At 39.0% G+C, this 72089-nt stretch overlaps 1 long non-coding RNA gene across 1 annotated transcript in view; it reads left to right on the top strand.

Moving 5' to 3' along the window:
- LOC122017860 overlaps window positions 1-1829 on the top strand; it is a 2318-nt gene extending 489 nt beyond the window's left edge. Inside the window, exon 2 of the long non-coding RNA XR_006121478.1 lies at window positions 1583-1829. This is a non-coding gene — a long non-coding RNA (uncharacterized LOC122017860). The remainder of the gene's footprint in view (window positions 1-1582) is intronic.
- The last annotated feature ends 70260 nt before the right edge of the window (window positions 1830-72089 follow it).

The following is a 72089-nucleotide window of genomic DNA, read 5'->3' as shown; positions in this document are numbered from 1 at the left end:
TGTCGGATGGTGGTTTAAATCGGAGCTTTACCTGGTTCTGGAATTTTATGCTGATTTCGGCGATGTTGATTCATGTTCTTCGACGCGATATGGTGTGAATCTGGGTTTAAATGAGTTTTGGAATCGACATGAGATTTCACAGGTGTTTTGCTCGATTGGTGTCGTTTGGTTTCGGAAATTGTTCTTTCTTGTCTGGTTTGGTTTCAAAATTTTTAGTTAGTGCATTCTGATCAGAAGCTCGATGTTCTTCGGAAGGTTTTTCCCCATGGTTCTGTGATGAACGATTTGTCTATGTATGGGCTCGGATTTGATTTTCTTCTGTGAGGATTTAATTGTCGAGTTTCTGTACGCCAACTGCTTGATTAAAAACCTGACAGAGTTGTTAGCTGGTGGAATGAGATTTGAATTGCGTTCCTTATGAAGTTCTAGCTTTGGATGAGATTTATGTGATGTTTTCGGCTAAGTTCGTGTCCTCTATGAAGTTTAATTTCGAAATTTTGTGTTAAGTTCTCATTGAAAAAGTTTGAATCATTGTCGGAAACCGTTTACGGGTTATGGTTGGTCTTGTTTTCTTTTGTTGTTGCTAGGCGTCGGTTCTGATCTTGAAACGAATGCACAATTCATGTTGGGTTCGGGATTTGGAAGAATAGTAAGGTTGCTTGAAACTTTCATTGACGATGTTGAGTTCTTCTTCTGTTGAACATGGCATTGGGGGGTTAGATTTATGGATCGAATGTTTTCCTGTGAATTCATTGGTTCCCGGATAGAGCATGTTTTCTATAGGGAACTAGTGGTAGAGTTCTGTTATAGCATGATAGTAATACGTTATGATTTCCCTGTTTTCTTTTATCACAATTGTTAGTATGGCCTAGATGTTTCCATATAGGAGTCCAATTGACAAATCTGAATACCTCAGAAGAGAATCCCTTAATTAGGTTTCTTTCCTTGCTGTTGATCTATATATGATAGTATGTGTCAAGCAATTATTTGGCATTCAGTTATATGTTGCAAACTGTTGATCTATCTCTGTAGGTAGTTACTTGTCATATGATAGTTAACCACTTACCAATTGTTACCATCGATTTACGTTGATATGGATAAGGAAAGGTTTGTTTTGTGAAAAGGGAATGTTTACAGACTGACGGGAATGAGCTACTAGTATACTGTTATTGGGGATACATTAAATTTTTCTATGTAGTTAATAGAATGAGTATGAACATATGTGGTGACAGTACGGGATGGGTGACCCGGGATGAGCTCCGGGGAGGGCCCATCCAAACTTGACTGATATGGTTAGTTTCGGCTATATGACTGGATGCATGTTCTCTACGAGGTACCTCTAGGTTCATGGGACTGTTGACTGGCTCTATTTGTGGTTACCGGATATGTGACATATTCACTCTATTATCTACATAGGATCACTGTTATATATTTTATCCTTTTTATTTATTTAATCGTACTAGTGTTGTGTTATGTTTCCTTTAATTGGTTCTTAATTGCTATTCTAATACTTTATGGATGTCTTGTATACATTTTGGGATTGTGCTTGTTGGGCCGTAGACTCATGATGTTTGCATTACAGGTGAGGATGACTCTCATGATATGACGGAGGGCCCTCGGACGGATTAGACGAGAAGGCGGGATGGACGCATGACATTGTTCGCTGTCTAGGAGTGTCGAGCATATTGGTTTCGTGGCAAGGGATTTTGTTTCTTTATTCATTAAGGGGGGAATGTTTTGAGAAATATTGTTCTTATTCGGTAAACCTTTGCTGATACGATCAATTTTATTGGTTGTGATAGTTTTCATGCTGGTTCTGCATTATAATCATCTGGATAATATTAATGAGAGAGTTTTTTTTTTAAAAAAAAAAACTTGAGAGGTAGTCATGGGATGTTTCAGTACCACTCAACCTTATTGTCATGTCGGATTAAGTTCACCTGTAGGGTTTATATGACAATCCTTATGAGCTCTTCAAGGGGACATCATCAACCTAGATTATTAGGAAATAGTTTCATTCTATAATCAACAACACACCATATAAATAATATCATTTCTCAACTTATTGGGTATATTGATTTAACGAACTAAATCACACCCTTTGATATATTAAAGAAATAAATATTAAGTATATGTGCTTGTTATTATATCATGATTAAGAGTACGCACTTCCATAATAACAGAAGTTTTGTTGTTTTATGTAATCAGTATAAAAAGAAAATATCTCAAATGGTCCTACTTAATACACTTATAGTGTACTAATATAATTTTATAGTCAAGATAAACTAATATCAGATTATACTACAACCACTCTAATGGTTTGTCCCATTCCATCTTGGTGTGAGTTACTATTTATAATTTATAAGGAATTGATAACATGATCTTTTGTGTGTCACCTCACACCATGTTATCTACAATATAAATTAAATGGGCAACTACACTTAGCATAAATGTAGATATTTGACCAATGTGATTCTTATTTCTAAATAAATATTTATACAAAAACTAGGCTTTTAGTACATCCTAACAATCTCCCACTTATACTAAAAGATTATGCTGCCATATATGCTGCCATACATCTGATTCTCATCCCTTCAACATGCCCATCAAAAGCTCTTGCCTTAAGGGCCTTAGTGAAAAGATCTAGGTTATCTGCTGATACAATCTAGGCGATAACAACTTCTCCTCATTATACGATGTCTCGTATTGGGTGGTACTTGCGTTCTATATGTTTGCTTGCCTTCTAGGCTCGTGGTTCCTTCAAGTTTGCTATTGTACCATTTATTATTACAATAACCTATAATAATTTTGGGCAAACCAAGAATCACATATAAGCCCATCATGAAGTTACTGAGTTATACAGCTTCTATGGTTGCCTCAAAAATTGCCACATACTCAGCTTCCATAGTGGAGTCTGAAAAGCATTTCTGCTTAACACTCCTCCATTGTTATGGCTTCACTTCCTAAAGTAAACACAAAACCCCGAGGTTGACTTACTATTTTCCCTATCTGATTGGAAATCCGAATCCGTGTAACCCACAGGGAGCAAGTTATCTGCTTGGTAAACCATATAATCTCTAGTCCTTCTCAGGTACTTTAATATATGCTTTACGGTAGTCCAATGTCCTTGTCTTGGGTTACTCTGCTAATCATGCCCACGACAAAATAGATATTCGGTCTCGTGCATAGTATTGCATATATTAGGCTTCCTACAGCCGAAGCATAAGAAACCACCTTCATCTCCTCTATCTCCTTTAATGTCTGAGGAGACATTTCTTTAGATAAGGGTACTCCATGCCGAAAAGGTAGAAAACCTTTCTTGGAGTTTTGCATGCTAAAACGAGCTAGGATAGTATCGATATATGAAGCTTGGGATAAACACAACATTCTTTTCTTTAATCCCAAGAATATGTCTGCATTCTCCCAAGTCCTTCATATCGAATTACTTGGACAACCATACCCTTACTTCTGATAACATTTTGATATTGTTGTCAACTAACAAAATGTCATCTACGTATAGTACAAGAAATACCACTATATTTCTGTTACACTTCTTGTATACACAAGACTCATCCGGACACTAAATAAATCCATAAGACTGGATTACTTTATTAAACCGGATGTTCTAAGATCTTGAAGCTTGTTTCAGTCCATAAATAGACCGATTGAGCTTACATACAAGATGCTCTTTGCCCTTTGCAATAAACCCCTCTAGTTGTTTCATATGGATGTTTTCTTCCAGACTTCCAGAAAGTTGTCTTGACATCCATTTGCCAAATCTCATAATCCATATGAGCAGTAATAGATAAAAGTATATGGATAGACTAAAACATAGCTACCGGCGAAAAAGTTTCCTCATAATCGATTCCCTCTTTCTGAGTATATCCTTTTGCAACAAGTCTTGCTTTGAAAGTTTCCACCTATTTTCTTTTGTAGACTCATTTACACCCAATGACTTTTACATCATTTGGTGGTTCTAAAAGCTCCCAGACCTGATTAGAATACATAGATTCTATTTCAAAGTTCATTGCACTTTGCCAAGATGCTGCATCTTTATCTTGAACTACTTCATCATATGTGCAGGAATCAGGTTCATGTTCACCAGGGATCAAGTCCGAAGACTTTCCCAAAAACATGAATCTACCAGGTTACCGAACAACTCTCCCATTACGACGTGGCACTGCTTGTAATTGTGCATCATTTGTGATACATGTTGTAGTTTCTTGTGGTATCTCATCTTGTACAATTGGTACTAGTTTAGACGTGTCTTCTCTAATTTCCTTAAGAACAATTTTACTCATGGGCTTGTGGTTCATTACATAGTCCTCTTCTAAAAATCGGGCATTGGTGCTAACAATGATCTTCTGATTTTTAGGACTATAAACCTCCTTTCGTTTCTCTAGGATAATCCACAAACAAGTGAACTCCTGTTCATAATTCCAACTTATCAGTGTCTCCCTTCAGCACATGTGCTGGACTACCCCAAATCCGAATATGTTTCAGACTAAACTTACGCTCATTCTATAATTCTATGGGAGCAGAGGGTTCTGACTTAGAAGGTACTATGTTCATTGTCATTTCCAGAGTATATTCCCAAAATGAATTTGATAATTCTGAATAACTCATCATTGATCTAACCATTTCCATAAGAGTCTTATACATTCATTCTGCCACACCATTCTGTTGGGGTGTACCAGGTGCAGATAGTTGGGATTGAATCCCGACTTCTGATAAGTAACTCCTAAACTCTCCTAAGAGGTACTTGCCACCACGATCAGACCGTAGTGTCTTGATACTTTTACCATGATGTTTCTCCACATCAACGTTGTACTCTTTGAACTTATCAAAGCACTTAGACTTACGGTGCATCAAGTAAATGCACCTGTATCTCGAATAGTCGTCTATAAAAGAGACGAAATATTCGAAATCACCTCTTGCCTGGATAGTCATAGGTCCACACAAATCAGAATAAACCAATTCCAATACATCTTTGGCCCTATACCCCTTAGCCTTAAAAGGTCTCTTAGTCATTTTCCTTCCAAGTTAGACTTGCAGGTTGGAAAGTTTTTGACCACCAATGAATCCAGAAGTCCATCGGCTATTAACCTTTGAATCCTACTCAAGTTAATATAACCTAGCCTTAGATGCCAAAAATATGTTTGGTTCATTTCCAAAGGCTGCTTTCTCTTATTTCAATTAGAAGATGTGTTATTAATTTCCATTTTTACATCGTGGGAGTTATTGATTTAGAGTATATAAATTGCCAACCAACATACCAGAATGGATAACTTCCCTATTCTTCTTGATAACAACTTTGTCATCAAAAGAAATAGAATATTCATCCTTAAATAGTTTAGAAACTAAAATCAAGTTATTTCTAAAACTTGGTACATAAAGGTAATTTCTCAAAATCAATGTTTTATTCCTATCAAAGGATAAATAAACATCTCTCACTGCAACAGCCGCCACTTTCGTACCATTGCCCATGTAAACAGTGATTTCTCCTTCATGTAGTCATCGGGTTTCCTGGAACCCCTGCAATGATTTGCAGACATGATCAATAGCTCCTGTATCTACACACCAGGTACCGGTAGATAACACCACTAAACATGTTTCAACAACTAATGAATAGGATACACCTTTATTGTTCTCATTTCTGAGAGGACAGTCCACCTTAGTGTCCAAGTTTTGTTTCCAATCATTATAATTGGGACTAGTAAGTCTATTATCTAGTATAACAACTAGGGGATTGAAAACCATTTGAAATCCTAAGAATCACAAAATATTTGGTCAAGACCAACATCTCAAAATTGTATACAAATCCAAACATTTGTAAGAGAAGGTTTTATCTATTAATTTTATTATCTTGTCAACCTAACTTTATGACAAATAAAATTAATAGTTGGTCTATCTTCGATCAAATATTTGGTCAAAACTTTAGAATTTAAAATAATATTGATTCCTCAAACAATATCATTTAAATTCACCAACACTTCAAACACCATGAATTTTGTATGTCATGATAGTGTGGACATATACAAGTTCAAACATTTGTAAGAGGAGGGTTTTACCCATTAATTATCTTGTCAACCTTAAATTACCTCAAACACCATGAATTTTGTATGTCACGATAGTGTGGATGTATACAAATTCAATCATTTGTAAGAGGAGGTTTTACCCATTAATTTTATTTTGTCAACCTAACTTTATGACAAATAAAATTACCTCAAACACCATGAATTTTGTATGCCACGATAGTGTGGACGTATACAAATTCAATAATTTGTAAGAGGGGGTTTTACCTAGCTTTATGACAAATTAATAATTGGTTTTTCTTCGGTCACACAAATAATAGCAGTGACTCTGATGGGGAGGATACTATTAAATGTGCCTAAGTATATATCATTACTTGATACTAAGTCCACTAAAAGGATTGTGCCCCTTGAGATGGAGAAGATCACACACATCCTAAATAATTTCCTATAATCATCCATTAAGGAAGTTTGATCTAGTGATCCGCAAACAAACTCATCCGATATGGAGGAAGGCACTCAGAGCCAATGCACAAGTTTGAATGCATCACTTACAAACTAGTAATGGAGACCATGGAATTTAATTAAATTCCTCTCCCACTTAGTTATTTAGAACGAGGAATTTTAACATGCACACAAGTACACAAACACAAGCACACACAGCATAAAAGGCAATAAATAAGAAAAATAATTTTCCAACTATTATGGCCTTTATCCATAGCTGTCCTCCGTGTGCCATCAACCTTAGCTGCTGCCATCTTTAACCACCGCCATCGGGTCTAGTCGTCGCATCTATCTTGCTTCTTTTTCAGCTGTGCCTTTGGTTCTCAAATAGTCCCACGCCTCGCAAGGATACGATCCGCGACAAAAATAAAATTTTACATTTATCGATCTTATATTCCACGAAGGAATGTACATATAATCTAGATCGAACAAAATGTAAAATCCTAATAACTAATACAGCTCCTGCTGTATTTAATATTATAATCATGCACACACATAAAATGCCCTCGATATGTCCGAGGGTCTAATCACACACAAACACAACATAGTCATAATAGTTGGATCTAGGATGCCTGCAACCATAGAGTTAATCTATTTGCACATCCTATTATTATCATGCCTAAATTATGTATGACATGTGTGTAATTAAAAAACCAAACACATAGAGGCTAAAACCTAGCTCTGATACCAATTGTTGGTTGCTACTCAGAATACTGTTCTAGTTCCTCTATACAAAAATTTGTACAAGCACAGAACTTAACCTAGCTACCCATGTGATCTACTAAAGTTAAACTTGGATTGTAAACGATGCTTAACATTATTAATCCAAGTTGCTCTTCAGAAGTTAAATTTGGATTGGAAACGATACTTAACATTTTTACTCCAAGTTTAACTGATGTGATCTTCCTAAGTTAAACCATATTACAGAAGTTAATTAAATATCTATTTCAAAGATCGGCTTCCAGGTTAAACATGGTGAGGCACTAGACCTTCTTGGGTATGGGATCATCCACCACTTCCTAGACAAAGTCTTTCAAAGAAATTGGATATTTAACTTCTTACAGTAAACTAAGTTTAACTACAGAGACCTCAATAGAAGCACAATATCGAAACATGAAATCAAAACATAAAATCGATAACAAAAATGATAACATAAAATCGATAATCTCTTGTGTTTGGTTTTTTAAGATCCATACAAAGAATATGAACTAGTTATGATGCGAAAACAAATAACTAGTTATACCTTTCTTTATAGCTTATAGACCTCTTGATCTTTTATTGTATTCTTCTCTTTTTCTTGGACGTCGTGTGGGCAACGATCTACCAAGATGAAATCCACCCGAGCTCCTTCTTTTCCTCCAAGACTCTTGAGCCACCAAGGGATGTCAAAATAGGAAACTTTCTTCCTTTCTTCTCCTTCTTCTCCTTCTAGTAACCGGCCAACTATGTAGAGTCTTCTCCTTTTTCCTTCAAGTTTCGGCTACCAAGGAATTGTTGGAACCCCAAGGTGTTTTGATGTGAGCAAACAAGCTAAGTTAGGTTCTGCGTTTGTTTAACCCTTGTGTCTAAGTATGCAGGAGCTTAGGAATACAGGAAGTCGAGCGGAAGACGCGGCTAGCGAGAAGGACGGCACGGGGAGAGAGCCGATGGGCTCGGTGCGTCCGAGGGACGAGGTGTCCGTGGAAGAGTACACCGGTGGACGAGAAGAGCGTGCGTGACACTCGAGGGACGAGAAACCGGGAAGGAAGGCTGCTCGAGGAGAAGGCCGGAACATGGGTTCGGGTGAGACCTATTCCGGAAGGTCGAGATCACCCAAGCTAGCGGAGCCGGAGCGAACAGACCCGGACCAAGACGAGCCGAACTAAGACGAGTTGAATCGGAGCAGAGAGCCTGGACCAGAGTCAACTTTGTTGACTTAACAGGTCCGGGCGCTCGGATCAATTCCAGGCGCCCGGACCTCCGGGCGCCCGGAACCATTCCGGGCGCCCGGGGGTTCATATTTGACCAGATCGAATCTAATCGCGAGCTGACCGTTGGGGGATAAAATTTATCCCCCCGGGGGCGCCCGGAACCCCTTCCAGGCGTCCGGACCAGTACTATAAATAAAGTACTGATCTGTACATTTGAAAGAACGAACTTGTAATCAATTCTTTCTGTGCTTCCAATTCTGTTCTTTTCATTTGTGCTGTCAACGTTGTAAAGAGGCTACTTCGCCCAGAGGAGAATCAGATAGTGCGCTTACATTCCTTGGATTAGCAATCCCCTGATTGCAAACCAAGTAAAACTCTGGTGTCTATTCTTCTTTACTTAGTCTCTTTTATTTATTTATTACAAGTGTTAATTATATAGTTGAAATCCGAGAAAGGTTCGAGTTTTATTTTGTAGGGCAATTCACCCCTCCCCTCTTGCCGGCCTCCAAAGGGACCTACAGGAATATGGATGTCGACCTTAGAAAGAAGAAAAGAAAAGAAGAAGGAAGGTGTGCCGCCGGCCTAAGGAAGAAAGAGGGAGGAAGGGGCCGGTCACACCAAGGAAAAGAGAGGAGAGAATAGGGTTGTCTTCTCTCATGAGGCACCCTCTCCTTCTCTTTTATAATCCTTAGTCAGGGTAAAAGAGGAAAGTTTTAAACATAATTAAACTTCCTTATTTGTGGCCCCCCTCTTTAAAAAAAGGAAATTTTAACAATAATTAAAATCTCTTTTTTCTAAATTTCTTATTGTACATGGAAATAAAGGAAAGTTTTAAAATTAATCTCTCTCTTTTAAAACATGTAGACAACTACAAAAAAGGAAAGATTAATTAAAACTTCTCTTTTTAAAACATGGTTACAAAAAGGAAAGTTTTATCAAAAATTAAAATATCTCTTCTAAACATTATAGATAACTACAAATAAGGAAAGATTTTAATAAAATTAAAATATCTCTTTAATCCTTTGTAGATTGCTATAAAAGGAAATATTTTAAATTTTTAAAACTCTCTTTCAAAACCATGAGGATGGCTATAAAAGGAAAGTTTTTAATAAAATTAAAAATTTTCTTTTAACCATTGTAGATAACTATAAAAAAGGAAAGATTTTAACAAAATAAAATCTCTCTTTTAACCATTATAGATTACTACAAATAAGGAAAGATTAACAAAATTTTGTTTACAAAACTTTCTTTTATTTTACTTTGGTCGGCCCCATGCTTGGTCTCCAAGCATGGTTTTGCCATCCCCTACTTGGGCTCCATGAAGGGCTTGCCCGGCCCTAGCTTGGGCTCCAAGCTTAGCTTGGCCAACCATAACAAGATGGGTAAGAAGCTTGGCTTTAAGTGGATATAAGACTTTATAAATAAGAGGATACAACAGGGAGCGAGAGGAGGAATTGGTTTTGGTCTCCCGATGAGCTTGAGCTTCCCGTGTTCGCCCCAAACGCATAACTCAAGTTCATCAATAATAATTCATACCACTAAAGAGTTATTATTGCACTACCGCACCAATCTCATTATACAATATGAGCTCCTTCTTATTATGAGTGCGTTAGTCTCCCTATGTTTAAAATATCGAATGCCCACTAATTAAATGAGTTACTGACAACTCACTTAATTAATATCTAGCTCCAAAAGTAGTATCACTCAACCTTATTGTCATGTTGGACTAAGTCCACCTGCAGGGTTTACATGACAATCATTATGAGCTCCTCAAGGGGACATCATCAACCTAGATTACTATGACATAGTTTCATTCTATAATCAACAACACGCCATATAAATAATATTATTTCTCAACTTATCGAGCCTATTGATTTAAAACTAAATCGCACCCTTTGATAAATTAAAAAAATAAATATTAAGTATACGTGCTTGTTATTATATCATGATTAAGAGTACGCATTTCCATAATAACAGAGGTTTTATTTTTTATGTAGTTAAGATAAAAAGAAATTATCTCAAATGGTCCTGCTCAATACACTCATAGTGTACTAGTGTAATTTTGTAGTCAAGATAAACTAATACCAGATTACACTACAACCACTCCATTGGTTTGTCCCATTCCATCTTGGTTGTGAGTTACTATTTATAATTTATAAGGAACTGAGAACATGATCTTCTGTTTGTCACCTCACACCATGTTATCTACAATATAAATTAAATGGACAACTACACTTAGCATATAAATGTAGATATTTGACCAATGTGATTCTTATTTCTAAATAAATGTTTATACAAAAATTAGGCTTTTAGTATACATCCTAACATAAGTCTGGGGGGTGTTTAAGCATCTTGAGTCCTTTACATTTCTTTTATTTACATTTTCAGCACTTTCATTTGTTTTGTTTATTTTCATCATTTGCTTTGCTTATTTTCAGTTCTATGCTGCATCGTTGCTTATTTTCTTGTTATTGCTTGCTAGTCTTTATTCAGTTTATTTTGATCGTCACTTCAACTATCTTTTTAATTGCATTGTGGCATGTTGAGAACATCAAACCTTAAATTACTACTGACGTGTCAAATAGTAACATGGTTAACACATTCATTTCTTGATTCATATTACTATAGATATAGTGCTAGTATGTTTAGTGTACCTCTTTTCTCTATCTCTAGTAGCATAAAATGAGCTAAGTATTATACGGAGATAAGTTTGAGTTTTGGCCTAACCTAAAGGATCTTACCTTCACTTCACTTAAGCTTGGATATTGGATAACTTTAGAATAGTCATGATTCATTTGAGTTATTTAGTATTTTGGTTCCCATGGTGATTTCTTATATTGCATTTTGGTTACTGGATGACCTCAAATCATGTTAACTCATTTGAAAAAAAAAATCAAAATCTCAACATTTACATTATAATTGCATTTGTGTTAGTTCTACACCTTTAAAGCACCAAAAAATCATATGAATAAGGGATAAAAAGCAGTTGTCATGAGTGAAAACTAACCATTTACCCCTTTGAGATCAAGTTAGGTTACTGGGGAAATAAATGTTATGTTTCTTTCAATTTTAAGTAGTCCTTTGAGACCTTGTGTGATTTAAGGAATATGAACCAAGTGTGTGGCAGGTAAGTGTCTATCACTGGAAATGTTAGGAACTCAATTGGATGACAACTTGACTAGGATAAAAATTGAAGCTTGAAGAACTTGAGTCACTTATTGTACTGTGCACAAGAACTTATCCTTAGGTCATACTTAGGTTACTCAATAATCATGCTCACCAATAAACTTAATTGATAGAGTTAGGAAAGTGCAATAGGGATTATGATACATTATAGAAGAACATGAATATAGATTGCAGTATTTTACTTGAGGACAAGTAAAGGTTTAAGTCTGGGGGTGTGATGTGCGTAGATCATATATACTTTTATGCATATTTTAAAATACATTCATGTACTTTACTTATGTTTGATCTATGTATTTTTATACCTCTTGTCATATTTTTAGTATAATTACTCTTCTTTGTCGAAGATCTGCTCTTTGTATATTTTTTTTGTTGAAAGGAGCTACTTTTAGGGTGAAAACATCGATCGTAGATGATCTAGAAAGCAAACAAAGGCAAAAGACCCTGGCTGTGTGATCCACACGGTCGTGCCAAAGAAATAGAGGAGAAGATGGCCACAACCGTGTGAAGCTACACGGCTATGTGGCCTGACCAGAGGAGGAGCAAAACATAGTCGTGTGATCCCATATGGTTGTGCCACCTGTTAAGAGACCAAGCAAGACACAACTGTGTCACCTGATCCATGGCCAAGAAGAAGCTGGTCGTGTGGATGTCACACAACCGTGGCACTGGCCGTGCTAAGCTCGTGCCCCACACTATAAGGGAATCTTTTCTCCTTTCAAGGAGGATGAAGGTTCTCCCTTTAGGAGATCTATCTTAGTGCCAATCTACATCCTTCTCAGGCTCCGTTTATCGATACAAAGTCGTTTCCATCACCTCATCGACTATGGAAGCAAAGGATTGGATCCGAAGATCACTATATGCGATTGGATAAGATTATTTTCCCTTCTTCTTCTAGTTAGGTTTCGATGCTTGCAATTCTTATGTCTTTGGATCTTTTTCTTCTAGCCATGGAGTAGATCTATTATTCTAGATTAAGGGAGTAATTATGGTATAGATTGATGTAAGAACTCATGGATATGCTAATTTCCTATCTAGATGACATTATCATGCTTTATATCTATTTGATCGTATGTGTATGCATTATGTTTGAGCTTAATTCTCATATTTGATTAAATGGTTGTGTAGAATTGTTGATCCCGTAGGGGGGATGCTCTAGATTGTATAATTGAGGGGCCCTAGTGACAGGGGTAACCCGTTTCTGAATGTTAAGGGCATCACCTTAAAGCCAGAAGCAATTCCCCACAAGGAAGTAGGGAATTGTACGCAATTGCTATCTTTATCTCTATGATTATTGAGTATGAGTGAGTTCTTGTGATTTATGACCGAGGGACCCTAGTGACAGGGATGACCCGTTACCAAACTTCATAGGAATCATTCCTATTCAATAGCAAGGGGTATTGATCCAAATATCATGTCGGCTTGACCACTGTAGGGGAGAGCTGGTAATGAATCTAACTTCCTACAAATGCATGTAAATTTAGGATAGGCAATTGGTGAACCATGATACATTGATAAACATCACAATGAAACCAAACCCTTAGAACACTTCCTATACCAAGTTTCTCTCTCTCTCTTTCCTCTAGTCAGTCTTACTTCTCTTTACTTAGCCTATAACTTGCAACTACTAGTTGTTTAGCTACTTCTACATGAGAAATCTCTAGTGTTTATAACTAGTACTTGTGGGATCGATATTTTATTACTTGACGACAATCGTACACTTACAGTAGCGTATTAAGTTTTTGACGTCGTTGCCGGAGACTGCACTTATAATATTAATAAACAATCATTTGAGTTAGTTTAAACTTATTTTTCTATCTTATATTGTAAATATTTCTGCAATTCTATTTTTGCAATTACATCTTGCATTTGTTTACTTTTATTTCTACAATTTTAATTTTTGCATTTCAGTTTCCCAATTCATGTTTTTGTAAATTCTATTTTCTTTTCCCTATTATTTGCATTTTTAGTGCTATCCAATTCCTCTTGCACTTCTAGCTTCCTCAGATGGATATGGTTCTAAAGATAGTTGAAAGATTATGGGGCTCCAAAGTCTGCCAAAGAGATAGAGCCCATTATATTGCCAAAAATTCAAGCAAAGAATTTTATGTTTAGACCATCTTTTATCTCCAAAATTCAAGGGAATCAGTTTGGGGGATTAGATTCAGAGAATCCATATTCACATCTCATGGAGTTTCACAAATATTACAGCACATTAAAATATAAGGGGATTTATACTACTTTCATACAACTTATGATTTTTTTTCTTTTAGTCTTAGAGATGCTGCAGAGGTTTGGTTTAATACTCTGCAACCTAGAAGTGTTAGAACTTGGGACGAGTTATAGCAAAAATTTTTAAATAAATATTTTTTCCCAAGGAAGACCATCTATTTGAGGAATCAAATTTTATATTTTAAGCAATTAGACGGAGAAGGATTGCATCAGGCTTGGGATAGATATTTATCTCTTCTACGTCAGTGTCCACATCATGGTATTGAGAATTGGTTGATCATCCACTTATTTTACATTAGGCTTTCTTTCCAAAATAAGAGTTAGTTAAACATTGCATCTAGAGGATCCTTCATGAGGAAAAGTTTGGATGAAGCACATGAAATAATTTATCAGTTGGTGTTAAATCTTAATGAATGGTCGGGACAAAATTTGATGACCCTTTCATTGTGTGCATTTGAAGCAAAAGGAAATAAGGAGGAATCAATAGAAGGGAATGAACTAGTGCATGAAGATGCCAAAAGTCAAAGCAACTTGGAAAAGGACATCAATTTGCAATGTGAGGATCTCCAAAATCTATCACCTTAGTGTGGTGAGTGCTTATCGCAATTGTTAGGAGGAATGACTTCTTCAATTGATCCTATTGTACAAGAGAAATGTAACAATATTCAATATATAGGGGAGAATTTGGACTATAAAGAAATAAAATAAATGGTATAAGAAACTAGAAAATTTTCAGAAGAAGTAATAATGAATGGGGAATAAAGTTCTTAGAGAAAGATCCAACCTTGCTTGAGATCATGCCGCCCCGAGTGGAGCTAAAACCTTTGACACCCAACCTCAAATATGCATTCCTTAGTCCAAATTCTACTTTTCCAATAATAATTAATACAAATTTAACTGAGCTAGAAACACGGAAATTAATCAATGAGCTAAGGTTGCACACAAAGACAATTGGGTACACCATTGATGATATTAAAAGAATCAGCCCTTCCATTTGTATGCATAGAATTCTACTTGAAGAAGGGTAATAAATTCAGTTAAACATCAAAGGAGATTAAATCCAAACTTAAAAGAGGTGGTGAAGAAGGAGGTGCTAAAGCTTCTAGATGTCGGGATTATCTACCCTATCTCCAATAGTGAGTTGGTGAGTCCGGTGCATGTGGTTCCAAAAAGAGGAGGAATGACCATCATCAGAAATGAAAGCAACAAACTGATTCCAACACGAACAGTCACAGGATGGCAGATGTGCATTGATTATAGAAAACTAAACAAAGAAACTAGGAAGGACCATTTCTCAATACCATTTATTGATGAGATGCTCGAAAGATTAGCAAAACATTCTTATTTTTTGTTTCTTTTAAATTCCAATACATCCCTAAGATCAAGAGAATACCACCTTTAAATTCCCCTATGGGACCTATGCTTATCGTCGTATGTCATTTGGACTTTGTAATGCCCCAGCTACTATCTAATGGTGCATAATGGCAATCCTTTTAGATTTAACAGAGAAAATCATGGAGGTATTTATGAATGATTTCTCAGTTTATGGGAATGACTTTAATACTTATCTATTAAATCTTTCTAGAATTCTTCAAAGGTGTGAAGATATGAACTTGGTCCTAAATTGGGAAAAATGTCACTTCGTAGTTAAAGAAGGAATTATCTTGGGACACAAAATCTCATAACGTGAAATTGAGGTGGATTAAGCCAAAGTAGAAGCGATTGAAAAACTACCCCGCAAATTAATGTTAAAGGAGTAAAGAGTTTTTTGGGTTATGCTAGATTTTATGGGCACTTTATAAAGGATTTTTCAAAAATCTCCAAGCCATTAACTAATTTGTTGATTAAAGATGTTGAATTTTGTTTTGATGATAATTTCATGGAGGCCTTCAAGATGATTAAAAATTCCCTTATCACAGTCCCAGTAATTCAAGCTCCGGATTGGAAGTTCTAGTTCAAAATCATGTGTGATGCTAGTGACTTTGCAGTAGATGCAATTTTAGGGCAAAGAAGGGATAAAATATTACATGCAATTCACTACACTAGCAAGACATTAAATGTAGCCCAAGTAAACTATTTTACCATAGAAAAAGAATTTTTGGCAGTAATCTTTATATTTGATAAGTTCAGATTTTATTTGGTAGACTCAAAAGTAATAATGTATATTGATCACGCTGCCATTCAATATCAGCTAAGCAAGAAAGACACCAAACCACTACTTATCATATGGATTCTTCTTCTTCAGGATTTAATTTAGAAATCAAAGATAAGAAAAGGGCATAGAATATAGTGACAGATCTTTTATCCCAAGTATGGAAAAATGGACAAAAGGATGCAGAATTTGATTCACCTATTAATGACAATTTTTCGGATGAACACCTTTTGCCATTGGCTTGTGTAAAGGATCCTTGGTATGCAGATTTTGCTAATTATCTTGCAAGTGGAGTCCTCTCCCCAAATCTTACCAGACAACAAAGGAAAAAGTTTTTCTCAGATGTCAAGTACTATGTTTGGGATGAACCATTGTTGTACAAGAAATACGGGGATACAATCTATCGAAGGTGTGTGCCCGAGGAAGAAGTCAAGAACATTATATTCCATTGCCATTCATCATCTTACGAAGGGCATTTAGGGGTTTCAAAAATAGCGGTAAAGATTTTACAAACAGATTTCTTTTGGCCATATTTATTTAAAGATACATAGGAATTTATGCAATCTTGTGATCAGTGTCAAAAGACTGGGAGCATCACTAAAAGAAACGACATACCATTGAACTATATTCTTGAGGTTGAGTTATTTGATGTATGGGGTATAGACTTTATGAGGCATTTTCCCTCATCATGTGGAAACAAATATATTTTAGTGACAGTGGACTATGTGTCAAAATGGATAGAAGGCATAGCTTCTCCTACAAGTGACGCTAGGATAGTCATCAAATTGTTCAAGAAGGTGATCTTCCCATGATTTGGAGTGCCCAGGGTAGTTATTAGTGATAGAGGTTCTCGTTTCATCAAAAAATAGTTTAAAATTTTACTCAAGAAGTATGGGGTAAGTCACAAAGTGGCAACACCATACCATCCACAGACTAGTGGATAGGTTGAGATTTCTAATTTGGAAATTAAAGCAATATTAGAGAAGGCAATGTCCACCTCACGTAAAGACTGGTCATTGAAATTAGATGATGCTTTATGGGCATACCATATAGCTTACAAAACTCCAATTGGTATAACCCTATTTTGGCTAGTCTACGGAAAACCTTGCCATCTTCTGGTAGAATTGGAATATAAAGCTTATTAGGTGATTAAATAGCTTAACATGGATCTCAAGGTAGCAAGAGAAAAAAGAAAGCTCCAGTTAAATGAACTTGATGAATTGAGGATGGATGCTTATGAGCATACCAAAACCTACAAAGAAAGAACAAAGAAGTGGCATGATCAACATATATTACGCAGGGAATTCAAGGAAGGGGGCTCAATGCTATTTTTTAATTAAAGGTTAAAACTTTTTACCATGAAGTTGAAATCACGATGGATAGGTCCGTTCAAAGTTTAAAAAGTTTATCCATTCGGAGTGGTCGATATTTAGAATGAAGAGCTCGGGGTAATCAAAGTAAATGGATAGCACTTAAAAGGTTATCTCCATGGCATGCAGGTTGAAAGAAGCTAAAAATTATATTTCTCTGAACCGGGCCCTCTAGAATGAGCTTATATGGGTCGAGCTTAAAACCTAAAATAAGCGCTTCTTGGGAGATAATCCAAGGGTTTTCTTTCTGTTAGACTCAATTTTTAATTCTGTCAAAAGGTTGTCTTAGTTAGTTTTAATTTTGTTTTCAAGATTGTGTATAGTCTCCACAAAGTTGAAGAGGAGAAAATTCAGCATTTACACACCTTAAAAAGTCGGTTGTGTGACTTCACATGGTCATGTAAAGCAAGCCGAAAGGGAGGAAGGCAAGGCCATGTGACCTCACACGGTCGTGTGGACCTGGTAGAAAGGAAGAAGAGGGTGGTCGTGTGACTTCACAGGATCGTGTGAACCCAACCGAGAGGAAGTCAACCCAGGCCATGTCAATCGATACAACCGTGCAATTTTTGTCGAGAGGAAGAAGAATACAGTCGTGTCAATCGACACGGCCATGTGAAGTCAATGAAAAAGAGGTCATGTAAATCCCACACGGCCCAGTCCAATCAGCACCATTATGGGCACGGGAGTGCGGAACCACACAGCCATGCTCGCTGACTTCACTTTCCTTTTCATCCCTCTTCCACTTCTTCTTCTCCCAAAAGCTCTTAAATTGCTCACTTCAACCACACCATTCATTCCCTTTAAGCCCAACCTCTCCATCATCCACAATGTCAAATCCCATCAAAGAAAGCACTCCAACAATGAAAGGAAAGGAGAAGATGGTTGTTTCAAGAGAAAGGAATACATGCTTCAAAGGTATATCTAACAACTTCGGTATCATTTTCTCTAGTGAAGAACAAATGCATCATTATAATTCATTATCTAAACATTCCATTTTGAGCACTAAATTATGGACCAAGCAACCTTAGATGTGTTGGGTTTTAGAAATGATGTGGATTAGCACCTTGAAAGGATAGGATGGAACAACTTGATGAGTATAAAATACCCAACTTATCTTAGAATTGTTTCAGAAATCTTATGATCTATCATTGTGGATAATACTCAAGAAGGGGGGAAGCTCAAATTTCGGTTGTTTAATGATGATTATGAATAGACACTTGGTGACTTTAATGCATGTTGTGATTTACCTTGGGATGGAACATGTACAATTCTTCCTGCGTTTTAAAACCTCAAACATAAGGCTGCGTTTGGTAGCATGTAATCTACCTTGTAATGTAATCCAGATTACATTACAAAGTTGATTATTTTGTTTGGTTTGATTTAAAACTTGTAATGTAATGTAATCTAGATTACAAAAGGTAGTGAAGATTTGTAATTTGGATTACAAAGCAAATGCTATGTAATACGATTACATTACGAGGTCATTATTTCACCAAAGTTTAAATGCCGAATATACCCCTAGTATGTTGTCCATCGCCGTCCGCCACCGGTCGTCGGCCTTCGTCGCCGGTCGCCAGCAGCGGCCACCGCCGTCAGTCGCCGGTCGCCGGTCGCCGGCCGACGCCGGCCGCCGGTCGCCGCCGGCCGCCGGTCGTCGCCGTCCGCCTCCGCCATCGTTGCCCGCTGGTCGTCGCCCGCTTGTCGTCGCCCATCGCCGCCGATTGGCGAAGACGGTGGCCTGCTGCGACGACCGACGGTGGCGGCGGTAGCTGGTTGCCGATGGCTACCGCAAACTCCGGCAGAGGTGTGGCGACCGCCGATAGAGGTCACAGGATATTTTTGTCATTTTATAATAATATGAATTACATTCCTTATAAAAAATAATGGACACCAAACAAAAGAATGTAATCATCTTTGTAATCAAAGATTACATACATTACATTACCAAATGTAGTAATATAATCAAGATTACATTACATTACATTACAAGGTAGATTACATTACACCCAACTAAACGTAGCCTTGGTGACTTTAATGCATGTTGTGATTTACCTTGGGATGGAACATGTACAATTCTTCTTGCATTTAAAACCTCAAACATATGGCAACTGATCTCCGAGCAATCTCACTATAACCCTCACATATCCAAGGCTACTAGTATCATTAATCCCATTTTTTGGTATCTTCAATTGGTTATGAAGAATATTATATTTAGATGGGGAGGTAAGGAAGGAATAGTGAGACTTTCGGATTTGTATTGTTTATAGGCAATAGTAGAAAATATTTTAATAAATTATGGTTATTTCTTTCTGAAACACTTAGTGAAATTAGGGAAGGTGTCTTCTACTGCCCCATTGTTTTGGGAGGAATGCTCACTCGTATGACACTAGTGTTAGGTTGTGACGTTGATGATTTAGAGATGATTGAAAATGCTCATGGAATAGACTTAAATTCATGTTTGGCAATTTGTATGATATGATGTGAGGGTAAGGGTATGGTCTTTTACTCAAAAATAATTGTTCTATGAGGGATACGGGTATAGCCTCATTCTGTGAGAAGTTCTAAGAATTGTGCCTCCAATTCTCTTCGAAGCGGCGCCACTTCTTTCTCACATAGGTGATCTCTTAAGAGAATTCCTCATTACTCTACTTGGATCATTAAAAGTCATATGCTCAACCTCCAACCTTCACTGATCCATTAGGTCGTTCCCCTATAGTGAGCAACTTTGTCGATACAATTAGATTGCCCCTTTAAACCTAGTTCTTGGGATCTTCAATCTGCATAGGTTGAGTTTTCTTTGCACCAACATTTCTCATTGGCATTAAGCCCATCTCTCACGATGAGCATGCAACTAACTCTCTATTTAATACCTTAGTTAACGGATCTACTAGGTCATCCTTTGACTTCACATAGTCACAGTGATAACTTTCATTAACATCAGTTTCTAATGGTATTATGTCTATGACATATATGTCAAGACTTACCATCATACAGATGGCTCTGTGCCTAACCGATTGCTAATTAATTATCGTAATGTATGCAAATTGCCAGTACAAGTTTCATCCATCTTGACATTATTGGATCAATACACAAGTGAGATGGGGTGAATCACGTGGTTTTTGAAAACTCATTTTCTCATTTTTAAATCAAAGTATACGCAGTGGAAATTTAAAAAAAAAACAACACAAGAAAACACAGGTAGTTTTACTTGGTTCGGAACCTTTGGTGACTCCTACTCCAAGACCCAAGTCCCGCTGATCTATCAATGGGCAATCCACTAAAAATCTCTTCCGGTACCTCTAGAAGAGAGAATCGAGTACAAAGAATATCAGAGAAGTGCAATAGACTGCACTTCCCATTTGCAAAATTTAAGTACAAAAAAAATGTTACTGACACTTAAGGAATGAAGTTACTTGTTCGTGTATCGATGTCGATCTGCCGACCATGATCAGAAGTCCTCAGAGCATTCGTCAGGCGTAGCTCCTTCATAGCAAAGTTGTAGCAGGAGCTTGAAGCAGTCAGAACCTCAAATGGATGCGTAGTAGCTCGTATATGTGTTCTTATTTGAAGCTTCCTCGAGACTGCCTTATATAGGGCATTGAGGGCGCCTTCCATAGCCTTAGAAGGTGACTTCAATGGGATAAAGTTTATCATGAATAGTCCAGCTCTTATCTATAACGATGTGTAGATTTCATCCTACGAAAGACATCTTCCATAGCCTTGGAAGGCACCTTCCATGAACAGTACGAAGGCGCCTTCCGACACTGTTCATCCGAAGATAAATTTGCTTCTTTGTCCTACAAAACAACGTTAGTCCAATAAATCAAATAATGACTTGTTAGATAAGTGTTAGCACAACAATAATGAGCAGTATTAATTAGTTCCTATCCTCCCAGGACCAGGAACTAGTCAAGGTCTCAGATTAGGGATCCGAAATGGGCCTAACCTGGACCGACGCCTACTGTCCCCTTAATCATGACACATCCTCACTTAGTCACTCTCCTCCAGTGACTTATTTTTACTTACCAGTTTGCCAGTTGTTCCGTCCACAGACCCAACTAGACATCCTGCCAGATATCTGGTCTGGCCGTTGACCTATCTGGACTTTGCACCAACTATCCGGTAAGCCCGTTGAACTAACTAGACTTCACACCAACTATTTGGTAGACCCGTTGACCTAACTGGACTTCCCACCAGTTATTCGATCGGCTCGTCGACCTATCTAGACTTCTCACTAGATATCTGGTCGGCCCGCCGACCTATCTGGCTAACTCCTGCACACTTGATATGAAGGCGCTGGAATTTCGTTTTATTTAAATTTTCCTGTACAAAAATTATACAAGTACAGAACTTTTCCTAGCAACCTGCATATTCGATCAAACATGTGTTTGATCAATCAAGCAAGTTCTTGATGGATCAAAGCACACCTTGATCAAAGTACAAGATCGCTGGCCTCTTGTGTTGGTATTCAAAATCGATACAAAGAAAACTAAACTAATTACGCAGCGGAATCAAAGAACTAGTTGTATCTTTCCTTTGTATCTAAAGACCTCTTGATCTTCTGTGGTGGTGGTTCAGCAGAATCAATTTGGAGGAGGACCGCACGATGATCCAAACCACCACTTAGAGCTTTTCTATGAGATTTATGGTACCATGAAAGTGAACGAAGTCCCTCCAGAATCAGTGAGGTTGTTGCTTTTTGGATTCTCCCTGAAAGACAAAGCCAAGTTGTGGCTAAATTCCCTTCCAGCAAACAACATTACATCTTGGGAGCAGTGTGAGCAGAAATTCTTGGACAAATTCTATCCACCAAGCAAAACTGCTCACATGAGGAATTTGATTGCAATCTTCAAACAGATAGACTCAGAATCATTATTTAAAGCTTGGGACATATTCAAAAGTATGCTGAGATAGTGCCCCCATCATGGTCTTGAGAAATGGTTGGTTCTACACACATTCTATAATGGAATCAACTATCACACGAAGGTGTCCCTCAATTCTGCAGCAGGAAGAGCACTAATGAAAAAGAGCCTTGATGAAGCTGAAGAGATTATAGAGAATGTGGCACAAAACCACCATCAGTGGGAAACTAAAAGATCTGGTAGTTCTTTCTCTGGAAATCCAATAAAGGCGTCTGGAAAATTCGATGTAGATGTAGTCACACTCATGTCTGCAAAGCTGGACGCTCTGACCAAGAAGTTTGAGGCCATAGGAAACAACACGGCTAATGCAATAGTTTATGTTTGTGAAACTTACGAAAGTACGGATCATGCTCAAGATACTTGCCCCTAGGGCTAATACAAGCACAGATAAACTAACTTGAGCAATGCGATGTGATAGTCAACTACAACCAAAAGTAAAACAATTCGTACTCCAACACATACAACCCTGGATGGAGCAACCACCCAAATTTCTCATACCGGAATAACCAGGACCAAGGGCCAGCAAAACAAAGCTATCAACTTGGGCAACAGAGCTACCCATCTGGACAACAGACTTATCGACAACAACCTTCACAGCTATCCAGAATTGAAAAGATGCTTGAAGAAGCCCTCTCAGAGCAAAAAGAGATGAAGAATGAGATCAAGCAATTGACTCAAAGACTGGAAAATTCATAAAAACATCAGAAGATGCAAGACAGTCAGATAACCCAGTCTTTTTCAAGAGCACAGGGAACATTTCCAGGAAAGCCTGATATAAACCCAGTAGAACACTGCAACCGCATCGAGCTAAGGAGCAGATGAACTTTGGGAGACCCCCAAATCATTATTCAGAAAGAACCTGACTTAGAGGAAGAGCCCTCTCCCCCACTGCCCAATCAGATCCAGAACAAGGATGGAGAGGAGATCACCAAGAAAGTTGAAGGAACTCTTCAAATTCCCCAGCAAAGTCAGACAATTCCTTTCCCTCAAAAACTGATAACATCCCAAAAGGATGAAGAGTTCAACCGATTCCTGAAGAAGATTAAGGAAATTTGCGTAGAAGTACCACTGATAGATGTACTGCACCAAATGTCGAAATTCGCAAAATTCCTAAAGGGTATTTTATCTATTAGGAGGCAGAAGGGCAACTTCGAGACTGTAGCATTAACAAAGAATTGCAGCGCTCTACTTATGGCAAATATTCCATCGAAACTTCAGAATCCAGGAAGTCTTTCCATACCTTGCAAGATTGGTTTTGAACTCATACAGAAAGCTTTCTATAACTTGGGAGCTAGCGTTAGCCTACTTCCATACTCCTTATGTAAGAAGCTAGGACCCCAGAACATTAAACTGACTACTATGGCATTGCAATTAGCTGACCATTCATGTAGATAACCAATGGGAATAGTGGAGGGCGTGCCAGTAGAAGTAGGCGGATGCATCATCCCCACAGATTTCATTATCTTATATATGGAGGAGGATCTCAAGATATCGATCATCCTTGGAAGACCATTCCTTGCCACAGCTGGAGCCCTCATTGATGTGAAAAGTCACAAGTTATCCTTGGAGATCGGCAAAGAAAGGATTGAATTTGATTTATCTGATTCTTCTATCAGCGACCCCTCTTCTTAGGGAAATTCGAGCAAGATGAACATACACAAAGTCGAGGAGTACAATTTCCAAGAGAAATCCCCTCCAGCAAGCAATAAGAAGTACATTTGTTCTGCACGAGCGAAACTAAAGGTGCAGACTGGAGCATTAACCCTAGGAGGAGAGTTGTGCTTCCATGGGTTTAGTCCACACTGACTAAAACAGGGTCAAGCTAAAGACCTAAAATAAGCGCTTCTTGGGAGGCAACCCAAGGGTTTTTCATTTTAGTTCATTATTCTGTTTATCATTTTATTTCTCTAGTAAGTTCGAGTCGAGTACTTTTATTATTTCTTTATTTTTGGGTATTCGTTTTCAGGATGTGCAGAGCCTCCATGAGTTGGTCGTGAGTGTTTCATGGGCGTGGAGGCATCAGAGGAACCAAAATGGAGAAAGGTGAGTCATCGTGCACTTAAAGGAGTCGACCGTGTGATCTCGCACGGTTGTGCGAAGCCAACAGAGGGACAAAGGCCACGGGTCGTGCAACCTTGCATGGCTGTGTGGCCTATGCAGAGAAAGGACAGACACTGGTCGTGCCAAATGGCACGGTCGTGCAAGAAGAATAGTGCAGGAAGAGACACAGGTCGTGCCAATTGGCATGGTCGTGAGATCAAAGTCGAGAAGAAGAAGGGATGGGTCGTGCCAATCAACACAGCCGTGCGACTTTGGCCGAGGGGAGAAAAGAGGAGGTCGTGCCAATCAGCATGGTCATGCAGAACCCCACTTAACCTGGCCGTGTCTATAAGACACGGTCCTGCCCCTACCCGTGTGCGCTGCCTACTCCTCCAAAAGCCCTAGTTTCCATCTCCTTCTCTCCCAAAAGTTTTCTCCTCTCCACTACTCCTCATCAAACCCCAAATCCCTACCTATAGAGTTCATTTTTCCTTAGATCTACATCTAGATCTAACACTTCTTCAAGTCTTCTCCTCTTCCCTCCTCAAGATCCATCCCCACTTATACCTTGCACATCATGTCGCAAATCTTGAAGAGACTTCGTCAAGCAAGCGGTGGATCTGGCGAAGGAAACGTGTCGGGGTGGCAAAGGTAAGGGGAAGGCTTCTTCTTCTTCTTCTTCATCAAAAGGCAAGGGAAAAAGGGTGGCACGCGACGAAGGTAACAAAAACGAGTTCAATATTGTTTTTAGAAATCATGAACATAAAGCTAGGTATGATATCCACTAGAAAAATTATCACTAGAAAAATTATATGCACTAAATATATGGATCTCACTACTTTAGATATGCTAGGAATTAGGAATGATGTAGATTGGATGATTATTTCTTTAGACTGGAACGATATTATGTACGCCCATTTACCGACTTACACCCACTTGGTCCTTGAATTTTTTAACTCAATTGATGTTAAGTTTTCGTCTGAAGATGACTATGTAGGGGTGATAACTTTTAGGTTGATGAATAAAGAAGTTTGGTGGACATTTAGCGATTTTAATAATTGTTTTGGTTTACCTACTGGTGGTGCTCGCAGATTTGATGATGAGATTAGATGGAATGAATTTTGGACGTCAATAACCGTATCAAAGGACCCTTATGAACCCTCTAGAGCCAAGGCATCCTGCATGCAAAACCCGACCTTTAGATACCTTCACCGAGTGATGAGCAAAATGAGCTTTGGTCGAGGAGGGAGTGATGGGGTGGTTAGAAAGGTAGAACTCTATTCTCTTGGGGCGATGTTGAATAAAGTAGATTTTGATTCCGGATTTCATTTCTTGCAAAATTTGTTGAGAGCAGCTAAGGCATCTTCGGGGATGATAGTGTTTGGTGGATTGATCACCCAAATAGCATTCAATTTGGGTTGTGAGCTTGATAGATTAGAGATCATTCATGGCAATGACAAGATCGACATCGATTCTTGTCTTGCAATGAAGATGATTTTTCGGGATGAGAATGGGTTTGCCTTCCCTGGGAACAATGGTTTTCCATTACCCCTTCCTTGCCCCAAGCGCACTTCAGTTCGCAACCCCACGAACTGGGTGATTACTGATTTACACCCCGAGACTATTCCCTCCACTATAGAAGAAATCGAGTACCACCAAGAGCCCTCGTCAACAAGATTCCCGCACCCTTCCGGACATCCGGAACCTCTTAGGCACTCTTTTGCCTATGGTACGGGATCCTCTAGATTTGATTTTTTTTCTGACTTCCGTGCCTCTTTAGACTCCCTTCATGAGAAGCAAAATACCCAATAACGATTGTTGGAGGGTCGCTTCAAGTTATCTGACAACCAGTTTAGGGAGGTACAGGATCATTTTCAGTTTATTAGGGACTTCCATAGTCAGGTGACAGGGTTCATTCAGAACTATGAGGTTGATCAGGAAAGAATGAGGAATTTTATGGATGATATGGATATCACTAGACAACAAGTAGATGCCCTTTATCAATATCATCAACACCTTGGTCATCTTCTTGGTATGCCTAGATTTCTCCCTGACACACATCGGGGACCCCCTTATCCCCCACCCCCACCACCATATTGATTTCATCAGGACAATGAAAAGTCTAAGTCTGGGGGGTGTTGTGTCTATCTGCACAACCTGAGTCGAGTCGAGTTTTTTTCTTTGCATATTTTATTCGCATTTTATTAGTTTCATATTTCTATTTGCATCTCATTTGCACTTTTCTTTGTTTATTCGTTTCATGTTTCAACTAAAAAAAATATTAAATAAGGGATAAAAAATAGTTGTCGTGAGTGGAAACTAACAATTCACCCCTTTGAGACTGAGTTAGGTTACTGGGGAAATGAATGTTATGTTTCTCTTGATTCCGAGTAGTATCCTTTCAGACCTTGTGTAATTCAAGGAAAACAAACCAAGTGTGTGGCAGGTAAGTACTTATCACCGAGAACATTAGGAGCTCAATTGTATGACGACTTAACTAGGACAGAAAATTGAAACTCGAAGAGTTTGAGTTACTCATTGCTCCGAGCACAAAGAACTTTTGATTAGGTCATACTTAGGTTACTCCACAATCGTGGTTATCAATGAAACTAGTTGATAGAGTTAGGCAAATGCACTAGGGATTATGAAACACTGCCAGACACTCATGAACATAGTTTGCAGCATTTTGCTTGAGGACAAGCAAAGGTTCAAGTCTGGGGGTGTGATGTGCATAAATATTATGATAGTTTATGCATGTTTTAATGCACATTCACTTGCTTTATACATATATATTCTTTGCATGATCGCCTCTTTTATCATGTACTCATCATATATACTCTTTTGTTTGGTTTTGTGTTGACAGGGACAACTTTCGGAGCAAAAATAGCGATTGTTGACGCACCAAAACGAGGCAGAGAACACGGTCATACAACCGCGCATGGTCGTGTGGCCAAACAGGAGAGGAGAAGTGCACAGTCGTGCAACTCTTGCATGGTCGTGCAGCCAACCTAGAGGCAGATCAGAGCATGGCCGTGCATACTTGCACGGTCGTGCCCCCCACGATCGAAGCCAAGCAAGGAACGGTCGTGCAACCCTGCACGACCGTACCCCAGGAACCGAGCCCGAAGCTCACACAGCCGTGCCAATTGGCACGGTCGTACAATGCAACCAGAGACAAGAAAGGGCACGACCATGCCATTCCTACACGGTCGTGCCACCGCAGCCGCGCCCTAGCCTGGTTTTAGCCCTTTTCCTCAAGGAGGGAGAGCCGGGAAGCGAGCCATCAGAGAGAGAATCGACTTGGTGTCATTCTACGCCGTTCAGGACCTCCGTCCAGCAATCCTTCATCACCATATCAACTCTAGAAGCAAAGGATTGGATCCGAAGATCACTCATCATCGTTGGATAAGCGTCTTTCCTCTTTCTCTCTTCTTGTTTGAGAATTGTATGCTTAACATTATGTCTTCGGATTTTTTTTTGACGTCTATGGAGTAGATTCCTTGTTCTAGGATGAGGGAGTAGTGTTGGTTGCTACTTGGAATACCGTCCTAGTTCCCCGGTATAAAAATTTATACAAGCATAGAACTATCCTAGCTACCCATGTGTTCTACTAAAGTTAAATTTGAATCGCAAACGATGCCTAACATTATTAATCCAAATTTGCCTTTAGAAGTTAAACTTGGATTGGGAACGAAACTTAACATTCTTACTACAAGTTCAACCGATATGATCTTCCTAAGTTAGACCATATTATAGAAGTTATCAAATATCTATTTCAAAGATCGGCTTTCAAGTTAAACATGGCAAGGAACTAGGCCTTCTTGGGTATGGGATTATCCACCACTTTCTAGATAAAGCCTCACAAAGAAATCGGATATTTAACTTCTTACAGTAAACTAGGTTTAACTATAGAGACCTCAATAGAAACACATTATCAAAACATAAAATCAAAAAATAAAAACGATAACAAAAACGATAAATAAAACCGATAACCTCTTGTGTTTGGTTTTTCAAGATCTATACAAAAGATGAACTAGTTATGATGCGGAAACTAATAACTAGTTATACCTTTTGTAGCTTATAGACCTCTTGATCTTCTATTGTATTCCTCTCCTTCTCTTGGATGTTGTGTGGGCGACGATCTTCCAAGAAGAAATCCACCCAAGCTTTTTCCTTTGCTTTTAAGATCCGACCACCAACTAACCTCCAAGGGATGCTAGACAAGAGAGCTTCCTTCTCTTCTTCTTCTCCTTCAAGCAACCAGCCACCAAGAGATCTCCCACAATTGATGCCACCGGCCTCTAAGGAATTGGAAGAGAAGAATAGAAGATGTGTTATTTTAGGGTGAGGCACCCCCTCCTTCTCTTTTATAATCCTTGGTCTTGGCAAAAAAAGGAAAGTTTTAAACATAATTAAAACTTTCTTATATTCCTTGCCAATGACTAAAAAGGAAAGTTTTAAAACAAAAAAATAAAACTTCCTTTTATGCTTGTCTTGGCTGGCCATATTCAAGTGCTCCAAACAAGGAAAGTTTAAAATACAAAATTAAAACTTCCTTATTTGTTTCTGGTAAGATATTTTAATAAAAATTTATCTTTTAAATCCCTTGTTAGTTATAAAAGGAAAATTTTATAAATTAAAATCTCTCTTTAAAACATGTGGATGGTTACAAAAAAGGAAAGTTTTATCAAAAATTAAAATCTTTCTTTTAACTACAAATAAGGAAAGATATCAAATCTTTCTCTTAATCCTTTGTAGAAAACTATAAAATGAAAGATATTAAAATTTTAAAAAAAAACTCTTTTTTAAAACCATGGCTTCCACATAAGGAAAGATTTTAAAATTTATAATCACCCTTTTATTTAATGTGTGGCCGGCCACCTTGCTTGGGCTCCAAGCTTGGCCGGCCATAATCTTGGCTCCATCCTTTGGCTTGGCCGGCCCTAGCTTGGGCTCCAAGCTTGGCTTGGTCGGCCACAAAGAGATGGGTAAGAAGCTTGGCTCTAAGTGGATATAAGACTTTATAAATAAAAGGCTACAACAGGGACCGAAAGGAGGAATTGGTTTTGGTCTCCCGATGAGCTTGAGTTTCCCGTGTTCGCCCCGAACACCCAACTTAAGTTCATCAATAATAACTCATATCACTAAAGAGTTATTATTGTACTATCGCACCAATCCCATATTACAATATGGGCTCCTTCTTATCATGAGTGCATTAGTTTCCCTATGTTCAAGATATTGAATGCCCACTAATTAAATGAGTTACTGACAACTCACTTAATTAATATCTAGCTCTAAGAGTAGTCCACTCAATCTTATTGTCATGTCAGACTAAGTCCACTTGCAGAATTTACATGACAATTCTTATGAGCTCCTCAAGGGGGCATCATCAACCTAGATTACTAGGACACAGTTTCATTCTATAATCAACAACACATCATATAAATAATATCATTTCCCAACTTATCGGGACTATTGATTTAACGAGCTAAATCGCACCCTTTGATAAATTAAAGAAATAAATATTAAGTATACGTGCTTGTTATTATATCATGATTAAGAGTACGCACTTCCATAATAACAGAGATTTTATTATTTTATATAGTCAGTATAAAAAGAAACTACCTCAAATGGTCCTATTCAATATACTCATAGTGTACTAGTGTAATTTTATAGTCAAGATAAACTAATACCAAATTACACTACAACCACTCCAATGGTTTGTCTCATTTCATCTTGGTTGTGAGCTACTATTTATAATTTATAAGGATCTGATAACATGATCTTCTGTGTGTGACACCACACACCATGTTATCTATAATATAAATTAATTGAACAACTACACTTAGCATATAAATGTAGACATTTGACCAATGTGATTCTTTATTTCAAAATAAATGTTTACAAAAAACTAGGCTTTTAGTATACACTCTAACAATGTCCTACTTATACTAAAAGACTATGTTGTCATAAATGCTGCCATACATCTTATTCTCATTCCTTCAATATGCCGATCAAAAGCATTCGCCGGAAGGGCCTTAGTGAAAGGATCTGCCAGGTTATCTGCTGATGCAATCTTAGCGACAACAACTTCTCCTCGCTTTACGATGTCTTGTATCAGGTGGTACTTGCGCTCTATGTGTTTACTCACCTTATGGGCTCATGGTTCCTTCGAGTTTGCTACTGTACCACTATTATCACAATAAATTGTGATGATTTTGGGTAAATCAGGAATCACATCTAAGTCCATCAAAAAGTTCCTGAGCCATACAGCTTCTTTGGCTGCCTCAGAGGCTGCCACATACTCAGCTTCCATGGTTGAGTCTGAAATGTATTTCTTCTTAACACTCCTCCATGTTATGGCTCCACCTCCTAAAGTAAGCACATAGCCTGATGTAGACTTACTATTATCCCTATCTGATTGAAAGTCTGAATCCGTGTAACCCACAGGGAGTAAATCATTTGCTTGGTGAACCAACATATAATCTCTAGTCCTTCTCAGGTACTTCAATATATGTTTTACGGCAGTCCAATGTCCCTGTCCTAGATTACTTTGATATCTGTTAACCATGCCCACGGAAAAATAGATATCCGGTCTCGTGCATAACATAGCATACATTAGGCTTCCTGCAGCTGAAGCATAAAGGACTGCCTTCATTTCTTCTATCTCTTTTGATGTCTTCGGAGATATCTCTTTAGATAAAGATACTCCATGCCTAAAAGGTAGAAAACCTTTCTTGGAGTCTTCATGCTAAAACGAGCTAGGATAGTATCGATATATGAAGCTTGGGATAAGCACAACATCCTTTTCTTGTGATCCCTTATCACTTTGATCCCGAGAATATGTGCGCATTCTCCCAAGTCCTTCATATCGAATTGCTTGGACAACCATACATTTACTTTTGACAACACTTTGATATTGTTTCTAACTAACAAAATGTCATCTATGTATAGTACAAGAAATACCACCACGTTTTCATTACACTTCTTGTATACACAAGACTCATCCGAACACTGAATAAATCCATAAGACTGGATTACTTTATTAAATTTGATGTTCCAAGACCTATAAGCTTGTTTTAGTCCATAAATAGACCGATTGAGCTTACATACAAAATGTTCTTTGCCCTTTGCAATAAACCCCTCTGGTTGCTTCATATGGATGTTTTCTTCAAGACTTCCGTTAAGGAAAGCTATCTTGACATCCATTTGTCAAACCTCATAATCCATATGAGCAGCAATAGATAAGAGTATTTGAATAGACTTAAGTATAGCTACTGGCGAAAAGGTTTCCACATAATCGATTCCCTCTTTCTAAGTATACCCTTTTGCAATAAGCCTTGCTTTGAAGGTTTCCACCTTCCCGTCTGTCCCTCTTTTTCTTTTGTAGATCCATTTACAACCAATAGCTTTTACACTATTTGATGGTTTAACTAGCTCCCAGATTTTGTTAGAATACATAGATTATAGTTCTGAATTTATTGCTCTTTACCAAGATGCTGCATCTTTATCTTGGAGCACTTCGTCATATGTTCGGGGATCAGGTTCATGTTTACCCGAGATTAAGTCCGAAGACTCTCCCAAAAACATGAATCTTTTAGGTTTACTTACAACCCTCCCAGTACGAAGATGCACTATCTGTAGTTATGTATCATTTGTGATACGTGTTGCAATTTCTTATGATATTTCATCTTGCACTGTTGGTACTAAAATAGGTGTGTCCTCTCTCATTTCTTCTAGAACAATTTCACTCATGGGCTTGTGGTTCATTACATAGTCCTCTTCTAAAAATCGGACATTAGTGCTAATAATGACCTTCTGATCTTTAGGACTATAAAACAAACCACCTTTCGTTCCTTTAAGATAACCTATAAACAACCGAACTTCTATATGAGATTCCAACTTATCAGCATCTTCCTTCAGCACATGTGCTGGACTACCCCAAATCTGAATATGACTCAAACTAGGCTTACGCTCATTCCACAATTCTGTGGGAGTAGAGGGTACTAATTTAGAAAGTACCAAGTTCAGAATGTATACTGCTGTTTCTAAAGCGTATCCCCAGAATGAATTTGATAATTTTGAATAACTCATCATCGATCTAACCATTTCCATAAGAGTTATATTCCTTCGTTCTGCCACATCATTCTATTGGAGTGTACCAGGTGTAGACAATTGGGATTGAATCCCTACCTTTGATAAGTAACTCCTAAACTCTCCTAAGAGGTACTCACCACCACGATCAGACCATAGTGTCTTGATACTTTTACCTTAACGTTTCTCCACATCAATGTTGTACTCTTTGAACTTATCAAAGCACCCAAACTTGCGGCGCATCAAGTAAATGTACCCATATCTCGAATAATCATCTATAAAAGAGATAAAATATTTGAAACCACCTCTCGCTTGGATAGTCATAGGTCCACACAAATCAGAATGAACCAATTCCAACACATCTTTTGCTCTATACCCCTTGGCCTTAAAAGGTCTCTTGGTCATTTTTCCTTCCAAGCAAGATTCACAGGTTGGAAAGTTTTCCAACACTAATGAACCCAAGAATCCATCGGCTATTAGCCTTTGAATCCTACTCAAGTTAATATGACCACGTTTTAGATGCCAAAGATATGTTTGGTTCATTTTCGAATGTTCCTTTCTCTTATTTGAATTAGAGGATGTGTTATTAATTTCCATTTATTACTTTGCGGGAGTTATTGGATTTAGAGTATACAAATTGCCAACTAATATACCAGAACAGATAATAACTCTATTTTTCTTAATAACGACTTTGTCATCAAAAGAAATAGCATATCCATCCAAAAACAGTTTAGAAACTGAAATTAAATTCTTTCTAAAACTTGGTACATAAAGACAATTCCTCAAAATCAAAGTTCTATTCCTATCAAATGATAAGTAGACATCTCCTACTGCAACAGCTGCCACTTTCGTAGCATTGCCCATGTAGATGGTTATCTCTCCCTCATATAGTCGTCGGGTTTCCTGGAACCCCTGCAATGAATTACAGACATGACCAGTGACTCCTGTATCTACACACCATGTACTGGTAGATAACACCACTAAACATGGTTCAACTACTAGAGAATAAGATATACCTTTATTGTTCTCTTTCCTATGAGGACAGCCTGCCTTCCAATGTTCAGACTGCTTACAAATAAAGCACTTGCCCTTTGGCTTCTTTATTCTTGCTTTTAGTCCAGTACCTAGAGGTCAATTCACTTTCTTTGCTGAGCCAGCTTGTTTCTTCTTCTTCTTCTTGCCTTTCATCTTAGAAGTAGAAACATTTTCAGCAAAGTGAATTTGAGAATTATGACGAAATAACCCTTCTGCTGTCTGAAATTCTGTCAGTAGTTCCGCCAATGAATAAATCCTTTTATTCATATTGTAGTTCAGGTGGAACTGCTCAAAACTTTTGGGTAGAGTTTGGAGAATAATATCGACCTGGGTTTCCCCATCGATTTCAGCTCCAAGAATTTGTATCTCGTTCAAGTAAGCCATCATTTTGAGGATATGATCCCTTACGGGTGTCCCCTCTGCCATGGTGGCTGTCATTAAATTTCTCATAGCCTCTTGCCTAGCAGCCCGATTCTAGTGTTCGAAGAGTTCCTTGAGATTGTACATCATGTTATAGGCAGTAGGTATGGACTGATGCTGATGTTGCAGCACATTTGACATAGAAGCCAAAATGTAACACCGCGTCATCTCATCTGCCTTGACCCATTTCTTATGATACTCAATCTCCTCTTCACTAGAATCACTATTAGGCTCATTAGGGCAGACCTCTAACAGTACAAACTTATAGCCTTCAGCAGTTAGGACAATGCCCAGGTTTCTTTTCCAATCTATGTAATTTGGACCAGTAAGTTTGTTCTCTTTCAGAATAATAGCCCGTGGGTTGAAAGTCATCCTAAGAATCATAAAATAAGTTTTGGTCAAAACTTTAGAATTTAGAATAATATTGAGTCCTCAAACAATATTATTTAAATTCACCAACACTTCAAAAAATCGTGAATTTTGTATGCCACGATAGTGTGGACGTATACAAATTCAAATATTTGTAAGAGGAGGTTTTACCCATTAATTTTATTCTTGTCAACCTAACTTTATAACAAATAAAATTAATAGTTGGTATTCCTTTGGTCACACAAATAATAGCAGTGACTCCGATGGGGAGGATACTATTAAATGTGCTTAAGTGTATACCATTACTTGATACTTAGTCCACTAAATAGGACTATGCCCCTTCAGTTGGAAAAGATCAGACGCTCCTAAATAATTTTCTATAATCATCCATAAAGGAAGTTTGATCTAGTGATCCGTAAGCAAACTCATCCAATGTGGAGAAAGGCACTCAGAGTCAACGCGTAAGTTTGTTTGCATCACTTATAAACCGGTAATAGAGACTGTGGAATTTATTTATAAATCCCTCTACCACTTAGTTATTTAAGATGAGGATTTTAACATGCACACACACACATCACAGCAAATAAAAGCAATAAATATGAAAAAAACAATTTTCCAACTATTATGGCATCTTCCATCACTGTCCTCCGTGTGCTACCAGCCCTAGCAGTCATTAAAACTAGCCGCCGACCCTAGGGATAATGTCGTCGCATCCATCGAGCTTCCTTTTCTGCTGCGCCTCTGGTCCTCAATTAACACCACACCTCGCAAATATACGATCCATGACAAAAATAAAATTTTACATATATCGATCCTATATTCCACAAAGGAATGTACATAAAGTCTAGGTCGAACAAAATATGAAATCCTAAAACTAATACAGCTCCTGATGTATTTAATAAATACAATCATGCACACACATAAAATGCCCTCGACATGTCTAAGGGTCCAATCACACACAATCACAATAGGCCATAATAGTCGAAGCCTGCCACCACAAAGTAAATATATTTGCACATCCTACTATTATCCTTCCTGAAATATGTATGACATGTACATAATTAAACTAAAAACCAAACACACAGAGGTATAACCTAGCTCTGATACCAATTGTTGGTTGCTACTCAGAATACCGTCCTAGTTCTCCTGTACAAAAATTTGTATAAGCATAGAACTATCCTAGCTACCCATGTGCTCTACTAAAGTTAAATTTGGATTGCAAATGATGCTTAACATTATTAATCCAAATTTCCCTTTAGAAGTTAAACTTGGATTGGGAAGGAAACTTAACATTCTTACTCCAAGTTCAACCGAGGTGATCTTCCTATGTTAGACCATATTACAGAAGTTATCAAATATCTATTTCAAAGATCGGCTTCTAGGTTAAACATAACGAGGCACTAGGCCTTCTTAGGTATGGGATCATCCACCACTTCCTAGACAAAGCCTCACAAAGAAATTGGATATTTAACTTCTTACAGTAAACTAGGTTTAACTATAGAGACCTCAATAGAAACACATTATCAAAACATAAAATCGAAAAATAAAATCGATAACAAAAACGATAACTAAAACTGATAAACTCTTGTGTTTCGTTTTTCAAGATCTATACAAAAGATGAACTAGTTATGATGCAGAAACTAATAACTAGTTATACCTTTTGTAGCTTATAGACCTCTTGATCTTCTATTGTATTCCTCTCCATCTCTTAGACGTTGTGTGAGCGACGATCTTCCAAGAAGAAATCCACCCAAGCTTCTTCCTTTGCTTTTAAGATCCGACCACCAACTAACCTCCAAGGGATGCTAGACAAGAGAGCTTCCTTCTCTTCTTCTTCTCCTTCAAGCAACCAGCCACCAAGAGATCTCCCACAATTGATGGCGTCGGCCTTCAAGAGAGAAAACAAAAGGAGAGAAGAGAAAGAATAGGGCCGGCCACCAAGGAATTGGAAGAGAAGAATAGAAGATGTGTTATTTTAGGGTGAGGCACCCCCTCCTTCTCTTTTATAATCATTGGCCTTCGTAAAAAAGGAAAGTTTTAAAAATAATTAAAACTTCCTTATATTCCTTGCCAATGACTAAAAAGGAAAGTTTTAAAACAAAAAATTAAAACTTCCTTTTATGCTTGTCATGGCTAGTCATATTCAAGTGCTCCAAACAAGGAAAGTTTTAAACACAAAATTAAAACTTACTTATTTGTTTTCGGTAAGAAATTTTAATAAAAAATTTCTCTTTTAAATCCCTTGTTAGTTATAAAAGGAAAATTTTATAAATTAAAATCTCTCTTTTAAAACATATGGATGGTTACAAAAAAGGAAAGTTTTATCAAAAATTAAAATCTTCCTTTTAATTACAAATAAGGAAAGATATCAAACCTTTCTCTTAATTCTATGTAGAAAACTATAAAAGGAAAGATTTTAAAATTAAAAAAAAAACTCTTTTTTAAAACCATGGCTTCCACATAAGGAAAGATTTTAAAATTTATAATCGCCCTTTTGTTTAATGTGTGGTCAGCCACCTTGCTTGGGCTCTAAGCTTGGTCGGCCATAATCTTGGCTCCATCCTTTGGCTTGGTCGGCCCTAGCTTGGGCTCCAAGCTTGGCTTGGCTGGCCACAAAGTGATGGGTAAGAAGCTTGGCTCTAAGTGGATATAAGGCTTTATAAATAAGAGGCTATAACAGCGACCGAGAGCAGAAATTGGTTTTGGTCTCCCGATGAGCTTGAGTTTCCCGTGTTCTCCCCGAACACCCAACTCAAGTTCATCAATAATAACTTATACCACTAAAGAGTTATTATTGTACTACCGTACCAATCCCATATTACAATATGGGCTCCTTCTTATCATGAGTGCATTAGTCTCCATGTGTTTAAGATATTGAATGTCCACTAATTAAATGAGTTACTGACAACTCACTTAATTAATATCTAGCTCCAAGAGTAGTACCATTCAACCTATTCGTCATGTCAGACTAAGTCCACCTGCAGGGTTTACATGACAATCCTTATGAGCTCCTCAAGGGGACATCATCAACCTAAATTACTAGGACACAATTTCATTCTATAATCAACAACACACCATATAAATAATATCATTTCTCAACTTATCGGACCTATTGATTTAACGAACTAAATCGCACCCTTTGATAAATTAAATAAATAAATATTAAGTATACGTGCTTGTTATTATATCATGATTAAGAGTATGCACTTCCATAATAACAAATGTTTTATTCTTTTATATAGTCAGTATAAAAAAAAACTATCTCAAATGATCTTGCTCAATACATTCATAGTGTACCAGTGTAATTTTATAGTCAAGATAAACTAATACCAAATTACACTACAACCACTCCAATGGTTTGTCTCATTCCATCTTGGTTGTGAGCTACTATTTATAATTTATAAGGATCTGATAACGATCTTCTGTGTGTCTCCTCACACCATATTATCTATAATATAAATTAATTGGACAACTACACTTAGCATAAATGTTGACATTTGACCAATGTGATTCGTATTTCAAAATAAATATTTATACAAAAAGCTAGACTTTTAGTATACACTCTAACAAGTAGTTGTGGATTGGTTTGATGTAAGACTCATACTTTTGCCTCTATTTCATTGGATGATTTCGCTTGATTTGTTTCGACTACTCGATCTCTATATCGTGTTAATTGATTGTGTAGGAATTGCCTATCTCGTAGAGAGAATATCCTAGATCATACACCCGAGATGCCCTAGTGACAGGGGTAACCCATTTATGGACATCTAGGGTACTTCCTTGTAAGGAGAGACAACTCCTCCACAAGGAAGTAAGATACCAAACTAAGCTTCTTATCTCTATCCTTAGTGACACCAATTAGAGTAGTGTTCTTGTGATCTACCGAGTAGCCCTAGTGACAAGGGATAACTGTAACAAGGTTTCATAGGGATCTTCTTTATTTGGTACCTAAGAATATATACTTCAGCTTCCAACGAATGCATGTTGATGGACAATGAGTAAAGGATAGAATGTGATACATCAATACCACTATAATGAAACCGAACTCCTAGGACTCTTCATAAACCAAGTCTATTACTTCTTCTTTGCTAGTTCTCATTTCCGTTTCCAAACCTCTTTTCTTTAGATAACTTACAACCATCGGTAGTTTAGCTAATCCTAAGTGAGCCATCGCTAGTGCTTATAACCAGTTCTCGTGGGATCGATAATCTTTATTACTGACGACGAATTTGTGCACTTGTGGAATTGTAACACCTGGGTTATGTTAGGAAAAAATATGCAAAGTAAGCACAAAAATGATTTTAAGAGAACTAAAAAATTTGAGATAATCATTTTTGTTGGTGCAATATCCTTTTAGTCAAGGTTGACCTAGTTGACTAAGCTTGAGTTGGTTCAAGCTTTAGTATTGTGTTTGGGTTTCGATGTTTGACAATACATGGAGATTGCAGATGCAATCATCCGTTTGGGGAGATTGTTGATACAATTCCCCTCTGGTCAAGGTTGACTAGTTAGATGTGAAGAAGAGTCAAGTAGGTCAAAGAGTTGACTGGATATTTGATTGGGAAAGTCCTAACTGGAGGTTAGGAAGTTGGAAATCCTGGTGAGTGAAGCCAGGTGAAAGTCCTAGTGAGTGAAGCCATGTGGGTGAAAGTCTCGGTGAGTAAAGCTAGGTAATGAGAAAATCCTGGTGAGTGAAGGCGGGTGAAAACCCTAGTGAGTGAATCTAGGTGAAAGTCCTGGTAAGTGAAGCCAGACATATGGGAAGTCCTACTGAGTGAAGCTAGGTAGATGAGAAATCTTGGAGAGTGAAGCCAGGTGAAAACCCTAATGAGTGAAGCTAGGTGGAAGTCCTAGTGAGTGAAGCCAAGCAGATGGGAAGTCCTAGTGAGTGAAGCTAGGCAGATGGAAAGTCCTAGTAAGTGAAGCCAGGCACGCGGAAATCTAGGTGGGTCAAGGTTGACCGGACACCTGGTATTGGAAAGCCCAAGTAGGTCAAAGGATTGATCGGATACTTGGCACAAGGAAATCCAGATGGGTCAAGGGTGATCGGACATCTGGTGGAAGTCCAAGTGGGTCATGGAGGATCAGACACTTGGCACGAGATGATAAGTCCAAGTGGGTCAAGGTTGACAGGACATTTGGCACGAGGAGAAAAATCCAAGTGGGTCAAAGGGATTGATCGGACACTTGGTGAAGAAGTCCTAGCAGGTCAAGGTTGACCAGATGCTAGGCATAATATTCCAATAGGTCACGGTTGACCGGATGTTAGAATTGGAAACCTTGGACTTGTTTTTAGGCAAGTCAAAGGTGGTTCAATCGATTGACTGATCGATTGAACTGAAGTCCATTCGATTGACCGATCGATTGAACCGAAGTCCAATCGATCAGTTGATCGATTAGATGTGCACCACGAAGAGGTATGGCCTAATCGATTGGTCGATCGATTAGGAACTTATATCGCACACACAGAAGCATTCTCAATCAATCAGTCGATCAATTGGGAACCTCCAATCAATCGGTCGATCGATTAGGGAACTAGAAATCTCACGCTGGAGGCTGAACCGATCAGTCGATCAATTCAGGCGATTTTCAGAGAGCACAAAGGCGCTCTGAATTGATCGACCGATCGACTCAAATCCTCCCCAATCAATTGAGAGTCATTCAATCGATTGGGATTCGACCGTTGCATAGGTTTAAAGCCATTGGCGAGTGATTTCTTCAACGTAACTTCTAGATCTTAGTCTCCACTTTCAGTGATTCTTCTCCACCGAGCTCAGTGACATACGCCAGTTCTTGAAGGGTCTTGGAGTGAAGTGCAATTTCATTCCCAAGCATCAAGAGGCATTCACAAACAAGAAGAGAGCATAAGTGTTGTAAACCTTGTAAGGTTTGTGTTTGTATTTATTCTTGTTTTGAGTTGTATGCATGTGTGAGTCTTGTACGAGGTTTCTCCACCTCCGGTAGTTACCAAGAAGGAGTATTTTATTAGTAGAGTGAGCGTCGTGTGTGGATCCTTGGATTAGTCACCTCTTCTTAAGGTGGATACCAAGTAAATCTACGTTGTTAGCATTGGAGCTTGCTTTGAGTATTTTTCGCGGGATATCATCACCAAGAAGCAAGCTACTAGAACCACGATGAGCTATTCACCCCTCCTCTAGCATATTTCGACCCTAACAAGTGGTATCAGAGCAAGGTTGTGCTTCACTGGAATCATCACCGAAAGGGGCAAAGAAGCTAGAGGGTGAAGAAGTTGAAGCAAGTTCATCAAAGTCAAAGAATTCAAAAAACTCAACTTCAAGATGGAATTCCAAGATGGACTTGGATTCGATACAAGGGTGCCTCCAGCATTCGTATCCACAAGCTTCGATTCTTGGAAATCAAGGATCAAAAATTTTATTATGATAGAGATAGAGAAAAGGTTTACTCTAATGGAAGGCTTTAAAGCTCCAACAAATTCAAAGGGCAAAATTCTCAAGAGGAGCAAGTGGAGCCAAGAGCAAATCCAAAGATGTGTGGCCAATGATAAAGTGACCAAGCTATTGATCAATCTATTGTCGAGCAACATCTTGGAGTAAATTGAAGAATTTGAAGATGTCAAAGAGCTATGGAGAAAATTGGCCAAGCTTCATGAAGAACCTTCCACTGTACCAAATCAAGACAAATCCAAAGAGGGCAACTCATTGGAGCAAGACCAAGAGGAGGAGGATTCCGAGGTTGAGAGATGCTCAACATCGGAAGAAGAGATTTTGGAAGCTTCATCCTCAAAGGAGTGCAACCAAAAGAGCAAGGAAGGAGCATATTCCTTGTTTCATGTACAAGAGGATGAAGAAGAAGAAGAAGAAGCCTCCATCTCTGGATCAAAAAGGGATGAAGATGAAGAAGATTCCACCCCCAAAAGTCAAGACAAATCAATTGGAGGATCATCATTGTCAGATCAAGAGGAGGTATCTACATCTGAATCAAAAGGAGAAGATGCTACCACTACAAGCAAAGGTATAATAATTTCAATTGTTAACAATAAAGATCATATCATTTGCTTTGAGTGTAGGAAAAAGGATCATTACAAGAGTAAGTGCCCTAAATTGGCCAAGAAGAAGGGCCAAGTGACACCTAAGGGTAAGGAGAACCCCAAAGAGACCGTCCCCACAACAAAGAAGAGCAAGGAGCACATTGTGTGCTTCTTGTGTAATCAAAAAGGACATTACCGAAGCCAATGTCCAAAGGGAAAGAAAGCGGTCAAAGTTAAAGGAGGAAGCACAAGTCAAGGAGGAGATTCCAAGGTAAAACCTAAAGTATCATTTGTTAAGCCTATCCCCTTAAATCATGGTAAAAAGCATGCTAATTCTAGTTTATATCATTTTAATGCTATTTACCATAAGAATAGGAGGCATGATAGAATTAATGAAAATCATGTGGCTTTTCATGCTAAGACTACCACACCTAGGATTTGGAAGGCAGATAAAAATTTAGGCAATAACTCTAAGGACCATAGTTATAGGCCTAGAAATAAAAATGCTCAAGGACAAAATGAAAAATCAAAATCTAGGGATTTATGGAAAGAAAATCAATTCTTGAGATCAAGGCTTGATAAAATGGAAAAGGCCCTAAAGAAAATGGAAAACATTCTTAAGGGTCAAAATGAGCATAATCTAGGATCAAGGAGAGTTAGACAAGAACCACCCAATGGTAGGAGGGGTTTGGGATACAAACCTCAAGCCAAGAAGGATGTCCCTTCTTATCATAGGGTTCCATATAGTTATGGGACCAACCCTAGGTCTAGCGGTCAAGTCAAGGATACAAAGGAAGTTATCCCTAGAAGTATCTTTGCAACAACAAATGTGACTAATATTTCTAAGAAGTCTAACAAAGTCACTAAGAATGTCACAAGGGAAGCTATCCCTAGAGTTGACCTAGAGAAGGTGACCAAGGCTTCTAAGAAGTCTAAAAGGGCCATTAGGAAGGTATTTAGGAAAGTTATCCCTAGTGAGTACCTAGTGTTGGTGCGGGAAGCATCTGACGATCGAATCAGTGTTTTGATAATGACAAAGGATTCAAAGTTAAGGTTATGTTGTGATCTAACAGTTTGGATAAGCTTGTAGGAAAGTCATAAGTGTACTTAGGCAAAAGTCCTAACTGAGGTTGGGCAGGTGGAAAATCCTAGGGGGTGGTAACCCTAGGTCATAGGGGGTGGTAACCCTATGCGGAAAGTCTTGGTGGGTCGAGGGCTTCAGGCAAAAGTCCTAGGGGGTGGTAACCCTAGGTGGAAAGTCCTGATGTCACGAACCAGGTGGAAGACTAGACGGGTCGGGGAGCGGTCGTCTAGCAGAAAGTCCGGAAGCATCGAGCGCTGAGCAAAAATCCAGTCGATCTGGAGGATCGCACTGGCAACACGTAACTCTCCTGAGTGGAGTAGGTGAGGACGCGTTCCCCGCAGAGGGAACAGTAGGCGTCGGATCGACCTAGGGTTTTCGGTGAGAAATCCGAAGTCAAACCTGGACAGTTCAGAGACTGTCAAACACTATTCTTATCATATTTATGTGTTCTAACCTTGTCTTGCAGGGTATATGTATATTTTGTGGACTAACATATTGTGCAGGGACAAAAGAGCACACATGGCCTCGGATGTGTTGGTTGCTACTCGGAAAACCTAATGGTTCCACTGTACAAAAATTTTATACAAAGGTCTGAACATTTTCCTAGCTACCATGTGTTCTTTTAAATTAAACTCGGATCGCCTGCGGAACTTAACACGTTTGATCCAAAGTTTAATTTATTTGTTCTTTTAGGTTTAGACTTGAATCTCCTGCGGAACTAAACACGTTCGATCAAAATCACCTAGGTTATTAATTCCATTAAATATTAATTTTCAAAATTGGCTTCCAGGACTACATGGCAAGGTACATGACCTTCTTGGATATGGGAACAACCACCACCGCCTAGACAAAGCCTTTTAAGGAAAGCTAATATTTAATTTCCTTAAATAACTTTAGGTCAACCAAAAAGAACAATCAAATCACAAGGAAAAGAAAAATAAAAGAACACAACATCGAAAACTGATTCGAAATACTAGAATCGTATGCCTCTTGTATTTGGTATTTTTACAAAAAAATAAAACTAGTATGATGCGGAAATTAAATACTAGTATACCTTTTCTTTTACAAACAAAAACCTCTAGGTCTTCTACCGTATTCCTCTTCTAATCCCGGACGTTGTGTGGGCAACGATCTTCCGAGACGAGAACCACCAAGGCACCTTCTTCTTCCTTCCTTCAAGTTTCGGCCAAGCATATCTTCTAAAGGATGAAGAACTTTTTTTTCACCAACCAAGCTCCAAGGGATGCAATCTTTCTCTCCTTCTTCCTCAAGCTAGATCCGGCCACCTCCTCCAAGCTCCAAGAGATAAAGGATTTCGGCCACACAAGAGGAAGAGAGAAAAGGAGAAGGGCCGGCCACACCAAGGAAGAAAAGAGGGAGAAAATAGAATAGAGTCGTTAGCCATGAAGCCTCCTCTACCCCCTCTTTTATAATCCTTGGTCTTGGCAAATAAGGAAAATTTAATAAAAACTTCCTTAATTCTTTTTCCATTGAAAAGGAAAATTTATTTAATTAAAAACAATTTTCTTCTCATCAATTATAATGGCTGGTCATATTAAAGCTACAAACAAGGATAGTTTTAATTAATTAAAACTTCCTAATTTGTCTCCGAAAAAAAAAATCTCCAATAATTTTCATCCCTTCATGATTTGTTAATAAAAAGAAAATTTTATAAATTAAAATCTTTCTTTTAAACATGTGGATAAAAAGAAAGTTATCTCTAAAAAAATAAAATCTCTTTTAATCTACAAATAAGGAAAGATATCAAATCTTTTCTTAATCTTTTGTAGAAACTTATAAAAGAGAATATTTAATTTTTTTAAACTCTCTTTTAAATAATGAACATGGTTAAAAAAGGAAAGTTTTCTTAAAATTTAAAATCCACCTTTTCAACAAATAAGGAAAGATTTCAAATTTTAAACTCTCTTTTAAACATGTGGATGATTTACAAATAAGGAAAGTTTTTACCAAAAAATTAAAACCATCCTTTTAATCTACAAATAAGGAAAGAGATTAATCTCTTCTCTTAATCTTTTGTAGAAAGCTATAAAAGGAAATTTTTAATTTTTTTAAACTCTCTTTTAAAAAGATGATATCCACATAAGAAATAATTTTAATAAAAATCCTTTTTAATATTCTAGTGGCCGGCCACCTAAGCTTGGGACCCAAGCTTTGGCCGGCCACCAACTTGGCTCCTCCATTTGGTCTTGGCCGGCCCTAGCTTAGGTTCCAAGCTAGCTTGGCCGACCCCATTGGATGGGTAAGAAGGTAGGTATGTGGTGGGTATAAATCTCTATATACAAGAGGCTACGATAGGGACCGAGAGGAGGAATTGGTTTTGGTCTCCCGATAAAATTAAGCTTTCCGTGTTCGCCCCGAACACACAACTTAATTTCATCAATAATAATTCATTCCACTAAAGAACTATTATTGAACTACCGCACCAATCTCAAATTACATTTTGGGCTCCTTGTTATTATGAGTGTGTTAGTCTCCTTGTGTTTAAGATGTCGAATGTCCACTAATTAAGTGAGTTACTGATAACTCATTTAATTAATATCTTAGTCCAAGAATAGTACCACTCAACCTTATCGTCATGTCGGACTAAGTCCATCTACAGGGTTTAACATGACAATCCTTTTGAGCTCTTCTTGGGGACATTCTCAACCTAGATTACTAGGACACAGTTTCCTTCTATAATCAACAACACACACTATAAGTGATATCATTTCCCAACTTATCGGGCTTATTGATTTATCGAACTAAATCTCACCCATTGATAAATTAAAGAAATAAATATCAAATATATGTGCTTGTTATTATATTAGGATTAAGAGCACACACTTCCATAATAACTGAGGTCTTTGTTCCTTTATAAAATCAGTATAAAAGAAACGACCTCTAATGGTCCTACTCAATACACTCTGAGTGTACTAGTGTAATTATATAGTTAAGATAAACTAATACCTAATTACACTACGACCTTCCAATGGTTTGTTCCTTTCCATCTTGGTCGTGAGCTACTGTTTATAATTTATAAAGTACTGATAACATGATCCTCTGTGTGTGACACCACACACCATGTTATCTACAATATAAATTAATTGAACAACTACATTTATCATAAATGTAGATATTTGACCAATGTGATTCTTATTTCTAGATAAATGTTTATACCAAAAGCTAGGCTTTTAGTATACATCCTAACAATCTCCCACTTATACTAAAAGACTAAGCTGTCATATCTACTACCATACATCTGAATCCCAACCCTTCAACATGCCCAATCAAAAGCTCTTGCCTTAAGGGCCTTAGTGAAAAGATCTATAGGTCATCATTTGATGCAATCTAGTCAGCAACAACTTCTCCTCGTTTATATGATTTCTCATATTGGGTGGTACTTGCGCTCTATTGTGTTTACTTGCCTTATAAACTCATGGTTTCTTCGAGTTTGCTACTGCATCACTATTATTACAATAAATTGTAATAATCTTTGGACAAACCAGAAATCATATCTAAGTTTATCTTGAGGTTATTGAGTCTTTCAGCTTTTATGACTACCTCAGAGGCTTGCCATATACTCAGCTTCTATGGTGGAGTCCAGAAAAACACCTATGCTTATCACTCTTCCATAGTTATGACTTTATCTCCTAAAGTAAACACAAAACCCCGAGGTTGACTTACTATTGTCCCTATCCGATTGGAAGTCAAAATCCGTGCAACCCATAGGGACCAAATTAACTACCTTGTAAGCTAGCATATAATCTCAAGTGCCTCTAAGGTACTTCAATATATGCTTTACTGCAGTCCAATGTCCTTGTCCAGGGTTACTTTGATATCTGCTAACTATGCCCTTGGCAAAACAGATTTCTGATCTCATGCATAACATATATTAGGCTTCCAACAGCCGAAGCATAAAGAACTGCCTTCATTTCCTCTATCTCCTTTGATGTCTTCGGAGACATCTCTTTAGATAAAGCTACTCCAAGCCCAAAAGGTAAGAAACCTTTCTTGGAGTTCTGCATGCTTAAAATGAGCAAGGATTTTTTTTCCGATATATGAAGCTTGGGATAAGTAAAATATTCTTTTCTTGTGATCTCTTATTACTTTGATTCCAATAATATATACATTCTCCCAAGTCCTTCATATCGAATTGTTTGGACAACCATACCCTTACTTCTGACAACACTTTGATATTGTTTCCAACTACCAAAAATGTTATCTACGTATAGTACAAGAAATACCACCACGTTTCCATCACACTTTTTGTATACACAAGGCTTATCTAGTTACTAAATAAATCCATAGGTCTAGATTACTTTGATAAATCGGATGTTCCAAGACCTTGAAGCTTTGCTTCAGTCCATAGACTGATTGAGCTTGCACACAAGATGCTCTTTGCCCTTTGCAATGAATCCCTTCTGGTTGTTTTATATGGATGCTTTCTTCAAGACTTCCATTAAGGAATGCTGTCTTGACATCCACTTGCCAAATAGATAAAAGAATTCGGATAGACTTAAGCATGGCTACCAGTGAAAAAGTTTCCTTTTTCATCAAGCCTTGCTTTGAAAGTTTCCACTTTCCTGTCTATCCCTCTTTTCCTATTGTAGACTTATTTTTCACCCAATGGCTTTTACACCATTTGGTGATTTTACAAGCTTCCAGATACATATATTCTAACTCTGTATTCATTGTTCTTTGCTAAGATGCTGCATCTTTATCTTGGAGTGCTTCATCATATGTCCGGGATCAGGCTCATGTTCATTTGGGATCAAGTCCAAAGATTTTTCCAAAACATGAATCTTTTAGGTTGTTTGACAACCCTCCCACTACGATGATGCATTATGTATCAATTGTGATACATGTTACAGTTTCTTGTGATATTTCATCTTGTACAGTTGGTACTAGATTAGATGTGTCTTTTATTAAGAACAAATTTACTTATGGGCTTGTGGTTCATTATATAGTCCTCTTCTAAAAATCGGTTATTGATACTAACAATGACCTTCTGATTTTTAGGACTATAAACCTACTTTCGTTTTTCTAGGATAACCTACAAACAAGTGAATTCCTATCCAACTTATCATTGTCTCTCTTCAGCATATGTGCTGGACTACCCGAATCCGAATATGCTTCAAAATAGGCTTACGTCTATTCAGCAATTCTATATGAGTAGAGAGTTCTGACTTTGGAAGGTACTTGTTCACTTTCTTTTTCAGAGTATATCCTTAAAACGAACTTGGTAATTTTCTGAATAACTCATCATCAATCTAATTATTTCCATAAGAGTCCTATACTTTCTTTCTACTACACCATTCTGTTGGGGTGTACCAGGTGTAGTTAGTTGGAATTGAATCCCTACTTTTGATAAGTGACTCCTAAATTGTCCCAAGAGGTACTTGCCACTACGATCTTAACATAGTGACTTGATACTTTTACTTTAACGTTTCTCCGCATCAGCCTTGTACTCTTTGAACTAATCAAAGCACTTAGTCTTGCGGCACATTAAGTAAATGTATTTGTATCTTGAATAGTTGTCTATAAAATAGATGAAATATTCGATACTACCTCTTGTCTGGATAGTCATAGGATCACACAAATCAGAATGAACCAATTCCAACATATCTTTGGCTCCATCCCCTTAGACTTAAAAGCTTCTAGGTTATTTTTCCTTCCAAGTAAGACTCGCAGGTTGGAAAGATTTCCACTACCAATGAACCCAAAAGTTCATCAGCTACCAATGAATCCTACTCAAGTTAATATAACCTAGCCTTAGATGTCAAAGATATAATTAGTTCATTTTCGAAGGTTGCTTTCTCTTAAAGTTAGAAGATGTGTTACTAATTTCCATTTGTTGCATCGTGGGAGTTATTGGATTTATAAATTGTCAACCAACGTACCAGAACAGATAACTTCCCTCTTTTTCTTAATAACAACTTTGTTATTAAAAGAGGCAGAATATCAAGTTATTTGAATAGTTTAGAAACTGGAAATTAGTTCTTTCTAAACTTGGTTCGTAAAGATAATTACTTAAAATCCATATTTAATTCTTATCAAAGGATAAACTTCTCCCACTGCAACAGCTGCCACTTTTATAGCAGTGCCCATGTGGACGGTGTTTTTATTTTCATTTAGTTGTCGGGTTTCCTGGAACCCTGCAATGAATTGCGGACATGATTAATGGCATCTGTATCTACACTCCAGGTTCTGGTAGATAACACCACTAAACATGTTTCAACTAATGAATTAAATACACCTATATTGTTCTTAGTTCCAAGAAGACAGTCTACCTTAATGTCCAAGTCCTATTTCCAATCATTACAATTGGGACTACTAAGTCTTTTCTATAGTATAACAACTAGGGAATTGACAAACATTTTAAATCCTAAGAATCAAAAATATTTGGTCAAGATCAATTCTTTAAAATCCCCATGAATTTTGTATGCCACGATAGTGTGGACGTATACAAAATCAAAGAGGAGATTTTATCCATTAATTTTATTATCTCGTCAACTTTACTTTATGACGAATAAAATTAATAATTGATCTGTCTTTGATCAAATATTTGGTTAAAACATTTTGAATTTAAGATAACATTGATTCCTCAAACAATATTATTTAAATTCACCAACACCTCAAACACCATGAATTTTGCATGCCACGATAGTGTGGACGTATACAAAATTTAAACATTTGTAAGAGGAGGGTTTTACCCATTAATTATCTTGTCAATAAATCTTTATGACAAAATAAAATTACCTCAAATACAGTGAATTTTGTATGCCACGATAGTGTGGACGTATACAAAATCAAACATTTATAAGAGGAGTTTATAATTTTATTATCTTGTCAACCTATTTATTTGACAAATTAATAGTTGGTTTTCTTCGGTCACACAAATAATAGCAGTGACTCCGATGGGGAGGATACTATTAGACGTGCCTAAGTGTATACCATTACTTGACACTAAGTCCATTAATAAGATTGTGCCCCTTCCGATGGGGAAGATCACACGCTCTTAATTAACTTCCTATAGTCATCCAAAATGGAAGTTTAAGCTAGTGATCCACAAACAAGCTCATCCGATATGGAGGAAGGCACTCAGAGCCAACGCGCAAGCTTATTGCATCACTTATAAACCAGTAATGGAGACCGTGGAATTTATTTAAAAATAAATCCCTCTCCCACTTAGTTATTTAAAGTGAGGAATTTTGACTATGCTAGCCTACTTAGCATGCATACTAACAAGCACACACAACACAGCATAAAAAGAAATAAATAGAAAAACTAATTTTTAACTATTATGGCTTTTATCTATTGCTGTCCTCCGTGTGTCGCCAACCCTAGTTGCTGCCATCTTTGGCCACCGCCACCGGGTCTAGTTGTCGCATCCATTTTGCTCCTTGTTCCGTTGCGCCTCTGGTCCTCAAAAGGTTCCACGCCTTGCAAGATTTGATCCGCGACATAAATAGAATTTTACATTTTTCGATCCTATATTCCTCGAAGGAATGTACATGTAAACAAGATCGAACATAAAATAAAATATACATCCATCGATCCTATATTCCATAAAAGGAATGTACATGTAACTAGATCAAAAAATAAAATCCTAATAAAACTAAATACAGCTCCTGCTGTATTTTATAATACAATCATGCACACACAATAAAATGTCCTTGACATGTCCAAGGGTCCAATCGCACACATAATAACTATAAGCCATAATAGTTGGATCCTACATCCACAAAGTTAGCATATCCTACTATTAACCTGCCTAAATTATGTATGACATGTGCATAATTAAATTAATACCAAATACACTGTAAAGCCCGAAAAATTCCCGAATTTATTTTAGAATTATTCTATGATTTTTCTGGAATTTTTAGATATTTTTCCGGAATTTTCCGAGTAGCGGAAGTAGCAAAAATAATTAGAACCGTAAAATAGCTTAGGCGGGAATCGAACCCGAGACCTATGGTTTACGGATAAGTTTAGTAACCGGTGAACCCAGCAGGGCCGTGCTGAAAGAAAGGAGAACCAAATATATTTATATTAGAGTTGGGTTCATTAAACCACTTAATATAAATAATAAACTTAAGTTGGGGTTTGGGTTATTTTGGTTCGGCACATCCTTCTCCACCGAAACCCAACACCACCGCCGCCTCTTTTCTTCTCCTCTTCCTCACGCACGACACACCAAGCCAAGGGTCAAGGGATCACCTTCCGGCGACGACTCCAACACGAAAAAGGTTCATCTCCGCGAGAGGAACGCGAAGACGTGAACGGATCGTCGAGAGGATCAGTTTTCCGGAAGACCTAGCGGATAGAATTGTAAGAAAACCTTGCGATTGAGGTAAGAAACCCCTCACCTGCAGTATAATTGCTCTCGCTTGTTAGTTTTGGCGTTAGTTCAGTAATTTTACAGTTTTCAGTTTTAGGGTGTGCTTTTAGTGCACACCAAGCATTCGGTAGAATGCCCAGTTCAGAAGGATGCACCAATAGGCGTCCTAACAACATGTAAAATATATTAGAAACATTTTTATTCAGTTATTTATCAGTTATCACAGCTATATGGATCAGATATCCATTGGGTAGGCTCCCACAGTAGCCTCTAGGTTCAGATAACCTAGCTCTAGGTTCAGATAACCTAGAACAGCAAAGTAAAATAAAACAGTATTCAGTATTTTACTTTTATTCAGTTGGCACTGTACTTGGATCAGATATCCATGGGCTGGACTCCCACAGTCGTCCCTAGGTTCAGATAACCTAGTAACCCTGCTGGATTCGGAACTTGCAATCCCGGGTCTCGTAGGGATGCGTGCACAGTAAGTACAGTTGCCAGGGCCCAACAACATGTTTAGTATTTTCATCTATTATATGTATAGTTTTCAAATTTGAAACCAGTGATGAGAACACTAATTTAGCTTTCAGTTCAGTTCAGGCTCAGTTTACATGATTTGAGTTCGTGTACAGATTTAGATATATGCTTGACTAGTTCAGTCTCATGCTCAGTTTATAAGTATGCCATGATCAGTCTAAAGCATGTTCAGTTTATATGTTATGCCAGGCTTTGTGGGATACCATGCCATGCCATGCTTGCATATTCAGTATATTTTTCAAACAGCATGATTTAAAAATCATATTTGCATCGTATGCATGCTTTTGTGAGATAGATGGTTTCTTACTAAGCTTATTGGCTTACAGATACTACTTTTCTTATACTGCAGATACCGGTAAAAGAAAAGTGAATTAGCGGAGGCTGGAGGGCGATGCTACGATGATGTGTGTGTGCAAGGGGTCTGGAATAAAGATCCTTGGGATCTATACGCTTTTATTTCAGTTTTAGCACTTAACATGTCTAGTTTCATACTTAGTCTTGTTACTAATTGTTCTAGCTTAGTAACTATGTCTTGTTTAGCTTATCACATTTAAAACATTAGTACTTATATGCTAGAATGTATTTCCATTGTTTTAGAACTGTTGTGTGATGTTTTGGCACGCCAAAGTGCTGAAATCAGAACTCTCGAGTGAAATCAGACACTGATCGGTCCCCAGACCGATCAGGGTCTGAGCTGTTCCACTGGATCGGTCAGCCGACCGATCCAGCGAGATACAGTATGCTACTGTATCCTCCTGGATCGGTCAGCCGACCGATCTAGCTCGATACAGTAGCCTCGGAGGAGATTTGTAGGTGCCTGGATTGGTCAGCCGACCGATCCAGCATCGAACAGAGGGCGTCCCAGCGTCTCCAGGTGCCTGGATCGGTCCGCAGACCGATCCAGACATACCTGGATCGGTCCTTTCGACCGATCCAGCCTCTGCTGGATCGGTCCGCAGACCGATCCAGCAGGGCATAGAATCGTAGTAAGTTGATCGATCCGTGGATCGATCAGCAGCTAGCTGGGAAGTTAGTTTGAGCTCCTAGCTCAGATGGGAGGTCAAGAATCCTCCTTAGCACATGTACACCAACCGGAAAGGGTCTTGAATCCTTCCTTATAACAGCATGGGTGCATCAGTTGTCAGATTAACAGAGTCAGCTAGTGAAATTTTATTTTACCCAGTTTTCCGCACAGTACGGCACAGTAGTTTCAGTAGTTAATGTAGCGATCCGGCTCACAGCCTAGTACCCAGGAGTTGGGTCGTTACAGAGTGGTATCAGAGCAGTGTTCCTTACTTCCTACACACACATCAGCATTGCGCCTACAGCTTCCAAGTAAGAACATCTCTCACTCAGTTTTGTTTTCAGCTTTCATAACAGTTATATGTGCTTCATGTTTTGCTCTCATGTTAGTAGTTAATTAATTCATGTTTACAGTGATAGTATTTAACATGCTACCAGTAGTTAACTATAACATGATAGCCTAGTTATATATATGTGTTCTCTGCTATTTAGAAAATGGTACGAGGACGTCCAGCTAAGAAAGCAGCAGCGGCTGAGCCCCAGCATGAGGCAGGCAGTTCAGTGCCTCCCCCAGACCTTACAGCATTAGTGACTCAGCTACAGCAGCAGTTAGCTGAACAGCAGCAGGAGATAGCCTCCTTAAAGGCTAACCAGCAGACTACTCCCCCAGTCACTCCAGTACCGAACCTCACTACTCCAGTAATCACAGAGGTTGTACCAGCTCAACCTGCAGCACCAGTCCCAGTAGCCCCAGTAGCAGGGGCTAAGAGAGAAGCTTACCTTATCCAGTGGCAGAGAATTAAACCCGAGAACTTCTCAGGCACCAGCGAACCATGGGATGCACAAGCATGGTTTAAAACCCTGGAAAGCACGATGGAGCTTCTAGACTGGCCAGAGCACGAAAAGGTGAAGTGTGCCTCTTTCTGTTTAACAGGAGATGCACGCATGTGGTGGGAGCGGATTAAATCGAAGTGGCCAGTAAATCAGATGACATGGGCCAACTTCGAGAAAGAATTCTTCGAGGAATTCTTTCACATGCAAGTCACGAACCGACACTATGACGAGTTTACAGAATTTCGTCAGGGCAACCTATCAGTTCAGGAGGCCGTGAAGAAATTCAACAGGTTGGCCCGTCTGTGTCCAGAACTAGTCAGCTCAGAGAAGGAACGAGTACGCTTGATGCTGAAGATGCTCAGACCAGAGATCGCAATGAATGTGGCTGGTGGCGTTCATAGGCCACAAACCACAGAGGAGCTGCTCTGATCACCGAGCACTATCAGCACAATATCACCCAGCAGAAGCAGGTTTCCACAGAGCCCAAGGGACAAGCTAGCTCAGGTACTCAGCAGAAACAACAGGGACATAGCTCCAACTGGAAGGGGAAACGCAAGGCAAGCAGTGACCCAAAAGGAGGACCAGCTGGAAAACATTCCAGACATCCCAAGTGTGCTACTTGTGGGAAACATCATCCAGGAGTTTGCCGCAAGGGTACGCGAGGTTGTTTTGAATGTGGACAGGAAGGGCACATGGCTAAGCAGTGCCCGAACAAGAACAGTCTTCCTCAGCCTCAGCCGATACAGTATAGAGCTCAGCCAGCGCAGCTACACCAGATGTATGCAGCCTTAGGTGGTCCACAGATCAGTCAGGGCAGATTAGAAGCCCCCACAGCTAATGCCAAGATTTTCTCACTGACCAGAGAGGACGTAGCAAATGCCTCGACAGTTGTCACAGGTCAGGTCAATATTTTACAGCATAATGCAACTGTCTTATTCGATACTAGGGCAACCCACTCTTATGTATCCAGGGCATTTGCCAAGAAACTAGCAACACCTGCAGAAGTACTCAATAGTCAGTTTCTGACAACGCTACCCTCAGGAGACATTATGGCATCTACGCACTGGCTCAGAGTAGTGCCAGTCATTATAGCAGACAGGGAACTTTTTGGTGATCTGATAGTGCTAGAAATGACTGACTACGATGTCATCTTTGGAATGGATTTTCTGATCAGATACGGCGCTTCTATAGAGTGCCGTAAACAGAAGGTCATATTCCAACCTGAAGCAGGAGTACAGTTTGAGTACACGGGGAAGCCAAAGAGAAAAGCCAGGAAGTTTCTCTCAGCACTGAAAGCACAGCAGTTAATGGATTCAGGATGCATGGGATTTTAGCAAATGTAGTCAACACCAGCAGGACAAGAACCAACAGCTTTCAGAGGTTCGAGTCGTTTGTGACTACCAGCTAGCTTTTCCCTCAAGAGCTGGACACCTGTGAGATTGAATTTGAGATAGAGCTCTCCCCAGCACAAATCCAATTTCCAAGGCACTGCATCGCATGGCTCCAGCAAATCAAGGAACTTCATGAGCAATTACAGGAGCTTCTTGACAAGGGTTTCATACGCCTAGTCACTCACCATGGGAGCACCGTGTTGTTCGTGAAGAAGAAGGATGGAAGCATGCGCTATGCATAGACTAATGTGCCTTGAACCAGTCACAATTAAAACAGTACCCTCTCCCGTGATAGATGACCGCTTGACCAGCCTAAAGGGAGCCACAGTGTTCTCTAAAATTGACCTCAGATCAGGATATCACCAGGTTAGAGTCAAGGAAGGTGATATACCTAAAACAGCTTTCAGGACCAGATACGGACATTATGAGTTCGTAGTCATGCCTTTCGGCGTGACAAATACTCCAGCTACTTTCATGGACCTCATGAACAGAGTATTCAGAGAATACTTAGATAAGTTTGTCATCGTGTTCATCGATGACATTCTTATCTATTCGGGCACTCAGGAGGACCATGCAGAGCATCTGAAGACAGTTTTGCAGATCCTTCAGCAGAACCAGCTGTACGCCAAATTCACGAAATGTGAATTTTGGCTAGACCAGGTAGCCTTTCTAGGTCACATCATCTCCAAGGATGGTGTTATGGTAGATCCCAGCAAAATAGAAGCAGTAAGTAACTGGAAGAGACCCAGAACGCCAAAGGAAATCAAGCTTCGGGATTAGCAGCTACTACAGAAATTGAGAGGACTTCTCCAGATAACCTCCCCACCGACTCTCACCGGAAGAACAAGAAATTTCAATGGATGAGGATCATGAGAATTTCAATAACTAAAATAGAGATTGACCAAGGTTCTATTTTAGCTATACCGAAAACATGCGCTCGACATCTACAGTGACGCCTCTAAATTGGGATTAGGAGCAGTACTGATGCAGCAGGGCAAGGTGATCGCCTATGCCTCTAGACAACTCAAGGATTATGAGAGGAATTATCCTACTCACGACCTTGAGCTTGCAGCAGTGGTGTTCGCTCTCAAGATTTGGAGACATTATTTGTACGGAGCTCAGTGCAGAGTGTATACAGATCATCAAAGTCTGAAGTATTTCTTTACTCAGAAGGATCTGAATATGCGACAGCGCAGATGGTTAGAGCTAGTCAAGGATTATGACATAGATATCCTCTACCATCCAGGGAAAGCTAATAAGGTAGCAGACGCACTTAGCAGGAAGTCCAGTGCTACCTTATTATCTTTAGCAGCTATGTCACCACCCCTTAGGAAGGAGATTACAGATTTTAGTCTCGAGCTTATGGTCGGGCAGCTTTCCACTATGTCCTTAGCATCTACCTTGCTTGATGATATCCAGATGCCTCAGAGCAGGATCCCAAATCCAAAATCAAGCAAGGGTGGCGTAATCAAAATGGAGAGTTCGAGTGTCCGCCAGGGTAGTGTACCGTGGTGATGACTTTGTGTTCCGGATCGAGGAACTACGAAATAGATTCTAGACGAGGCTCACAGAACTCCTATGCGATGCATCCCGGTTCCACCAAAATGTATCGGGATCTAAAGAAATGATTTTGGTGGCCTGGATGAAGCGAGATATCGCCAGACACGCCAAGATCTGCCTAACCTCGCAGAGGGTTAAGGCGTAACATCACGACTGTGGGGAGTTCTGCACCGATCCAGATTCCAGAATGGAAGTGGGAGGATATCTCTATGGACTTTATAGTGGGGTTACCCAGAACCACGAATGGTTTTGATGCCATTTGGGTAATAGTCGACAGGTTGACTAAATCAGCCCACTTCTTAGCTATCAGAATATCCTATTCTATGGAGCAGCTAGCTCAGTTGTATCTCAAGGAGATAGTCAGGCTGCATGGAGTTCCACGAACCATTATATCAGACAGAGACAGCAGATTTACATCACACTTCTGGAAGTGTGTGCAGTCAGCTATGGGCACCCAGTTAAAATTCAGCACAGCCTTCCATCCTCAGACAGATGGTCAGACGGAGCGCGAAGATATGCTCCGAGCTTGTGCCCTAGATTTCAAGGGAAGTTGGTACAAATATCTGAGTCTAGCAGAATTTGCATACAACAACAGTTATCAGGCCACTATCGGCATGGCACCTTATGAGGCACTCTATGGGCGGAGGTGCAGATCACCAATCTGCTGGTAAAGAACTAGAGCTTCAGACAAATCTAGTAGCAGATACCACAGCCATACAGCAGATTCGCCAGAGGATAGAGGCAGCACAGAGTCAGAAGAGCTATGCCGATACACGACGCAGACCCCTAGAGTTTTACAGTTTTCCTCGAGTAGCTCCCATGAAGGGAGTCATGCGTTTTGGGAAGAAGGGCAAGCTAGCTCCCAGATATGTGGGACCATACCTTATCACAAAGAGAGTGGGCAAGGTAGCATATGAGCTAGAGTTACCTCAGGAGATGTCAGCTGTCCACAACGTGTTTCATGTCTCCATGCTGAAGAAACATATTCCAGACGCCACCCAGGTGATTGAGCCCCAGTTGGTACAAGTCCGTGATGATCTCAGCTATGACAGTCGGCCTATTCAGATAATAGACCGAGCAGTGAAGAAATTACGGAACAAGGAAGTACCATTAGTCAAAGTCAGCTGCCAAAATCACACAGCAGTAGAGGCGACTTGGGAGACAGAGGCCAGCATGAGACAGAAGTACCCAGAATTGTTTTAAGTTCGGGGACGAACTTTTTATAAGGTATGGGGGATTGTAAAGCCCAAAAAATTCCCGAATTTATTTTAGAATTATTCTATGATTTTTCTAGAATTTTTAGATATTTTTCCGGAATTTTCCGAGTAGCGGAAGTAGCAAAAATAATTAGAACCGTAAAATAGCTGAGACCTATGGTTTACGGATAAGTTTAGTAACCGGTGAACCCAGCAGGGCCGTGCTGAAAGAAAGGAGAACCAAATATATTTATATTAGAGTTGGGTTCATTAAACCACTTAATATAAATAATAAACTTAAGTTGGGGTTTGGGTTATTTTGGTTCGGCACATCCTTCTCCACCGAAACCCAACACCACCGCCGCCTCTTTTCTTCTCCTCTTCCTCACGCACGACACACCAAGCCAAGGGTCAAGGGATCACCTTCCGGCGACGACTCCAACACGAAAAAGGTTCATCTCCGCGAGAGGAACGCGAAGACGTGAACGGATCGTCGAGAGGACCAGTTTTCCGGAAGACCTAGCGGATAGAATTGTAAGAAAACCTTGCGATTGAGGTAAGAAACCCCTCACCTGCAGTATAATTGCTCTCGCTTGTTAGTTTTGGCATTAGTTCAGTAATTTTACAGTTTTCAGTTTTAGGGTGTGCTTTTAGTGCACACCAAGCATTCGGTAGAATGCCCAGTTCAGAAGGATGCACCAATAGGCGTCCTAACAGCATGTAAAATATATTAGAAACATTTTTATTCAGTTATTTATCAGTTATCACAGCTATATGGATCAGATATCCATTGGGTAGGCTCCCACAGTAGCCTCTAGGTTCAGATAACCTAGCTCTAGGTTCAGATAACCTAGCTCTAGGTTCAGATAAAATAGAAAGAGTATTTTACTTTTATTCAGTTGGCACTGTACTTGGATCAGATATCCATGGCTGGACTCCCACAGTCGTCCCTAGGTTCAGATAACCTAGTAACCCTGCTGGATTCGGAACTTGCAATCCCGGTCTCGTAGGGATGCGCGCACAGTACAGTTGTCGGGCCCAACAAAGCATGTTTAGTATTTTCATCTATTATATGTATAGTTTTCAAATTTGAAACCAGTGATGAGAACACTAATTTAGCTTTCAGTTCAGTTCAGGTTCAGTTTACATGATTTGAGTTCGTGTACAGATTTAGATATATGCTTGACTAGTTCAGTCTCATGCTCAGTTTATAAGTATGCCATGATCAGTTTCAAGCATGTTCAGTTTATATGTTATGCCATGCTTTGTGTGATACCATGCCATGCCATGCTTGCATATTCAGTATATTTTTCAAACAGCATGATTAAAAATCATATTTGCATCGTATGCATGCTTTTGTGAGGTAGATGGTTTCTTACTAAGCTTATTGGCTTACAGATACTACTTTTCTTATACTGCAGATACCGGTAAAAGAAAAGTGGATTAGCGGAGGCAGGAGGGCGATGCTACGATGATGTGTGTGTGCAAGGGGTCTGGAATAAAGATCCTTGGGATCTATATGCTTTTATTTCAGTTTTAGCACTTAACATGTCTAGTTTCATACTTAGTCTTGTTACTAATTGTTCTAGCTTAGTAACTATGTCTTGTTTAGCTTATCACGTTTAAAACATTAGTACTTATATGCTAGAATGTATTTCCATTGTTTTAGAACTGTTGTGTGATGTTTTGGCACGCCAAAGTGCTGAAATCAGAACTCTCGAGTGAAATCAGACACTGATCGGTCCCCAGACCGATCAGGGTCTGAGCTGTTCCACTGGATCGGTCAGCCGACCGATCCAGCGAGATACAGTATGCTACTGTATCCTCCTGGATCGGTCAGCCGACCGATCCAGCTCGATACAGTAGCCTCGGAGGAGATTTGTAGGTGCCTGGATCGGTCAGCCGCCGATCCAGCATCGAACAGAGGGCGTCCCAGCGTCTCCAGGTGCCTGGATCGGTCCGCAGACCGATCCAGACATACCTGGATCGGTCCTTTCGACCGATCCAGCAGGGCATAGAATCGTAGTAAGTTGATCGATCCGTGGATCGATCAGCAGCTAGCTGGGAAGTTAGTTTGAGCTCCTAGCTCAGATGGGAGGTCAAGAATCCTCCTTAGCACATGTACACCAACCGGAAAGGGTCTTGAATCCTTCCTTATAACAGCATGGGTGCATCAGTTGTCAGATTAACAGAGTCAGCTAGTGAAATTTTATTTTACCCAGTTTCCGCACAGTACGGCACAGTAGTTTCAGTAGTTAATGTAGCGATCCGGCTCACAGCCTAGTACCCAGGAGTTGGGTCGTTACATACACAGAGGCAAAACCCTAGCACTGATACCAATTGTTGTTTGCTACTCAGAAAACCTAATGGTTCCACTGTACAAAAATTTTATACAAAGGTCTGAACCTTTTCCTAGCTACCATGTGTTCTTTTAAATTAAACTCGGATCGCCTGCGGAACTTAACACGTTTGATCCAAAGTTTAATTTATTTGTTCTTTTAGGTTTAGACTTGGATCTCCTGCGGGACTTAACACGTTCGATCCAAATCACCTAGGCTATTAATTTCATTAAATATTAATTTTCAAAATTGGCTTCCAGGACTGCATGGTGAGGCACATGGCCTTCTTGGATATGGGAACAACCACCACCGCCTAGACAAAGCCTTTTAAGGAAAGCTAATATTTAATTTCCTTAAATAACTTTAGGTCAACCAAAAAGAACAATTAAATCACAAGGAAAAGAAAAATAAAAGAACACAACATCGAAAACTGATTCGAAATACTAGAATCGCATGCCTCTTGTATTTGGTATTTTTACAAAAAAATAAAACTAGTATGATGCGGAAATTAAATACTAGTATACCTTTTCTTTTGCAAACAAAAACCTCTAGGTCTTCTACCGTATTCCTCTTCTAATCCTGGACGTTGTGTGGGCAACGATCTTCCGAGACGAGAACCACCAAGGCACCTTCTTCTTCCTTCCATCAAGTTTCGGCCAAGCATATCTTCTAAAGGATGAAGAACTTTTTTTTCACCAACCAAGCTCCAAGGGATGCAATCTTTCTCTCCTTCTTCCTCAAGCTAGATCCGGCCACCTCCTACAAGCTCCAAGAGATAAAGGATTTCGGCCGCACAAGAGGAAGAGAGAAAAGGAGAAGGGCCGGCCACACCAAGGAAGAAAAGAGGGAGAAAATAGAATAGAGTCGTTAGCCATGAAGCCACCTCTACCCCCTCTTTTATAATCCTTGGTCTTGGCAAATAAGGAAAATTTAATAAAAACTTCCTTAATTCTTTTTCCATTGAAAAGGAAAATTTCTTTAACTAAAAACAATTTTCTTCTCATCAATTATAATGGTCGGCCATATTAAAGCTACAAACAAGGATAGTTTTAATTAATTAAAACTTCCTAATTTGTCTCCGAAAAAAAAAATTCTCCAATAATTTTCATCCCTTCATGATTGGTTAATAAAAAGGAAATTTTCTAAATTAAAATCTTTCTTTTAAACATGTAGATAAAAAGAAAGTTATCTCTAAAAATTAAAATCTCTTTTAATCTACAAATAAGGAAAGATATCAAATCTTTTCTTAATCTTTTGTAGATGTTGGGTTCTTCGGGCCGCGAAAACCGCTTTTTCGCGTCGCGGAAACCTCGAGTCACCCAAAGCCATGGATCTCGTGCAAAGATTCGTAAACAAAATTTTCGAAAAACCTTTTCTTGTATGAGTTTGTAAAAACTTTAGATCTACACTAAAGTTAAGATCATTACCCTTGTAGCGAAGCCCTTCGCGTTCCCGCTTGTCCAAGATGTCGCCGGATCTCTAGTTGTCAAAGTAGACAACCTCTATATGTATCCACACGGACACAAGTAGAAGGAGATGACCAAAACACAAGGTGTGCTAGCACCAATGGAGTGTTCGGCCAAGGAATGGGAGAAGGAGAAGAGAGAGCACCCAAGAGAGAAGAAGAGTGAATCAATCAATGAGAGGAAATTCAAACAACCCCTTTGCCAACAAGTGGCCGACCACTCTAGGAGGTGTAACCCCCACATTAATTCCAATTAATGTGGAGACCATTAAGAGTTGTAACCCCCATGAGGTGGCACTCTAGGATGATGTGGATCAACACTATTGGTCCACATCTTGCCACCTCACTAAATGACATGGCAACAAGTGTAACCTGCTCATTTAATGTGGATCGGCCACATTAAATGCTATGGAGGCTTGTAACCTCCATGAGGTGGCACACATTGATGATGTGGAGCAATCCTATTGGTCCACATCTTGCCAACTCACTAGTGATGTGGCAAAAAGTCAAGTCAAACATGACTTTTTCTCTTCCTCTCAAATCAAGTCAAACTTGATCAAATCTTTCTCATGGTTGATCTAATCCAACCATATGATTCAAGCCAACTTAATATAATGAATCTAATTCATTAAATTAAGTTGATTTAATGAGTCATAATCTAAATTAGACTCATTGAATACGTGAATCAACTTGAGTCCAACTCAATTAGCCCAATTTGGATTACTCTTAATCCAATATGATTCATCAAATGAATCTAATCCTCTTGGTTCATCATATGAACCAAATCTCCATCTAATTGTCCTTAGTGTGTGACCCTATAGGTTCTTGTAACGTTGGCAATGCCCTAAACCCATTTAGGAGCATAAGTAATGAGCGGTATCTAGCAACACATCATTACTACCCAAGTTACAAGAATGTCGAGATCCGACATCACCTTGTGACTACCAATTGTGACTCCTCACAAAATATGTGACAAATGTCCTTCTATCCTAGACATCTAAATTGATCAATATGAGGCATAGACCGCGTCATCCTCTAATCGATCTAAATCTTGAACTCCAAGTAGACTCACTCGATCAAATGAGCTCAACATCTCATGTTGACTCATTTGGGCATGGTCATGCACTTAGTGGTCTCACTCTATCAAGAATACCGATGTCGCTCCCGTCATATGGGAGGGATAGATCCCATCTACATCACTCACATCCCTCTACATAATTCGTTATATACCCAGTAATCGCCTTTATAGTCCACCCAGTTACGGGTGACGTTTGACGAAACCAAAGTACATAACTCCTTATGTAGGGATCCATGGTGACTTCAGGTCTAAGGACTAATAGTCATACTAATAGCCACATGAGAAAGTATATGACACTCATATAACGATCCATGATACTTTCTCATGGCGGGTCATTCAGTATACATTCTCCAATGTATACCCATGTGTCAGCATGATATCTCTATATCCATGACTTGTGAGATCAAGTCATCGAGCTGACCTACATGATAGTCTTATTGCATTAACATTGTCCCTGAATGTTAATACTCGACTAGGAATGATTTAGAGTAGTGTTCCCTATATCATCTCACTATCGATTCAACTAATCGATTGATATAGGTATGAACCTTCTACTCTAGGACGTTACTATACTTATTTTATCTGGCACTAATACAAATAAGCATAATAACCAAAAACCAAATGCCTTAATATATATACATGAATATGATATACATGAGTCCATACAATCATCAAATGATTGGCTCTAGGGCTCTAACTAACAATCTCCCACTAGCACTAGTGCCAATCAGTATAGGCTCTAAGGCCTAATGACCTAGTGTGACCATCATGCTTCCTCTGTGCCAAAGCCTTGGTCAAGGGATCTGCGATGTTAGCCTCTGTAGGTACTCTGCAAATCTTCACATCTCCTCTATCGATAATCTCTCGAATGAGATGGAAGCGCCGTAGTATGTGCTTGGTCCGCTGGTGTGAGCGAGGTTCCTTCGCCTGTGCTATAGCTCCATTGTTGTCACAATAGAGCTCAACTGGGTCAGCGATGCTAGGAACCACCCCAAGTTCAGTGATGAACTTGCGGATCCAAACTGCCTCCTTTGCTGCCTCTGATGCAGCAATATACTCGGCTTCTGTTGTAGAATCAGCTACTGTATCCTGCTTCGAACTCTTCCAGCTGACAGCACCACCATTAATGCAAAATACGAACCCCGACTGCGATCTATAGTCATCCTGGTCGGTCTGGAAGCTGGCATCACTGTAACCCTTTACAGCTAGCTCATCATTTCCTCCATATATCAAGAAATATTCTTTAGTCCTTCTTAAGTACTTAAGAATATTCTTGACTGACTTTCACCTGGATCTGACTGGTATCTGCTCGTCATGCTCAAAGCATACGAGACATCAGGTCGAGTACATAGCATGGCGTACATGATCGATCCTATGGCTGAGGCATAAGGGATCTGATCCATGCGGTCTCTCTCCTCTCTAGAAGAGGGACCTTGAGTCTTCGAAAGACTCACGCGATGTGACATCGGCAGAAATCCCTTCTTGGAGTTCTGCATGGCAAACCGAAGGAGTACCTTGTTAATGTATGTACTCTGACTTAGGCCAAGAAATCTCTTAGATCTATCTCTATAGATCTGTATCCCTAGAATGCGGGATGCCTCACCTAAGTCATTCATTGAGAAGCAACTCCCTAGCCAGGTCTTGACAGAATGAAGCATAGGGATGTCCTTCCCAATGAGTAGTATGTCATCCACATACAATATGAGGAAAACAACTATGTCCCCTACAACCTTCTTGTAGACACAAGGCTCATCTTCGTTCTTGATGAAACCAAACTGTTTGATCGCATCATCGAATCGAAGATTCCAGCTCCGAGAAGCTTGCTTTAGTCCATAAATGGACCTATGCAGCTTGCATACTCTACTAGTATGCTATGGATCTACAAAACCCTCAGGTTGTGTCATGTACACATCCTCGAGTAGGTTTCCATTCAGAAACGTGGTTTTGACATCCATCTGCCATATCTTATAGTCATGGTAGGCTGCAATAGCAAGCATGATCCGAATGGACTTAAACATCGCCACTGGAGAAAAGGTTTCATCATAGTCAATACCATGAATCTGCTTGAAACCTTTAGCTACCAAGCGACCCTTATAGATAAGTCCATTCATGTCAGTCTTTCTCTTAAAGACCCACTTGCACCCAATGGGTTTTACCCCTTCAGGTGGATCAACCAAAGTCCATACTTGGTTGGTGTACATGGATTCCATCTCGGATCTCATGGCTTCTAGCCATTTCTCGGAATCTGGTCTCATCACAGCTTCTTGATAGGTGGTAGGCTCATCCTCTATGAGCACAATGTCATCATGGTCAGACAAGAGAAATGAGTATCTCTCAGGCTGACGACGTACCCTATCAATCCTGCGAAGAGGGATGTCTACTTGAACTGGTTGTTGTTCCTCAACTCTTTATGGAACAACATCATCCACAACACTTTGTGGTTCTAGTTCAATTTCCATCGAGGCATTAGTGCTATTGTTCGCATCTTGAACTTCTTCAAGATCGAACGCGCTCCCACTAGTCTTTCTAGAAACAAAGTCCCTTTCTAGAAAGACCCCAGTCTTTGCCACAACTACCTTGTGCTGACTGGGAATGTAGATGTAACACCCACTAAGCTTTTAAGATAAGCATATGAATGTAGGATTTTGCCTTAGAAAAATAAAAGGAAGTGGGTTGAAGCAAAAAGAAATAAAATGAAATAAAAAGAAGAGGAGGTCAAGGATTGAACCTTGAACCTCTTATATTATAATTTATAGAATTAATTAGTAGAAACCAATTGGGATAGAGAGAAGATATTGATAGCAAAGGAGGGAAACTCATGATAAGGGTGAGAGTAAAAGTTAGCCAAAAGAAAACAAGAAAAGAGCAAGAGAAAGGCAACTTGCCTTCCTTCCTTCTCTCCCTCTTTCTCTCTTCTCTTGCCGAAAATAAAAGAGGCTAATTAAGGGGATTCATTCCCCCTTATTTCACCATGAATGATGAGGATAAATAAATAAATAAAAATAAAAATAAAATAGAAAAAAAAGGCTAAGGGAGAAGGAAAGCAAAAACTAATTTTGCTACTTCTTCCTCCTTAACATAAAAGGGAGCAAGTAAAGAGAAGAATTCTAATTTTTCTCTCATTTCTCTCATTCTCCCCTCTCCATCACCGAGAACCCCAGCCCCCTCTCCTCCATCTTCGGCCCCAAGCCAAGGTTTTCTCCTAAGAAAGCCTAAGATACAAGGAGGACTTAGCAAGAGGAACAAGGGAAGGGAACTAGAAGAAGAGGCTACTTCTTCCATCACCATGCCTTAGATCCACAAGCGAAAAGGATGTAAGCTTCCCCTCACCTGTGGTACAAGGCTTTTTATGTGATTTTTGGATTTTATGAGGATTAGAAAACCTAGAATAGAATTTAAGAAAATTCGGCCAAAGAAGAGTTTCAAATCTAGGAAGGTTTAAACAAGTCATCATTTCGTGATATTTTTCTATGCTATGTAGGAAGGTTTTTCCTTCACGTTTTTATACCTATATGATGCTTGGTCAGAGGAGTACCTAACCCTAGAATTTCGGCCAAAAATGTTTTAAAGTGGTTAGGGAAATCATTGTTTAACCAAACTAGTACAAGATTCCCTCCATGAATTACTAAAGATCTTTTATTGGTTTTCTTGCTTGAAAGTTACTTGGAACCAAAGGAAATCCCCTCATATGTTTCGGCCAAGAAAATAGCTTAGGGTTAGGAAGACCTTTAAATTTAAGTAACCATGTTTATATGATAGAATATAGAGTTCTCTTAAAGAATTGCATGTTGAATATTGCTAGAAATTCATGAACTCTTCATTAAGATTTTCGGCCATGTTAAGATGGATAGCTTAGGAAAGCTTAAACAAAATTTTAACATGCTCAAGACCTCTGTGATATTAAGATATGAAAGTGGTTTAATGCTCTCATGCTTAATTAGGGTATAGAGAATTTAGTTACATGATATATGACTTGTAAGGTCACAAGGGTCCTAGCTTGTTTATGAACCAAATTTGTATATGATGTTCTTAGTAATTTTTACCATGAAACTTACTTAGGTTTTCCATGCTTTAGGCCACTTAAAACCTAGTTTAGAGAATGGTAGGTTTCGGCCATGAGGAAAAATAAAAGAAAAAAGAAAGAAACCTAGGAAGCCTAAGACACAATGCACATGTATGTTTATTATGCTTGTCTTTATACATGCTATGAAACTTGTATGACTTCCTATGCTTTTAGGCTATTTGAAGCAAAGTTAACCACTGATGGGTCTCGGCCAAGTAGGGTTTAAATGACCTAGAGGCCTTAGAATTGAAACCAATTGTGTTAAAAATGCTTCTTATGGAAATATGATAATGTGTTGATTGTGTCACATGCTTGTATAATTTTTCCATGACCTAAATGGACCATTGTAGGTCTCGGCCATGAAGGGATAGATGCCCTAGAAACCCTAGAACAAAATTTAAATATGCTCATGTCACTCTACATGAAATATGATAAGTAGAAAGCCAAAGTTCTCATGCTATATGCTGCTTAATGACCTAAAATGAGGCTAGGGTAAGTTTCGGCCATACCCTTTGTATGATACCTTATTATGAATTTATACATAATGTTAGTTCAAGTTCACATGCTTGTATGCTTGTTTTTAGCCCTAATGAATACTTGTGAAATTTTGGCCATGATATATGTTAAGGGCTTGAGGAACTTAGGAATTAGCTCAAATATGATTACTATGTTACTTGGAAGAAAAATGTTATAAATATGGTTTAAGGTTTCCATGCTTTCATGACATTTGGGACCTTGTTTCACACCTGATAAGGTTCGGCCACATGAAGTTTAGGGACTTGGAGAACTTAGAAACCAAGTTAATCATGCTTATAATGCTTCCTATGAAATTGATGTGATGATAATTTAGGTTCCACATGCTTGGAGGTTATTTTTACCTAAATTGAGATCTAAGGGGGGTTCGGCCATGATAAGAACCCAAGGGATTAGGAAGCTTAGAATCCAAATTAACTATGTTACCATGTTTCTTATGATAGTATAATCACATGATACACCCTTATGCTTAAACATGTACGCTTGTGATTCATACGTTCCATGATATGACATGTGCTAGAAATATGCATGCTTTTATGATATGCTATGTGGATAGAAATATGCATGCTTTTATGATATGCTATGTGGTGAAAATATGCATGCTTTTATGATATGCTATGTGGTGAAAATATGCATGCTTTTATGACATGATGTATGCCTAAGTGATGCATACCTTTATGATATGATGTATGCCTAAGTGATGCATACTTTTATGATATGATGTATGCCTAAGTGATGCATACTTTTATGATATGATGTGTGTCTAAGTGATGCATGCTCTTATGATGTGTGATATATATAAGTATGACATGTACTTTACTTTATATGGCTTGTACCAAGGGTGAGCTCCATAAGCGCCCCGGGGTCGATGGAATAAGACTCGGGCCTCATTAGGGATGGGCTCCTAAGTGCCCCTAGGTCGATAGAGTAAGACTCGGGCCTAGTATGTTTGCCTTGTAGGGTTCAAGACTTGCTACCTTGGACCTACATAGGTTGCGCGCAATATGTAAGTGGTACATAGCCGGGATCCCCTTTAAGTTGATAATATGTTCAAGTATATATGTAAGAAGAAATGGTTTTAAAGATCATGAGACATACACATGTTTTTCGGATACATGTTTTCAAAATCATATTGCATATACCTTATGATCATGTTGTGATGATGCTATGATTTATGATATGCCATGATTAGATATGATTATGTTATGTTTCATGCTATGCTTGATATGCCATGCTACCTTATGATGATGCTATGATATGCCATGATTAGATATGATTATGTTATGTATCATGCTATGCTTTAAGAGATGATATGCCATGACTAGTTATGATTTTGTTATGTTGCATGATATGCTTAAAGAGTATGATATGTTATGCCATGACTAGTTGAGATCATGTTATGTTGAGATATTTTTTGATCATGTGATGATTTTCGGTTTTAGTGAGTAGGAAAGGGACTTACTGAGCCATGAGTGCTCATAGCTTACTTTCCTTGTACCACAGATAAAGGAAAAAGCTGGATGAGCTAAAGGAGCAGCAGGAGAGGCAAGGAGATGTGTGTGGCGGTGGCTAGGCAACCAAATAAGAACCTGCTTTAAGAACTTTTAAGAATTTCACTTTGGTTTCATAAATTGTAGTACTATATGGGTAACTTGATGTTATGTTTCTATTTATCTTATTATCATGTTATGGAAACCATATTAGTGTAGTTCGGATTTGAAAACAAAAGAAAAGTTTAATTAAACTAAGAAAATTATTTCAAGTCTTCCGCTGTAATATGTACATAGAGTATCGTAGCCCCGTCCCTTAGGGTTAGCAGGGAGGGCGGACGTTACAGTAGAAGTAATATCCCGTAGTTTCCTTGGGATATCCAATGAAATAGCACTTGTCAGATTTGGGTCCTAATTTATCTGAGACTTGACGTCGTACGTAAGCCTCTCAGCCCCAAATCCTCATGAAAGACACCTGGGCTTCTCTCCCAGTCCATATCCTATATGGTGTCTTTATCACGGCCATGGATGGAACTCGGTTGAGAATGAAAGCTGCCGTGTCTAGAGCATATCCCCATAGATATGTCGGAAGATCTGTGTGACTTATCATAGATCGTACCATATCTAATAGGGTACGATTCTTCCTTTCGGATACATCATTCCACTGTGGTGTTCCAGGAGGAGTGAGTTGGGATAGAATCCCACACTCAGCTAGGTAGTCACGAAACTCATGGCTTAAGTATTCACCACCTCGATCTGATTGAAGTATTTTAATACTCTTGCCAAGCTGGTTATGTACTTCATTCTTGAATTCTTTGAACTTTTCAAAGGATTCTGACTTATGTGTCATCAAGTACACATAACCGTATCTACTGAAATCATCAGTAAATGTGATGAAGTACCTATAACCGCCTCTAGCAGCGACATTGAAAGGGCAACATACATCACTATGTATGAGTCCTAACAGATCAGTCGCTCTCTCGCTGTGCCCACTAAAGGGAGTCTTGGTCATCTTGCCTCGTAGGCATGACTTGCATATCTCATATGATTCTAAATCAAATGAGTCCAGCAAACCATCCTTATGGAGCTAGGATAAGCGCTTGTCATTTATATGACCTAAGCGATAGTGCCAGAGATAGGTGTGGTTCATATCGTTCGATTTGAACCTCTTAGTACTAACGTTATAGATAGAGCTCTCAAGGTCTAGAATATAGAGTCCGTTCATCAGAGGTGCACTACAATAGAACATATCGTTTAAATAGACAGAACAACATTTGTTCTTTATTATAAACGAGAATCCTTTCTTGTCCAAACAAGAAACTGATATAATGTTCTTAGTCAATGCAGGCACATAACAACAATCGTCTAACTCTAGTATAAGCCCAGAGGGCAGAGATAGAAAATAAGTCCCTACAGCAACAGCAGCAACCCGTGCTCCATTGCCTACTCGTAGGTCTATCTCGCCCTTTGTCAATGCTCTGCTATTTCTCAGTGCTTGTACATTAGTACAAATGTGTGAAGCACATCCGGTATCTAATACCCACGACGAAGAAATAGAGAGGTTGACTTCTATAACATTTATACCTGAAGTAGAAATCTTATTTCTCTTCTTGTTAAGATCTTCCAGGTGTCTTGTGAAGTTCCTCTTCTAGTGCCCTGCTTGTCCTTGATATAGTTGACGAAGATGTGCAACCATATCGTAAGCACCCATCAACTCATGTTGCTTCTGAAGCTCAGAGTTCATGGTTGCGAGCATTAGACAGGACACATCTAATGCATCATCTTGATGCTTCTTGTAAGCATCCCGGTCAGCTCGCGTGGCAGTGGCAGGAGGAGCCTCCGGAATGGGCTGCTCCAGAACGTACAGTTTACGTTCCTGAGTGAGAACTATTCTCAGGTTCCTGTACCAGTCCAGGAAATTTGCTCCGTTGAGCTTGTCCTTCTTAAGGACAGATCGCAGAGAGAAAGTGTTCGTATTCGACGTCATGGTTATCTACAACAGAAAATTTGCAGAAATAAATATCATATTCTTTAAAAATCATTTAATTAGGCCTTTAATTAAATGATGCTCCCACTGAATTCTATAATTCTTGTGGGACAAGATCCACATCATACTAACCCTTGAGTTAGCTTTGGCTAATACGCCCAAGGCTTAGTATGATCGGTAGGTAACGATTACCAATTACATCTCTATGCAACTCTTGTTTATAGAATCAATATCCGCATTTATATTAAAACTCGAGTTAGCTTTGGCTAATACGCCCGAGAGTTAATATAAACGTGATTTTGTCCTACCTTTCCAACTATTGGAAGAATGCCTATAGTTGACTCGATCCAACCGAGTAACTAGGAATACTCAATCTAATTGAGTTTGTATTCACCCATGCGTTGATAGGCGGGACCAAGATTGTCCCTCCGTACCCTACCAAGATAATATGTATTGCTCTGCTTTGGCAGATTCAACAATACATGTGATCGAGGTAGTGATAGGTATCACGGCACGGTTAGGCATTTAGGGTTGGTTCGATCTAGATCTAATCTAATCGAGAAGGATGCATCTTGTGCATGACTTAGATCTAATCTAATCGCAAGGGTGCATCATGTGCACGACTTAGATCTAATCTAATCGTTAAGGCACTAATTAATTAATTAATTATTAAACATACATCAGATACATAACAATTAATTAATTAATCTATTTGTGATTTAGTCATGGCCCTACTACGATCTTCTCAAGCCAATGAGAAGATCTAATGGTCAACCTAGGGTCAACAGCTTCTCCAAGCTCCTCCCTTTGACCACCTTGTGTTGCTCGTGCCCGCCTCGGAACTCCGTCTCGTGTGGACCCTCCACCGCTCCAATTTGTACATTACAATTTGAAACTCGAGTTACATTCGAGTCTAAATCTAATTTACAACCAGAATAAGAGAAAGGCACAACGCGCAGGCCGTGAAAAAATAAAAATACAGCACACACAATCATATGACGGCACGCAGGACGTATTATGAATTACAACACAAATCTAATCTTATTGGGTATTTTGGGCCATGAATATCACAAATTAATATATAATTCAAAATTATATATTTTTCATAATTTTTCTGTAATTTTAAAAATAATTTTTATAATTTTTATGAGTAAAATTTCCCGGCGGTCCCGTTTAGCGGTTTCGGGCGCAATCGCGGCGGATCCCCTTGCGGGGCCCAGGGGCAGCGCCCCTACCCGCGATCTAACCATCGCGAGGGTTCCTTTGCGATCCAACAGCGCCTAAACCCGCTATCCCAAAACGATTTGGGTCGAGACATTGCCGTTTCGGAAAAAACTTCCCGGCGGGTTCGTTTTTAGCGATTTCGGGTGCAATCGCGGAGCAAATTCCCTTGCGGGGATAGGGGCAATGCCCCTACCCACGATCTAACCATCGTGAGTTGCTCCTTTGCGATCTAATGGCACCCAACCCCGCTGTCCCAAACGGGTTTGGGGCAAAATGAAGCCGTTTAAAAGAAAACTTTCCGGTAGCCGAAGCCTACAAGTGCCGAGACACTTGTGCTTCGCTTCTACGGAAAAATTACTCATAAAAACTCTAAAAACTCAATTTTTACAGAAAATCACAGAAGGTGTATTTTTCATAAAAATACAAACGAACTCGTACAAGTCTTTGCACGTGGCTCTGATACCACTGTTGGGTTCTTCGGGCCGCGAAAACCGCTTTTTCGTGTCGCGGAAACCCCGAGTCACCCAAAGCCATGGATCTCGTGCAAAGATTCGTAAACAAAATTTTTGAAAAACCTTTTCTTGTATGAGTTTGTAAAAACTTTAGATCTACACTAAAGTTAAGATCATTACCCTTGTAGCGAAGCCCTTCGCGTTCCCGCTTGTCCAAGA

The sequence above is a fragment of the Zingiber officinale genome, chromosome 8B (genome assembly GCF_018446385.1).
Source record: "Zingiber officinale cultivar Zhangliang chromosome 8B, Zo_v1.1, whole genome shotgun sequence".
Classification (NCBI taxonomy): domain Eukaryota; kingdom Viridiplantae; phylum Streptophyta; class Magnoliopsida; order Zingiberales; family Zingiberaceae; genus Zingiber; species Zingiber officinale.
This window is presented reverse-complemented; position numbering and strand designations above follow the sequence as displayed.